Here is a 60948-nt window from a genome sequence, read left to right as displayed (position 1 = left end):
TGGGAGCATTTTCATGCAAAAGCTTTTCTACAATGTTTGAAACTTACAGATTTCATGTCTGCTTTTGTGTTCAGGACGATGGTGAAAAATCTTCTTGGAAGGAGAAGACAGCGTCCCTTCAAGGTAAGAGGAAAAAAAAGAAGAATCTGCCTAAAATCAGTGTGAAGTGCCAGATGTCTTTCTGAGTGTGTGAGCTGGAGGTGACAGTGGGGCAGTGTTACCCTGCTGGCTGTGCTGTTTGACTCCTCACGGCCGCAAACCTGCCATTAAAGAAAACGTCCACTTTTACAGCCTGCAGTGTCGATAAATCTGATCCTCTGAGAAGCGTGACTGGTGGGGTGGCAGTGTAATGTTAGCTGACCGTTTCTTTTAGCCAGCTCACACTGCTCTGCTGCTCTAACAGTGACACCTGACCGCACTGTGAAAATAACTTTTACCTAACTGAAACTGGGACACAGTCAAGTCGGCCCCAAGCAAACTTCCTCCTGTGAAGTCCATCTGAGCTGATATGAAGTTTGTGCAAAGATAGAATGAACCTTGTTGGTGCTGAATTGAACTGAATGGTGAGTTGTATTAGTGTCAAAATGATTTGAATTAAAGTGCATAATGTGAAATAATGTTAATATTTACATTTGCTTAATGAATAAATTAAATATGAGGCACTTCATTGCGTTTTGCAAAAAAAGAGCTTTAAAACTGACACATTGTTATCAACTCCTCACTTAGGAACCTTCTAGATGAAGTCATCTTCTAATTTGTATAGAGGCTCATTTGCATATCTGGGTCAAATTAGATGATGACGTCATTTAAAATGATACATTGTTGCAAATTCCTCAGTCAGGAAAGTTCTAAATGACACCTTCATACAGAAAGAAGGAAAGTGAGTCACGTGAAGTGACAGAGCTACAGCCATAGAGTCCTGATCATTCAAAGGCAGCTTTAAAATGCAAGTAGATATCTATCGTCATACATCTATTGTGTTTCATTAATCTTTTGCAAATTTAGAAATGCTATCTACAGTTACAAATCAAATGTCATTGATGCCTCATCTCATGTTATCACACAGTGACGTGAAAATTTACAAAGCCCAACCATACACAGAAAAATTAAATATAATTCAAATATAAATTTAGGATAAATATAATTAAATAACAGATGTAAGCTAACCGACATAATTTAATATAATTTAAATATTTATTTTTAGGACAGATATAATTATTTTTCACTGAGCTGAATGGATGATAGATGATCCCCCCCAGAGGTCATCCTATCACTCTAGCAGACTCCTGTGCTGTAACAAGGTTTTCTTTTTTTCGGTTGTTGCACTATTTTAGTCTGCCCCTTTCCTTTTTTGATTGACAGGTAAGTGGCAGGCTCGCAGACTGTTGATTTCTCCCGGCTCCATAGCAGCAGCTCACCAGACAAATTTACCAGTATTTTCTTTCAGTACAATGCCACATGTAACGTGTAATGTAAGCCACTAAACCATACATTTTTAACTGAATAACTGCAGGTGTGATGTACACAAACAGACTTTTAGTCCAACACTGTAGATAATATACTATTTTTAGACACCAACAGCAGTTCGTCACTACATGGTCGCAATAGAAATCCCACAGCAAAGCAGATCATTGTGGATGTCTGGGAGGCAGTGTCTTGTTAGCTGGTTGATTCTTTGAGTGCCAGCTTACCTGCTTCTGCCCCCCGGCTGTCCATTCAACCCACACCAGCAGCTGATCACAGCAAGTTGTGTTGCACATCTAAAACAACTGAATATTTCTTTCTTTTTTTTTTTTTTTAACATAAATTTACAAGATCAAGAAGCATTCAGATTGAGGAAACCTCCCACAAACACAGAAAATGTTGTCAATATCCTGAGAGGATTAGTTAAGGATGCCATAAGAAACTGGAACAAAATATTGGAAACTCGTTTCATCCTTCAGATCATGCTGGAATAAATTTATTGTTGGATAAATGTGGCACAGTTCGTAGTGCTTAAATCAGTCACAGTGAGCTTGAGTGGCGCTCCAGACATTGTTTTTGATGGAAATCCTAAAAAGAATAGATTTCATTTTCTTTAATTCATCCCACAGTTGGGGAAAACTCAGATGGTACAGCTGGGAAAAAAATCAAGCAAAGTGAGAGTTTAAACCAGAAGAATAGGCTGGTCAGTCCTTCAGCGATGGTCACCATGAGGAATGTCTGTAACCACAAGATGGGTCCCGCACTCACACAACTCTAATTTTTTTTTTTACACACACACACACACACACATCATGACCCGCCTTCAATCCCGATCATTCCTTGACTTTGTGACTGGCACTCAGTGGTCTTCCTGTGTTTTTTTTTTTTCTGGAGCAAGATGTGTCCCACCTGCACTCACTGTTAGACGCTGTTCTACAGCGAAGTGGCGCCCGGCTCCCAAAGTTCAGGATGCACAGAGTGCAGCAGCGCTCTCCGCCGTCATAGCTCCACGCGCTTCTTTATGATGATTTCTCGCACCAGCGCCGTGGCGTCCTGTCGGATCTTCTCCATAGGCTCGTCCGCTCGCCAGAATCGCTCCACCTTCCCCTCTGGATTCACCAGAAACTTCCAGAAGTTCCACTTTGGAACTTTCTGTACAGAATCTGAGAAACAAAGAACACAGTGCAGATGATAAAGACACATTTTGCTTTCATTGATCCAAATTTTACATCACAACCCTTGGTGACACTGAAAATACAGTGTAAGAGCGGCTTGGAGGAGATGAACAGCACTGAAACCACAATAGAGACAGTTTATTGAGATATATTAAACAGGGTAGTGGCATCTTAAAGTCTGCAGGCCACTGTCTTGTCTGATGTGTGATATCACTGAGAAATGTTCAATGCAAAAACACACACATTTTTATCATATATATGCTACACTACAACAAAGAAACGCTTCAATTTAAAGGTTTTTCTGGCACTATTCAACAGGTCCGGCTGGTAAAGATGCAGTCGGGGGTATGTGGCCCCAGTGAACTAAAATGAGTTTGGCAGCCCTGATCTGAACTATTAGTTTTAGTTTAAAGCCAGTTTTCTTGTAATTTCACATTAAAGACATTGCTATTGACATACGTAAACTGAAAATGGATGTACAAAAACAAGGACCTGACAGAAGATTTTCCATCTCTGTCTGTCTTGCTCTCTTGAAAGTTTAAAAAAATCTTCAGTTCCCAGCAAAGCACTAATTTAAACAAAAACAATTAAATCTATATCTTTTAACTCTCAGTTTGTTAAGGTAATGTAACTTTGTATCCTTTTTCCTGATGATTTCATCAACAAGTTAATTTGTTGCGTTAAATAACACATTTTGTTGCAATATCACGCTCCCTCGCTTGACTCTTTTTACTTTAGGTGCAGACTTGTGGCTGCAGGTCAGATGGGGAGGTCAAAGGTGACCCTCCGCTCACCTGTGAGGAACTTGAAGGCGGGCTCTGCCTCGGAGCCCATGATTTTGATCTTGCTGAAAAAGGGGAAGGTGGTTCCGTACGTGGCCTTGGCGAAGGCCTCGATGTCCCGGCTGCTGCCGGTCTCGGTGTCCCCGAACTGTCCGCAGGGGAAGGCCAGCACGTTGAAGTGCGAGGTGCCCAGCTCCCGGTGGAGCTCCTGCAGAGCCCGGTAGTTGGCCTCCGTCTGCTCGCTGCGACTCGCCACGTTTACAACCAGAGACGCCTGGAGGAGGGAGAGAGGGGCGGCCGGGAGGGGGGAATGCTCCCGGAAAACGTGACATAAAATCACAGTTTAGTAAAGAAACTCGACTTAGCAGGGAGTTAGACAAGAGTTTGGACGCGTTTGAGGCGGAAGAGAGCGGAGACGTGGTGATGTGGACCGACCTTCCCCCGGTACTTCTCTAGAGACACCGTGCGCCCCTTCGCGTCCTTCACCTCGAAAGAGTAGAAGTCCTTCGGCTTCACCAGCTGCGTCTGCAGGAGGAACAGACACCCCACGCCGACCGTCATGCTCAGGAGGACCCCCAGCTTCCTGGCTTTCGGGCTGGAGGACCGGGTGGGGTAGCCCCCTAAAGCCTCCATCTTGGAGGGGGACGAGCGAGCTGCAGCGGCCGGGGCGGGGAGTCCTGCGGTCCCGGGGCGGAGGGAGGAGGTCCGCCCGGAGGAGGAGGAGGAGGGAGCTCCACGGCCTCAAAACATAAGAGAACCTCAAGTTACACGAGTTTAAAAACAAAGATCAGAGCAGGGATGTCAAACATAAGGCCCGTGGGCCAAAACCGACCCGCAAGAGGCTCCAATCTTTGTCCGTGGAATGTAAACATTTTAAAGAAAACACTGATATTTTAGGAAATTTCTTCTTCTTTAACATAAAGTGAACTCGACACCCCTGGATTAAGGAGTTTGATGTCAAGGCAAATAATGTATTTATTAAATGTGAAAGCAGCACTCCTTCAGCAGTAAAAAAAAAAAAAAAAAAAATCAATGAGCTCCCATTTTTAAAAGCTGTCTATTGCATGGAACTTGTATAATTTCTTTATTTAATTAATAAAGTGTCAACACAGTATTGTAGTTGACAGCATTGTCAGCTCTTTACGAAGTGTGTGGGTTAGTTGAGTCTTGGTTGGACATTTTTATGAGAAGTTGCATGTTCTTCCCATGCGTCTCTCAGTAGTCCGGTAAAAATAAACTTGCATTTCACACTACTTTGCGATTCCAGATAGTCTAACTACTCTGGTGTACAAAAAAAAAAAAACAAAAAAAAAAACAGAGTAACTGTTCCCTGACTTGTCTGTGATCTTCAAGTGCGGGACGGGACTTTTCTTTAAGAGTTTGCATAATCTCCCTATGCATGCAGGTTTTTTTTTTAAATGGAGTTTGCACATTCTCTCTGAGTGCACATCTCCGATTTTTTCAGTCTGACTTCTTCTTACCATCCAAAACATGCATTTCTGGTTAATTCATGGTTCTAAGTCACACTGAGTTTGTTCTTTTCCTGTTAGAATGTGTTTGGCCATAGTCAGCTGGGGTTGGCTCCAGTTGATTAATTGGTATCAAAGAAGAAAAGATGATCCAGTTAGGTGTGTATGGATATAAAGCCTAATTGTGAAACCGCCTGTCGTATTGGAGATTTTGGTTGTGACATGTTTCTGTTTTGATTGTGGGATGAGTTTGGATTGAGTTGCACACACTGTGGCTTCATCCAGGGTTCACAGAGATCTGGAACAACACAACAATGCAGTAGGTAAGGAGTATCGATATTCAATATCACAGCAACCACTCTGAAACCAGTTAGCAGCATTTTAACCACCATCCAGTTACCCAGTAGCAACATTAAGGCCTTGAATCAACAAAATGACCTTGTGCCCTTTAAAACATCTCAAATGTTTACCTAATATAGACACAATATTATTTATTTGCATTTGAGAAATGAATAAAATAATATTCTTCCTAAAAAAAAAAATTCAAAACAGTTCAAGTCGAAGACAGAACATTTTAGAATGTTTTTACTTCACATTGTGATTATTATGATGTTATAAGGATTTAAAAGTTTTTTGGTGAATATAAAAAATGTGAAAAAAATGTGTACTTTCATACTAACATTTATTCATTTATGTTTTTTCTATTTCAAAGGAGGAAAACGTTTCTCCTCAAGTTTCATACAAACGCTTCAGGAGGCGGATCATCAGGCGGAGCGCTTCTGCAAGTACACCGGTGGCCACTGGGGGGCAGTGTGAGCCCAGCTTTGAGTTTGACACAGTCTGCCAGAGGCTGGAACTGGACTCATCGCTGGGAAACCCTCCAGGTAACTAAAACACAGCACCCTGCAGAAGCAAAACAGGACTGATCACAGACACCAGAATATCTGATCCAAACTTAAAGGGACTGTCTGTAGAATTTAGGTAATATCACCTGTTTGCATTCAGGGGCAACAGAGAGTCACTATAGTGTCTTTAGTTCAGTATTTTTTTGCAGTTTTTGTTTTCTGCAGTTTCCTTTTGATTTTGTATAAACCTCACTGATGAAATTAAATACATTTACTTCAGTGGTAACAACACCTGTTGTTGCTGTTTTGTTCTTATTATTAAGGTTTCAACAAATCTGAACTAGTAGACAGTGGATTACCAGCAGTTTTATGGTGGAGGCTTTCTGTTGCAGTGTCACAGTCAGTTCTGGATTCAGGTGTGTCCCCTGGTGAAACAACCAAAACAACAAACACACTGTGTGCTTTCACTTCTGCAGAGAATGCAACTGAACAGGTTAGTAAGAGGAACGAGTTCAGGTCGTCCTAGGCTTTCTTTATTTCATACTCATCTTTTTGTCTCACAGTAGTGAGGTGGTCAATATTCCTCCATCACTGCTATTCCCAGTTCCTGTGTGGAGTTTGCATGTTTTGCATTCAGATAGTGTTGTTATTTTTGATGAATTTGTGACTTTAAATGGCCTTTTATGGACTGATTACCTTACTATTACCAAAAGTGACTGACAGGCAGAAATGAAGTGTCTTTAAAGTGTCCAGCTTGCTTCAAAGACATTTAAAAGAATGAAGAAATTCTGTACGTCACTTAACAAACACAAGAGATGTTTCATCTCATTTTTTCCAGGGATGGGTGTGGACGAGTGCAGTCCAAGAAGGTGGAAATCTACAGCAGGCAGGTACTGCAAAAAACTAGAAGTTCATTTATATGTAAATCTTACCTGACGTCTCAGTAGGAATAAATCAGATGACCGATCATAAGACTTTATTTTATTCACTAACACCTCAAACACTGCCGAGAGTTTTTAATTGACGTTTTATATGTTTTATACATTTCACTTTGTACCTTGTGTGATCACATTTCTGTTTAACAACTCACTTGTTAAGAAAGTGAAAAAAAATAAAACAAAATGAGGATCTGAACATTAGTCACAAAAGGATATAAACAGTATGATAAAAAATAGATGAGAAGTCATAGAATGTATCTCCCTTTGTTCCTACCAATGCAGAAAACACTGCATGATTTACCCCAACGATAGGCAGTAAGAAACCGGAGAAACTGGTAAAAAAGTTGGCTGTATGAACATTGTAACATTTATCATTTAAAAAAGAAAAGTGTTTTAATTTCAAGCTTGCATTTTGGTTGTGCTGTCTTTACAGGGCCGGATGAGCGAAGACATCATGTTCAGCCTTTTGCTGTTCTGAACCAAAGTGAGATCGTTCAGGGAAAGACTCTCATGAAGTTTGGAGCACCATCACTGCTGAATGACTACTGTAAGACATTTAAGTGCTTCAGTAGATTTTCCTCAGCCCACACTGTCCTGTGAAGCATCAACAGTTCAGGATGCAGAGGGAGATCAGGGCTTTTTCTTACCCGCTTTTTACATATTTGAAATTGTGTTGATTAAAGTAGCCTTGGTAATAGTTTTGGAACAAGAGTGAGTGGACAGGGCAGCAAATGATTTGGATTTATTCAGAAAAAAATAATATTCTGAAATTTCTCATTATTTTCTACTAGAAAAAAAAAGTCCCATGATGATGGACTGTATGTTAGTGAAACTCCAGCTGGGACCAACTGCAAAATACTGAGGAGTTTGTCTAATATTTTAGTCACTCTACCATACACTAGAGAAAGTGAAATTTGGACAAACCTTATGATAAAACTTTGCAAAACTGACCAGTAAACAGGACCAAAATTGAACTGACCAACTATCTTTGTAAAAGGAGAAGTCATGGCAGAGCTGTTGTAAAGAACTGCATTACAGATATACCCGTATCTGACCAAGTGTGAAATCTGCATTGATGATATTTTAAAAAATGACAGTAAAATCAATATCATTTTAGTAATATTTTGGCAACTTTCCTGTTCTGCTTTCTTTTTTTTTAGACACTAATCTTCTGGACTGCAGTTGTGATGGTATGGTTGCGTTAGCACTGAGCTCCTCTGTTTACCTTTGGAATTCAAAAACTCGTGCTCTGGAGGGATTTTTGGCTCCAAGTCCACGCAGAGGACCGTCCCACTGTCACTCCATCTCGTCTCTGTGCTGGTCCAGGGACGGCACTGCGCTGTGCGTTGGGACCAGACGGGGGGAAGTGCAGGTAGCGAATTGGGATTTAGAAAACCGTCACACGTTCTGAAACTAATATAAAGACGGTTTGTGATTCATACAAGTGTGTAAGCGTGTTTGTGTGTGGGTGGTCTCAGTCAGGGGACGTGGACACTTTGAATCAACAGAATGACGGTTTGTGGTGTGTTTCTTTGACCCAGCTGTGGGATGTTGAACAGCAGCAGGCCACGAGGTGTTTGGTGTCACATCTAACTGCGGTTGGAGCACTTTCCTGGAAACAGCATTTACTCAGCAGGTACTGCTGATTGATTGATTAATTTTTTTTTTTTTTTAAAGCAAACTAAAAAAAAAAACCCCAAAAGATCCCAGCTAATGAGTGCAAAACTGGTTGTTTTGCAAAAATCTATACAGTCCATCATGCAGCATTATTTCTGGGGAGTAATGGTGTCCATGATGTAACAGCGGCTCTGTTCTTGGACATATCCATCACCTTGATCCTCGGGCGCCTGCACCGGCGGTAGGTTCATCTGTCCAAAGCGAGGGGATCTGCAGCCTGCAGTGGTCACCGGGTGACGACTGGCTGGCCAGCGGCTCCACAGGGGGTCTCCTTCATGTCTGGGACAGTAACATCACGGGAGTCAAAAGGTCACGTCGGCCCCTCACAACAATGAGACAGCCAAGTGCCGTTAAGGTCAGTGCACCTGCCATTATAGCGCAGCTTAAGTGTTTTTGCTTTTAATTGTAATTCTTATGTTTTATTATTACAAGCTGCATTACAATCAGTGGTAAAATAAAGAGAATTGTTACAGCGGCACTTGGGGTAAACTTGGCAGGTGGGTGGTGGCCCCGCAACTACCACAAGTGGAAAAAATGATTTTTTTTTTTTTTTTAATTGCTCCATTCTGGAAATAATTTAGTAATCTCATAAAGAAGTTACTTTCTCATTGTAAGGAGGATGTGTGAGAATTATCTCATTTTCCCACTAATTTTGCACACATGCATCACAAAACCTTCGCCATCCCATCCTTTTTTTTTTTGCAACAAATTGTTTTCCATTTATGTTAAAATGATAATAAAAATGATCCTCATCTGAAGAAAGTCACATTTTTCTCGTCCTCATTAGATTTTCCTTCAGTCCACTCTGTTCTTTTTAGTTGCAACTATGACGTGTCACTCCGCCGAAACTGCCTGTCTCTTTGCCTCTGTGTCCGATGAGGTTGGGTGTAACGGCTATCGTAGAATTTAATAATAGACCTGAGGGAGTCTTTTGCAATTACATAATTATCATCTCCGCTGGCCTACAGGCAATGGGATGGTGTCCGTGGCAGAGAAATGCGATCGCCACGGGAGGCGGGTGGAAAGACGGAGAGCTGAGAATCTGGGACACACAGTCGGGTTCTTGTGTGACTTCTGTAAACACAAATTCACAGGTGCCTCTCACTGATTTCAGAAAAACTCTACAGTGTTATGTGAAAAACCCCTGGTGGACGCCATCTGATGCCTTCATTCACAGATCTGTTCCCTACGATGGGCTGAGACGATGAGATATCTGGTTACTGGTCATGGAGTTCCTCATCATCAGGTCACCGGCTGGACCTGGGATTTTCCCTCCGTCCGCCCCATGTATGAGCTCACGGGTGAGGCCTGCATAGTACAATGTATCATCCCATGGCGTGATAGTAATCTGCATTTCTGCACTGTCATTATTTCAAAGCGATACTTTGTGGCTCATTCATGTTCTGGGTTTGTAGTAGTGAACATGGAAACAGGAAGTTCAGTCCTCCATTGTGGTTTCATTTGATGTGGGACTTAAAACCGTTTGCAGTATTGTAGAGTAAAGGAAGACCTACAAAATTGTAAAAAAAAAAAAAAATCTGTATAGCGTTGTGCAATGTGTTGGAAAGAGAAAATCTGATATTATTCCCCCCGAAAAACTTTATAACCTTTTAATACTCTTGAAATGTGTTATAATCTACTGATGAGTGTATGTCTGAACATGGACCTGTAGTCAGTTGAACAAGTGATCCAAAAATATACAATTAAACAAATATGTCATTGATCATCTTCATATGAGATGCATCGTTCAGGTGGGACAACACACATTTTTGCAATAAATGTAATGAAGAAATGTAAATTCATTTATAAAATTTCCACAAATTAGAGAAAGCCTGAAGAAGTGATCTGAAGAAGGTGAAGAAATATAGAAGTCACCATAGATTCATAGAGGAGATGAAGGATCTCATGCAGGCAGTATTGATTCACTCAAATTAAAATTTGTCTTTTTGGTCTTGAAGTGAGGAGTTAGTGTCCTTCAGGGCCGCCAACTGCTGACTTCAGCTTCGCCATTCAGAAAAAAAACATGGCTAGTTTATCAATCAACAAGAGAATACCGCGACAGAGTGATGAGGAAACATTAACTTAAAGTTACCTCTGAAAGGGATTGAATGGTCAACAGAAAGAAGTTGAAACTGAGCGTGGAAATGTGAGTATTTCCCAGCAGGCATTGTTCCTTGTAGTTTTTGAGAAAAAAAAAATGCAGGGTAGATTTCTGATCAAAGTTTTTAGTAAAATTGTGCTGTATGCAAAACAAAAATTAACAAGAAATTACCTGAAAGCTATAAGACTGAGTCTGACAGGTGAAAGCTTTGCACAGATTATTGAGCTAAAAACTGTAGTTCAGTGTTTGAACAGTCAGGTCAGACCATGAGAGTGAGATTAAATCAAACACGTGCTCAGTGTGCCTGCAGAGCGGCTGCCTTGTTTCACAATGTTGAGTCTGGGTCGTTTTCTGTTTCCGTGGTGGAGAAGCTTGTTTCAGCTGGAGTGAGAAGTGAAGAGCAGCACGTCTGACCCTCAACGGAGGTTTTCCATGAGTGCAAGAGCCGTGGTCGCGGTTTCTGTGTGTGTGAGAAACTCATTTGGATTTTCTCACTTTGTTGAGTAGGTTGTAGGTCAGTGGAAGAGTTTTTTTTTTTTTTTTAAACTTTTTTTTTCCATTTCAACACCCTCCTTTCACTTTGTTCAACAGAAAGGAAGAAAACCGCTGTCTTTTCTTTTCTTGGAAACAGAGCTGTGATTGAATCAGAGAACAGACGACACTGAGAGCAACACCGTTTGAATCATGGGCGTGCAAGTGTGGTTTCTGGCTGCAGTGGGCAAACTTTGTCAGAAACACATTTAGAAAAGTGGCCTATGGCCTCTGTGTGAAAGTAGCTTGATTACAATAAAAGCCTTTTCTTTTAAATAAATAAACACATTCAACCTCTCATACTCCTGGACCGATGACCTGATCCTGTGCCCTTTGCTCCTCTATTGATTCCAGTCCGCCATGGGAGTAACTTTGACTTGTTTGACAAATGTGTGAATTGCCTCTTTCAGAAACGTACATGTACAAATAATCTCACAACTTCAACCCTAACCAGAATAATCCCTCTTCATTCCAGGTCATTCTCAGCGAGTCCTGCACTTGGCCATAAACCCTGACAACGATCAAATCTTCTCGGCCGGAGCCGATCAGCGCTTCCTCATCTGGGGCCCGTAGTCGTCGACGTGATTCAGGATGGACGTCGTGTGTCGGTGGAATATCGACCTGAATATTTTGTCCCCAGACACTGAACTATGTTAGTTTTCTTGAAAAAAAAAACTGCACATTTCCTGTCTTCAGCCTGTCTGTTCTGACTAAACCAAAATTTCCAGCCAGTCAACCACCGGTTCACACCTGCGTGCTTCAGATTACAACATTCAACTGATCTTTTTTGTTTGCGTCATTATTATTGTGACAGGTGGTTAGATTAAGAGAAAATGGTTCAATTTCGTCAATACTGACACAGGAAATCCCTAAAATGTTGGACACAATGTCCTATTAGCTCATTCATACTTTTGACTTCATCTGTTGAAGTTCACTTAAACATTCAGGTGAAAATTATGATGTTCCACTTACTGCGTGTCAAATGTGTTTTGGTACTTCTTTACATATAAAGTAATGAGTAAAACCCAGTGATGTGAATGTCTCATGAATAAATTAAGAAGTGTTGTAACTATTGTTCCTGGTTCTCATGGATTAATGGGCATTTTCAACAAATACATACCAAAACTGATATTATCAACACCACCGGATGTGCAAAACACCTCCTCGCCTTGTTGATGTTCTCTGGCAGATATGCTCAAGTTCAAAACTCTACTTTGGAAGATATTTATCAGCCACAGCACACTGGCTCTGGTTACACATCAGCAGGAAGCAGAGCAAAGTTCTGACCAAGATTATTGCCTGCAGGTGCATGATCAGAGCGAGCTCCAGAGGGCATTTAATGCTAAACCATACTGTGGTGAAAATTTTCAAATAAAAGGCTGTAAATCAAACCATCAAGCAACACTGGTGTGTGGTTTGTGTCCTCAGACATCTGCAAAGACAGACAAGAGGAATCCTAAGAGAGGTCTTTGTGAACTCCGGCCTGACCGCCATCTTGCCCTTAAAAAAAAAGAAAGAAATTGCATCATCATAGAAAGATAAAAAGCCTCCAACAACTTGTCTTTTTGTGAATTTCCTGCTGCAAATCTAACTTTCAATCCTCTTTAAATTAATAGTTTGCCAGTGAGACAGAAAAACCATTGCATCATCAGCGAACCAACAGCTCAGCCGGATAAACTGGCTCCACGACGCCTCAACATGTTCTCAGGCGTGTTGAAGATGCTGCAAATATGTGCAGTACTGGAAGAGTTTCTCCAAACACCTGAACTGTTTGGAATTAAACCCTTGTCTTTCACATTCAGTCCGGATAATGCACAGGAAGAGATCAAGTGGGCCCAATCATTCAGCGGCTTTTCCTCTTTTTCTTGCATATTTTGCACAGATGTCTAAGCGCTGTTTGTTCTAATAACTTACCAGGGTCCGAGTTCAAACGTGTAAAGTGCACTCAAACACTAATCATTAAACAGATCTCTTTTTCTTAAAATAGACTGCAGGGTGGAGTTATTTCCCAGTATTTTTAGTACCTTGTATAAAAGCTCAACTCCTTCATCCACATCCAATTCCCTTCCACCTGCAAAGTCACTCCAACACAAGAAAATAGGAAATTATCAAACACAGGCTGAAATTATACTTAATCAAACAATAGCTGTAAATACTGGCAGTTTGATCAGACAAACAACTGGTCACATTTTTTGAACGTGATGCTATGATTATTTTAAAAATGAGTTCAGCAAAACTTCCTGGTGCAGATGAACATCCGACTGTGGACACTCCCATTTTCTCAGCCCATATTTAAATTTTCCAAGGAAGTGAAGCTTTGGCCAGATGAGAAGCAGAGGGAGGATTGGCAGTTTCTCTAAAACACAGGGAAACACACGGAATATGCTGCATGCTTCCTCATGAGGGAAAGACTCTGCTGTGGCTTGCTGTACTGGGTAAATATCACCAAAACTCTATTTTAAAATATGAAACTAGTTGCAGATGTAATGACATGGTGAAATACTATTGCAATGCAAAGTACCAAAAAAAGGTGATGTCATCTAATGGGAGCTTTTTATCTGGGAAAGTTAATACATCTGGAAAAAGAAGTGGTTAGATACAAAGTTAAAGTGCTTAAAAAGATGGCGCTCTGGCTCTGATCTCATTCGTCATTCCTTTAGAATGATCGATTCTAATCAGGCCTGAAAGTCAGCATGCCAAGCTTCAGGATGTCTGTTTATATTAAGAGACAGCAAAACTTCTTTAATGTGGAAAAGCTCCTGAGCAGCCTGTAAATGAACAAGATCCTCAGTTGATTAGAGTGATTTCACCTGTAGTATACCATGAGGTGGAAATGGAAACGATCGTACAATGACGTTGTTATTATGTTACAAGTTCAACTGCAGTTCACATCCAAAGTATCTTAATACTTTAGTCTGTTTCATCTCTTTTTAGTTGCGCTAAATTTAGTTATTTTGAATTTATTTGTGGTAGTTTTGAATCTTCTCGTGGTTGGTTTGATTGCAGCTGTTTTAGTTTTGAATTTCATGAGTTCTCTGGTCTTTATTTTTACTTTCATGTAAGACCATATATTAAAATTGACAATATAGCATCATTGTTCTAAACTTATATATTAAAAAATCCAATGTTGTTTACATGGATAAAGTTTTAAGCGTTAAAATATTAGGTATAGAGTTGCTGCGTTTCCTCATTTCTCCTCCTGCAGCCGCTCCCACTCTGGCCACGCTGCTCTGTAGCTCTGCCTCTTCCTGAATTCACTGCCTGTTAATGTCTCAAGTTTGCAGACTTAATGTACCCAAAACATTAGACAGGGTACAACCACGGACAAACATTCCATAAAAACTGAAGTGGAGGAACGATTGATTTCATCTATTAGACAATCAGCAGAAAAATGCAATCTGCAGAGAACACACACACAAAAATGTTAAGGACAAGTTTTGAGCATAAAAATTTGATTCCACCCCCTTTTGGAGCCACGTGCCTCTGACAGGAGGGAGAGTGTGCCCGTCATGTTTGGTGCTCAGTTCTGCCCCAGAAAAACACCACTTTGAATGATCAGTGAGACATGTGACATATTAAACACAGGGTGTGTGCTTTAATTATATATATAAATTAAAAATCTGAGTAAATTTCCACATATTAACGTTTAATCACATACTTGCTTTCCATTCATTTTTATGAAGGTGTGCCATGAAGTTTAATCTGACCCAGTCAGGTCCTCCACCTTTATATACTGTCAATGTTTCAGGTCATGTCAGATGAAGCCTAAAGCTCTGTCAAATGTATGGTTCGTGGGCCAAAACTGGGACACCACATGATCCAGTCGGCCTGTGAGACGACTGGTCAGATGCCGAAGCTGAGTCATTGTTGCATTTTTAGTTGGAGCACTATTGAAAGATACACTTTCTTGTATTTTGCACCGGAATACAAAGTTCAAAATTGGTGTTGAACTTGTCCTTATGTTTTAGTATTTTTTATGACCTAGACTTTAAAGACTTGGTAAAACAAGCTACCACAGGTCGATTAATTTATTAATTCTTCTCATTTTCTCTCATCACCATGCAGTAAGCCTGGGCTTAACAGAGGGCCAGATCACAACAGATTACATCCGTGTCCAAACACCAATGCCATGGACCGAAGCTCGGGAGTTCTGTCAGAAGCACTACGTGGATCTGGCTGTCCTGAGCACAGAGGAGCAGTACTTCACTGTCCGCACCGCCACAGCTTCAAGCAAAGCCAGCTTTTGGCTGGGTTTGCAGCGCCAGAGCCTCGGCAGCAGCTGGAAGTGGGTGAGCGGCGAGGAACTGGGCTACAAACAGTGGTACAACAATAACTACGAAGGCCGCTGCGCCAGCTTGGAGGCGATGCTGAAGAAAGACCAGAAGCTGCTTCCTCGTCTGTGCAATGAGCCACACATGGCTCTCTGTCAAGGTCAGTCAAGCTGCATTATCAATACCTCAAAGGTAGAAACTGGACAGACAACTGAATGATGCAAAGCAACAACAAAACAGACGCTCCCACTTCTGTTATGCTTTCGATACACGGGGCTGCCAAATGTTGACTTCAGCTTCGAGATATTTCTTTGAGGAGCAGCTGCTGGTGGAGTTTTTCCACAATTCAAAAAGTAAATGTCAGAAGAATTTATCAGGAAGGAAACAAGATTGGACGTGAGAGGAAAAAAACCCCACAAGAAGCAGAATTTGTTAGGAGAACCGGGATGGTAGTTCCCAGCAAGCTGTAATTTTTGAGAAACATTCATAGTGAAGGTTTAAACTTTGGAAATACATATTTATTTTTCTTAAAACATTATTTTGTTTCTGAGAGTTTCATGTCAAATTCATACATTAAAATGCAAAAATAGTGAAAATGCAAGGTTTTCATGTAAAACCATTAAAAATAAAGACGAGCACACATGAAATGATCAAGAACAACAATTCAAACTTCCCATAAGTCATCGTCCTATTTTCTTCCTGTTTCTACTCAGTGATCATCAGTAAAATTCTTATGTGGTGTGAGAAGTCATGAGATTACTCTGTGTGAGTGTGATTAGTTTGGAGTTTTAATGATGCCACATAAACAACTGTTGTTCAACCATCAGTTCAACACTCCCCAAACAGCAGGTCGGACTCCACTTCGAATGACTCGTTGTCTCAGTGTGAGCTGGAGAGGAAGCAAAGTGGGTTGATTTTATCATCAGTTGACATTCAGTTAATCCATGTCAGAAATTTAAGAGCAAACACAAAATGAACTGCTTTGAAACCACATAAGAAGCATCTTGATGTCTGTGTGAAGTAATTTTCTTTATTAGTTTTTAGTTAACCGACTAAACTAATGCATGGTTGAAAACAGGTTGCATTGTTCATGGTTTGTTTTATATGATACTTAGTTCTATCTGGAGTTCTGATGTGTCAAATTTAAACGGTGACTCATAGTCTGACCATGATTGGAAATGCAAAAGACAGATGACTTCCTATGGTTTTCAGAAGAACCGAGGATTACCAGTCACACCTGCCTCTGCAGAGAAGACTTTCCAGCAGGTCATTTACCTTGAAACACAGTGGACAGAAGTTCAAGTGTTATTTGCTGTCACTATTAGTAATATAATCAGTGCGCACCCATTAATTGCTCGAAGTTACAGTCTTAATTTATGTTCTCACCAGTAATCCATTTTCATTGTTGATGTTTGACACTTTTTTTAATTGCTGTGGCTTTAGTAGACAAACCGCTCACATTCCGACAGCATAAAAGGGTTTCAGTTTTATTTTCAGTTGAATTTCTGCTTTACCAAAACCTTTGAAGCAACTTTTATTCATGTGGCCAAATGAAGGTCTCTGTCAGTCTGTCTGGGATCTACCTAAACCTCCCTCACTCAATGACTTCCTGAAAAGGAAAATCTGGTTTTCTGGTTTGTGAGTCTTATCTCTGTGAGCTCTTGGCATTGAACTCCAAAAGGCTGATATAATATCTCTGACTTGCTCATCTGGCAGGTCCTGTTTCTCCACAGTCAGTGACAGTGAGCTCAGTGGGAGCTCATCGTCTGAATCTCAGCTGGAACGTCTCCAGCTTTATGCAGATGACACCACACGGCTACAACCTAACAGTCTGCACCAACACCTGTGAAACACTCCTTTACTCCTACCCCGGCGGCTCTGCCCTCATGAACATCGATGTCTCCAACCTGACGTCTTGTACAGAGTACTCTGTGGCCATTGCTGCCTTTGTTGTTCGACCTGACAGCCGTACCGGTGAAGAAATAATCCTTCAAGATGAGCCCACAACCTTGCAAGTCAAAACAGGTAGAATACTTCTGGAGATGATCTGTCATGTATGTAACTCATCGCAATTACAGAAGCAATGAGAAAGAACAGAAATGTTTCTCGTAGAAATTCACATCATAAACAGTTCCATTAAAGAATCAACATGAAAACTGAACAATTAGCAAAGATTTCGACCTACATGTCAACAATTTATTGGCTAAGAAATAATGAGAAAGGTTAATGTGATGATTATGATTTTAAAGTCCGTGTTAATCTCTTTCTATGTGTGTGTGCATGTGTGTGTTTTCCTCATTAGGTGGCTGTCATGATTGGAAAAAACTCCTCTGCTTCTTGTTGAAGCTGCTCAAACTGGCCTCTCTGGCTCCTCCTCTCTGGGTTCTCTATCACATATTCAAAAAAGGCAAGTGGGCTTCTTGGGGTGTAAAAACCAAAACGATGCATATTCTGAAATCACCCTAAAATAACATTCTTTTTCCAGTTGCAGACGACTGCCTGGAACCAGATCATGAGATCTCTGCAGTGCTCACAACTGAGGAATAGCTGTGGATCTTATCCCCCATCAGATAAAAGGAGGAAACATGCTTACATCTTCAGCAGTAATATCCCTGATAAGCCTTTGCCACAGGAATAAGCTATTTAATCTTTTTTCTTTCCCTTAAAAACTTGACTCATGATGCCATGACTTGTTTACGAAGGTGAGCAATACGTATCTTGCACATGGTGATTATATTCCAGATGAAAGAGGGCTGAAAATACTGAACTGAACATACTGGTCAGCTTAAGGAAAACAGGTGTTTGAAGATCTGACCAAACAGCTCATCTGACATTAATCTGACGAGCGTCCACGTGTCCAGCTTCACTGCTTCATTCGTCATCCAGTCATCCTGTGAGCTAAAAAACAAGACGTGTTTTGAAGCTTGGAGGAGGTTGGAGTTACGTTAGAAAACTGCTGTCGTTCCTTGTTTTGTTTTTTTAAGTTATTGTCTTACTTTCAGTAGTCCGTTTTCTGGATAGTGCTGCTGCTGCTGCACAGTCAAAGCCTTCAGTGTCATGTTTGTTCTTCACAGGACAGACCCATGTTCCCAACCCATCCCGTTTTTGCTGAAGCATCTGAGAAAAGTCTCAACATCACTTTCTTGGCGGAGGCTTAAACCACATTGTGGTGATGCTAATACAATTATGATCTGCATTGAAACTGTGAATTGAGACCATAAACACCGGATACTGGAGTGTACAGTGTTAATGTAAATCCTGAGCCTCAACAGCAGCAGCGTGTTCAGATTTATAGTCTCATTTCCAAATGTTAAGATTTCTTTACACTACATTCTTAGCTCAGGTATTCAGACCGATCTTGCTATGGAATGCATATTTAATAGATCTTACCCACAGTATCTGAAGTACAAATGACGGCAGGATAGTGCTTGGACCATATGTGTCATATCTGCATGTCTTACTAGAACTGCCCGAAAGTGCTTGAGTTTCTTATGTAGTTATTTGTATAATATTAATATAGAAGCGAATGTCATGAAGCAGTGAAGCGACACATTGATGATCAGATTGTCAATTTACAGTTGAAGCTTTATTCAACATTATGTGATTATTCCTATGATGCCCTTTTCAAAAGCACAATGTATTATTGTTGATTTTTACTAATCTCTTTGTTCTTCACCTGAAGAAGGAGGATTTGCAACTGAAAATGACTGCAGCTAAGAATGAATGAAGCCTCTATGTTTTTCATACGCTGAATGAATTAGCTGTAAGAAATAGTTGCAAAAATCCAGTTATTGTTTAACTTTTAATGACTTGAGATGAGAAAGTAAATGTGAATGTAGTGCCGTACCCTGCTGGATTCATCAGCACAGACCAGCACCTGTCATGTTCTGGTTGATGCTGCTGTTTGGTGTCTGATGTCTGGTTTAGCTGCTGATCCAGCCTGATGACGTTGGTCCAGCAGCATGTTCTCATTGCCAGTCATCACACATTGTAACCAAAAACTCAGCATATGCTCTAAAACCAGCCTGCATTGAGCCGGTTTCATGGGCTCTGCTGACATCTGACTTTGGTTACTCTGAAAGTGTTGTCATAATGAAGAAGCTGAATGAAGTGTTCATACTTTGCACTTTTTTTCTATTTTTTCAATATTTTTTATACGTTTTGGTACTTTTCTTGAAAGTGTATTTTATTCCTCTCAGGCGAGTCAAAGCACACTAACCACTTTGGAAGAAATGCTCTACATTCATTATATTTGCTGCTGAGACATTAGCAGTCGTATAAACAGGAGAGTATTGACTCTGACTCTGACTTTGATGTTCTCAATCGTTCAATTTTTGGGGGGTCTGTCGTATATTTAAAAGACTAAAACACATGCTGCTTCCTCTGTTAACACTAAACTCAGCAGCAGGAATGTACTGCAAGAAACATTTTGCATTCAATAAAGGTTTTTAATCAATGACTTAATGAGTTTTATTTTTTTCTAATTGTTTAAACACACTATCGTAACCTTCGATGAGGAAAGTCACCACATGAGTACTTGTAGTTTTTTCATAGTTTTTTGCAAACAAACCACCAACAGTTTCTGCTCATAGGTTTACTTGGTGTGAGATCCTTGGGTTGAGGGTCCGTGTTGTTGTTATTTCACCTGAACTGTATGTTCAGGACCCTCAGGTGACGAGAGGTGCAGCGCTGTCAACTGATCATCATTGTAAGATGGATCAGGTGGTGGGGAAGACTGCAGTCCAGACCCAGCAGACACGTGCATGGTGAGTGTGCACCACAGGTACACTGGAAAGGGCTAACGTGACTCTGCCCAAAATGATTTTAGTGATCATGACGACAACTCAAGGACACGCTGGAATTGATTGGTCCCTCCAGAACCGCTGGAGGATTTTGCTGGATATGGCTGGGGACAGGGAGGTCTGGACTGTGTTCTCTCTTCTGCTGCTGTGATCGAAGATACTGTAGATAGAAGCACAACAAATTTTCATTAATTCAATGGGATACTGACACATCATTAGACAAGTAGTCATAATGAATTTTGTTTCTTTGTTGTGGGGCTAACCAGAGACCTCTTCGTGAGAAATGCTCAGAGGGTCTGAGCTGTTTCACCGTTCCCACCCTGAACATCTTCACATGGTGCTGACGTCATGTATAGACATCCTCCCCACCACATCTACTCAAGAACATGGTCGCATTTGCTGGTAAATGTTTCCACAGACCCCTGAAAATGCAACAGCACGTCTCAGTTCTCATGTCAGGCTTGCATTCGTGTTGCTGACTCATGCATGACAGTGATCAGCCCACATCCTTCAAACCTAACACACAAAACCCAGGGGTGAGCATTCAGGCTCATTTCAGTTTATTCTTCATCACTTCAAAGAAGAAGAGATGCTCCACCCGAGGGACTTCATTCTTTTTATCTCATGTTTCAGTCTCCATATTATCCATTCAAGTGAGTCTTTTTTCTTCTTCTTCTTCTTCTTCTCAATTATACAGCTTTTTTTGCTTGACCATATGTTGAGCAAGTTACCTGCATTTCACATGATTCCATTTGTCTCAGGTCATGGATCTGAGATCATTGGAGGGAAAGAAGTCAAGCCGCCACACTCACTGCCCTTCATGGCTCTGCTGGAAAGCACCAAACCATCCTGTGGGGGGGTGCTGATTGATCCAAGATGGGTCCTGACTGCTGCCCACTGTAAAAGGTATGAGCCTGAAACATCCACTTAATCAAACATTTTCTCTCAAAGTGTGTCTTGACTGTGAGTGAAAAATACTGCTCTTTTCATGTGATTGATTTCAAACACATTCAAACATAGGTAATTCTGTATACATTTTTTTTTTTTAATTTAATTAAAATGTTTCTGTTGTGCTGATAGGGTAAGCAGTAGCAACCACATGGGGCACAGATCAGCAAATGAAATCATTGTTTCAAAGAAACCTCCGTCAGAAAAGAATCTCAAGCAACAATTTCAGATTTCAAGTAAAGTGGAGAATGGACACATCTATGCACACAAGGAAGAACATACATGCATACAAGTGCACTTGCTTTTGTTTCTGCACAAATGTCTCATGCCTCAAGAAGCCACAAAAACCACAGGGCAAGTGACACTTGAAATGTTTAAAACCATTTCCTTCTTGGCCTATGTCTCTAGAGCTTCACTCATGTCGGAGCACGAATGTCCCAACATCTGAAATGAGAATATGGCTCTCTAACTCAGATCTGCAAATGCAGGATTCATCCTGAATGAATAAGTCTGGTGGAGTTGAAACAAATATTATAGGTTCATTTCTATCCAGACTGAGAGAAATATAAACATTCAGCAGTTTAAATCAGCTGATCCATCTTCTCATCGGTTTCTGAAAACAGAAGTCATTTCACAAGAGTGAAAATAGTTTGTAAGCCTCCCTGACTGTTAGTTACACAGTTACTTCCTGACCTTCCAGCAACAGTCATAGTGTGTGTGTGTGCACGTCATTCAAGCACAGGCTATACTCTGCTCACCCTCACACAGACAATCAGACACATATTCACAACTCCAGGCAAAATGAACTTAAAACCATGAATTTAGATTGTGGACCTAAGCATTTGTAGAAAACCTCTCGACAGAAAACATCTATAGAGAACATGCAGACTGACCACCAACCCTTCATTGGATCAGACCTTTCTTTCTCCCTAAGGCAACTGAGACACATGCATGACTTATTCAGGCTTTTAGACACATCTTCTATGTAAATCAATGTTTTCTTTTCAGCATTAAGAAAGTCCTGCTGGGGGTGCACTCCATCAAATCAACGAAAGATCAATCCATACAAGTCAGAAAGGTGAAGAGTCAAATTCCTCATCCCTGTTACGATGAAAAGGACAAGCTCAACGACCTCAAGCTGCTGAAGGTACATTAACGTTGCAATATTGTTAATATTATCAACATTTATTTATGCAGGTTTTCCTATTGTGACACACAATCTCTTCTGCAAGAGAGACCTGTTTTGGATAGAAAATAATGTTTAGTTACTAAAATTCCAGTCTACATCACAATATATTTTCTCCAAACTCATCAGACAGACATTGATTTCCACTGACAGGATCAAGGCGGGCAGCTTCAGAAACTTCCGGCCCACATCATTAATATCAGTACTGAAGAGAGTTGGTCCTAAAACTGAGCTTTGAGACACAACTTTTTAAATGTCAACAAACTAGTCCACAGCCTGACTGGAGAAGCCTGTATTAGGAAGTTTCTGACATGAAACTTGGCTGTTGATCCACTTTAGAGAGATCTAGATTAGATGAGAAAACCCACAAAGATGCAACAAGCTCAAGATGTCACAACACACACTCATAATGAAACCAAAGTGAGAGGCCACATTGTGTGTGTGCTTCTCACAGGTTTCCTGTGCTGAGTAAATTCTGATTTTTTTTTTAAGCCAGGCATCTACCTGATTTATTGTGTCATCGTTTGCACATGTCAATTGATTATTGAAAAAGATCTGCGCAGTCAGCATCTGTGAGTTTGTTTAATTTGAATTTCAGCTTGATAAACCAGTGAAGAAAACCAAGGCTGTAACACATCTGGAGGTCAGACAGATCCAGGAGCCAGCGGCAGGCAGCAGGTGTCTGGTAGCTGGATGGGGAGCAACAAAGAACAACGTCAAGCAAATGTCAGACGTCCTGAGATCCGTCAACGTGACTGTAATCGACAGAGCCAAGTGCAACTCTCCTAAGTATTACAACTTCAATCCTGTCATCACCAACAGCATGATCTGTGCCGGGTCAGACGGCACAAATAATGCTGATACCTGCGTGGTAGGTGTACCAAAGAACTGTATGTGAATAATTTAGCTGTTGAATGTTGGAAAATGACCACTGAGTGTTTGATCTCTCCGTAGGGGGATTCAGGAGGACCTCTGCTGTGTAACGGCGTGCTGGTTGGAATCACTTCGTTTGGAAAGCAGTGTGGGTTGATCGAAAAGCCTGGGGTGTACTCGCTCCTCACGGAAAAACAGATCAACTGGATCAAAAAGATAATCAAATCCTCTGCAATTTAGTAAACTTCTGTTTTGAATTCTTTCTTCTCCTTCCTCTGTATCTGTTTTTTTTCGGCAAAATGATTTAGTTATGAACAGAATCTGTAATAATATATTAATCATGTTTTAGTAGCTAAGAATATTAGCATTTGCAGGTAACCTTTTCTTGGCACCACAAGTATACAAAAGCAGTCTGGTCTCATTTTTAAATTTTAACAGTTAGGACATTTAAAGTAGAATAAGCAAAGTTCGGCTGAAGCTGCAGTTGCAACGTGTACTGTGCTCAGTTATACAGGCCTTTCAAGCATCTTTACAGTGATATATCTCACCCTACAGCATCTGAAGCATAAATGATGGCAGTATTGTGATTTGAACATATGCATCAATTTTTTTATTTTTGTGTACAATTGAGGGAAAATGTTGGGTTTATCATGTCGTTAATTGTGCAATATCATCATAGAGCATGTCACAAAGCACGAAATGTCACATGGATGATCAGATTGTTGATTTACAGGTGAAGATTCATTAAAGTATTAAACATCAACTTTGATGTGATTCATCTACCCTTTTCATGAGCACAGTATGTGTGTATGTATGGATGGAAGTTTTTTTTCAGATATTTTTGGCCTGTTTGTATTCATTTTTATCCAGCATCGAAGCGACACTTGATAACTTTTCAACCTTAATAAAACATTTTCATATCTTTTGTGATGATACATCGACTTATAACTAGTTGAATGACCATCTGTCACGGCCTGAGGGCGTCAGTATTGCCTTCACTTGGACTAAGCAACTGTGAGGAGGGTGGTAGGAACCCTGCACACTAAAAAACTCCAAATGTGTGGACTGCTTTATGGCATGGTCTCCGAGGGGGGAAAAGCGGTACAAAAACAAAGTTACGTTTACCAAAGTTAAACATTCATTTTCAGCATCGTGATATAACATTGTTTAGCCACCAATAGATTCATTACCTCGTCGCTATCCATCCTTCACACAGCCACTGGAAACAAATGTAGCCGAGTTCAGTCCGACAGCATGCCACTGGGAGCAGCATTTTACTACGCCACGCGCTAGTCCTCATGGGAACTGTGGTATTCGTTCAGGAAAAACACTACCGCTTTTGTCCACATGGCGCTGCCAAATTCAACGAAAACTGAAAGTTCCTTTGTGTCGCTTTAATCTGCATGTTTTGTTTACATGCTTTGCATGCTTTACACCTGACACTTCTTAATTTAAATTCAGCTTTATTTGTATAGCTCTACATACAACACAATCATTTCTGGGCACTTAAACAGAGAAAACCCAACAGTTCCACATAAGCAAGCAAAATCGACTGTGGAAAGGAAGAAACCTTTGCAGCTAACTTTGAAGGACTTTATTTCTAATTTTAGAAATATTACACAAGTGAAAGAAGGATGTCCTACAGACCTGTTTAATGTGGGAGATGAAGGATAGGTTCTGGTCAAAAGTAACTCCCAGGTTCCACACACTGTTACGGAGGCTAATGTCACTTTATGTTTGGATAATAGTTTTTTGGACCAAATGTAATAACTTCTGTTTTGTCTGAATTTAGGAGCATGAAATTATAACTCATCCAGGTTTTTATGTCTTTAAAACAAACGTCTAGCTTGACAAGTTAGTAAGTGCCATCTCATTTCATGGATAAGTAGATTTGTGTATCTGTTGGGAACGTCTGCTGGTACCCTCTGTCAGCATTGTTTTCAGAGTCCAAGTTGACCATGTTCTTCACCACCATTATTGAAGCAGCTGCTTGGAGCTGTGGTCATGAGCTCTCCAGTGCCTGATGTTGCGGCAGCCTCTGAACCCAGTGTTAGGGATGCTGTCAAGCTCAAGAGGGAGTCCTATCGAGTCAGCTGACAGGTACCGGCAGGCCAAGCAAACTACAGTCCAAGTGGTTGTGGAGGCAAAAAACTTGGGTCTGGGAGGAGTTCGGAGAGACCATGGAGGGGAACTATTGATCGGCCTCCAAGAAATTCTGGCAAACTGTCCGACGGTTCAGGAGGGAAAAGCAGGTTTCCACCAACATTGTTTCCAGTGGAGGTGGGGAGCTGCTGACTTTGAGTGGAGATATTATCATATGGTGGAAGGAATACTTCGAGGACTCCCTCAATCCCGTCACCACATCTTCCATGGAGCATGAGAATGACAGGCGGATCGGTGCAGCGGCTACAGTGATGCCATATTGTAGATCTGTCATGGTGAAGAGGGAGCTTCGCCTTTCAGCTCAGCTCTCAATTTACCAGTCAGTCTACCAGCCTACTCTCAGCCATGGTCATGAGTTTTGGATCATGACCAAAAGAACAAGATCCCGGATAAAAGTGGATGAAATGAACGCCCTCCATGGGGTGTCTGGGTGCTCCCTTAGAGATAGGGTGAGAAGCTCAGTCACCAGGAAGGAGTTCGGACTAGATCTGCTGATCAAGTTTCACATTGAGAGGACCCAGCTGAGGTGGCTTGGGCATCTGTTTAGGATGCCTCCTGGATGCCTCCCAGGCCAGGGGAGGCGGGCATATCCTGCCGGGAGGAGGCTTTGGGAAAGATCTCGAACACACTGTTGAAACTATGTTTCTCCGCTGGGTTGGGAACGCCTCGAGATCCTCCCAGAAGCGCTGGGGGAAGTGTCTGGGGGCAGGGAAGTACGGGCATCCCCTGCATAGACTGCTGCCCCTGCAAGCCGGTCCTGGGTAAGCAGTCGAAAATGGATGGATGGATAGAATAAAGTTGGCAAAAAAAATCACAGTGTCTTGACTGGCAGTGGTTTGATCCTAATCATTTATTTTTTGGTTCAGACTTTAATAGATCAGTAAATATTTAGCTTCATATGATTTCCTACAAATCCAACACCACTTTGTGAAGCTCAGAGGGTCTGAGGTGTTTCACTGATCCCACCCTGAACATCTTCACATCGTGCTGACGTTGGCTGTGTCACGTACAGAAATCCTCCCCACCACATCGACTGAAGAACATGGTCGCATTTGCTGGTAAATGTTTCCACAGGCTTCAGAAAAGACGATAGCATGTCTCAGTTCTCATGTCATGCTTGCAATCATGTTGCAGACTCATACAATGCAATGATTAATCAGCCCACATCCTTTAAACCTAACACTTAAAACCAGGGGGAGGGGTATTCAGGCTCATTTCAGTTTATTCTTCATCACTTCAAAGAAAAAGAGATGCTCCACCCGAGGGACTTCATGCTTTTTATCTCATGTTTCAGTCTCTATATTGCCCATTCAAGTGAGTCTTCTTTTTCTTCTTCTTCTCAATAGTACAGTCTCTTTTGTTACAAAATATATTAAGGAATAAACTTGCATTTCATACATGATGCCATTTGTCTCAGGTCATGGATTTGAGATCATTGGAGGGAAACAAGTCGAGCCACACTCACTGCGCTACATGGCTCTGCTGAATAGCACCAAACCATCCTGTGGGGGGGTGCTGATTGATCCAAGATGGGTCCTGACTACTGCCCGCTGTACTGGGTATGAACCTGAAAGATCCACTCAATCAAATGTTTAACTTACAGCTGACAACAATACAATGTTGTTTTTGCTCATGTAGAAAATCTTGTGCTTGTAAAGTGGAGGATAGACACACCAATGCAAAGGAGGAAGAATGCTTTCTGCACAAATGCCTTGCTTCAGGAAACCACTAAAACCACAGGGTTCAAATTAAATCACACTTGAACACTCCTTAAATAAAGCTTCACATTCCTATAAGAGGAATCTGATTATTATTATTGAACATCTTCAATTTTACTGTCTTCACTTTTCTACCATTGTCACAAGCCCTTAAATTCTGTTCTTTCTTGAGTCTTGACACTGAAGCTTGGTAATCTGTATTCAGGTCTGAGCACAAAAGCCCCAGTGTCCCAATTCAGAAACACGTCACAGTGTGTGGCACACATTCGAACAAAATATGTCACAGATTCACAATGACATCATTGAAGTAATAACCGTGAATTTGGATGGTCAGTGTAAATTTGAGCATGTAAGAAGGACTGTGTGGACACAGGGAGAACATGCAAGTCCACCACTTCTTTACCATAAAACTGTTAATTGCATCAGAATCGGCATTCTCCATTAGGAAACTGAGAAAAATTTATAAATTTTGTTTGGTATTTAAGTCACTTCACTCTGTAGCCAGTGTTTTTTGTTTGTTTGTTTGTTTGTTTTTTTCAGCACTGAGGAAGTACTGCTGGGGGTGCACTCTGTCAAATCAAAAAATAATCAATTCAAACAAGTGAGAAAGGTGAAAAGAGAAGTGCCTCATCCTTGTTGTGGACAACAGGACGGATTCAGTGATCTCATGATGCTAAAGGTAAATCAACACTGAATGTTTTTGTGGTAATTAGAAATCCAAGGTTTTATTTTTATGTAATGAACTGGCATATTTTATATATATTTGTTTTTTATTCATGTTTTTTTGCTCATGTTCAGCGCTTTGATCGACCTGGGTTGTTGTAAAGCGCTATATAAATAAAATTTGATTGATTGATTGATTGAAGCCAAGAGGTGACAAGATCTGGAGTCTCAGAACGCTCAGTGAAAGCCGAGGGAGAGGCCACATCGCCTCTGTGCTTCTGACAGGTTTCCTGTGCTGAGTAAATTAGGGTTTTCATTTTTTCCCCCAAGGCTTCCAGTGTTCAGTGTGTTTACTTTGCACCTTTATTCTCACAAAAAATCCTTTTTTTTTCTGCCTCGAAAATTGTTTATTAAATGTCATCATGCTCATTTGACTGAACGTTAGTGAAGACGTTGATTTAGAAAAGAAAGAGAAAAAATAATGATACTGAGTGACTTTTTTCCTCATACATTATGGTGTAATACACGCATGCATGTATATAATTTTATTTATTCATTTATTTATTTGTTTGAATCTCAGCTTGATAAACCAGTAAAGAAAACCAAGGCTGTAAAACCTTACAACAAGCTCCGTCAGATCCAGGAGCCAGCGGCAGGCAGCAGGTGTCTGGTAGCTGGATGGGGGAAAACAAAGAATGACGCCAAGCAAATGTCAGACGTCCTGAGGTCCGTCAGCGTGACTGTGATCGACAGAGCCAAGTGCAACTCTCCTAAGTATTACAACTTCCATCCTGTCATCACCAACGGCATGATCTGTGCCGGGTCAGACGGCACAAGCCCAGCTGGTACCTGCGAGGTCGGTGCACCAAAGAACTCTATGTGAATAATTTAGCAGTTGAATGGTGGAAAATGACCACTGAGTGTTTGATCTCTCTGCAGGGGGATTCAGGAGGACCTCTGCTCTGCAACGGCATGCTGGTTGGAATCTCTTCATTTGTGAAGAACTGTGGGACGATAGAAAAGCCCGGAGTGTACTCTCTCCTCACTGAACAGCAGGTCAAATGGATCAAAAAGACAATGAAGTCATTTGAATTAGATTAAACATTCGTTTTAAATGAATTGTTCTGCTTCCTGTGTGTTTCCTGCTATAGTGACTTTATTGCGAATGGAATTGGCATGCATGAATCATAGTAATGTTTCCAGATAATACTGGATCACACTGTAAGTGTGGATTCATAAAATAATGTAATGTAATTGTTTTCATCGCTGGCTTCACTAATAGGCGTGTTAATGGTTTGTCAGATGTTCATACTAGAGCTGTGTTAGGCCTTCCTCTGTGGAGTTTGTTTAACATGTGCATATTTGAGTTTTCTTCCCACAGATACTTGGATAATATATAAGCATTCGGAGAAATAAAATGATTAAGAATTTATCCTTGTGTCTTTGTGTCTTCATACATCAATTTAAATTTCGGGAACATTTAAATTATGGATCATCTCCCTCCTACAAATGGCTACTTCATTAGCTCATAGGGTAACTTATGAGGACTTATTTTGCGCAGCAAAGAAAACTAAATTTACAGCATTAAAAGAAGTAACAAGTAAATGTAATCCATCATTAATACTCAGCAATCCCCATAACATTGGCTACAGCAAGAAGAGTGACCAAAGATGGTGGATATTTCTGCCAGTTGATAACTCTTTCAGCATCTTTAAGTTAAAACCAACTGTGTGTGCACTTGCGGGTGGCTGAGATTCTAAAGAAATAGATAAATACAGATGCAATGATAGAAACACATAGAAACTCTGATTCAAAGGGGAAAGTACAGGGTTGAACACAGTTGGTTATTTTCTATGATTTACTTTATCTTAAATTAATTATTTTTTTAACACCTATATTGCATATTATTATGGGGGTTGTGATGGTCAGTGCCATGCCATGTCTCCCTCTTGTATGCAATAAAAATGGGAGCGTATGTACACTTGTGTGTGTGTGTGTGTGTGTATGTGTGTGTGTGTATGTGTGTGTGTGTGTGTGTGTATGTGTGTGTGTGTATGTGTGTGTGTGTGTGTGTGTGTGTGTGTGTGTGTGTGTGTGTGTGCGTGTGTGTACCAGTTTCCGTGGTTAGGCCACATCCTCAGCCCAACATATAAAACAAAGAGTGCGCATGAAGGTTGGTGTCAGTGCGAGACGAAAGCGATCATAGACAGGAAAATGTTCGGACTGAAGACTTTCACCGTCTACCTGGCTTGTGTGGTTTGCGTCATGGTCAACTCCAGTAAGTTACTTTTCTAATGTAATTACTTATTTAGTGATGTTGGCACTCAAATTGTAAAAGCTGAATATAATCAGGGTTATTTTGTTTGCTCCTTCTTGAGATGATCATTGTGATTTTCTGTGTGTGTTTTCCCCGAGGCCACGGTTCCGAGATTATAGGAGGGAAAGAAGTGACCCCACACTCGCTGCGCTACATGGCCTTCCTGGAAGCAAGCTGTGGAGGCACACTGATCCATCCACAATGGGTGCTGACTGCCGCCCACTGCACAGGGTAGGCATCTGCTGCATGCATGCACTGACCTTTCTTAACCTTTCTCTGTCCATTAAACTTTAGCATAAATGTACTGAATCCAGCCTTATGTTGTATTTTCACTCTTCCAGCATCGAAAAAGTGTTCCTGGGAGTGCACTCAATCAAAAACATGGACAAAAATTCGGTGCAGGTTCGTAGAGTGGTAAAGGCGTTTCCTCATCCGTGGTATGATGACAATGTCAAGGAAAACGACCTCATGTTGTTCAAGGTAAAGTCTGTTTTCATGTGGATGTACATTGTTTCTGTGGAAATACATAGACGTGTGTGTGCGTGTTTGTGTGTTCATAATCGATATTCATTATTGTTAGGCAATAAACTCTCTTGAGTGTGAGCCTTTGTTTTTTTCTTTTTTCTTTTAACCTCCATAGTTTCTGTCGTTTTTCTGGTATTTTTAATGTAGGTCTGCATTTTGAATCCATCCGATAACCAACCTCGCTATCAGCTGCAGACACTAATTTAACAGACTTTATTTTTTTTGGATTATTCCAGCTCAATAAACCAGTTCAACGAACCAAGACCGTGCAGTGGCTCAGTCTGCAGAAAGCTGTAGCAGATCCAGCCGACGGCACCAGCTGCATGGCGGCTGGTTGGGGAGAAACAAATGAAAACGCGGCGAAACCGAAAATGTCAGACGTGCTGATGTCTGTGAATGTGACTGTGGTAAACAGAAAAGACTGCAACAATCGATACAGCTATCGCCCCATCACGAAGAACATGGTATGTGCCGGTTCGAAGGGCAAAAAGAAGACGGACACCTGTCAGGTGAGTGAGATGGAGGCCTTTTTGAAGCATAATCTTTTCTTTTTCAAAAAAAATAAGCGGACGCTTCAATGATTTTTATACTAAAGCACGTATGTTATTAGTGCATGGACCCATTAACGATGTGTCTCTGCCTGCAGGGAGACTCTGGAGGGCCGCTGATTTGCAACGGAGTGCAGGTGGGAGTCACTTCTTTTGGAGGCAAGTGTGGCGACCCGAAGAAACCTGGAGTGTACGCCTTCCTCTCAAAGATGCAGCTGAAATGGATTGAAAACGTCATGAACAGGAGCGATGCCTAAAGATTTTAATGATCTCATCACACATTTGAAAATGTGTCACTCATACAGTTGAAACTGAATTTGAGTTTTGAGGATAAATCAAGCATTTATAATCAGCTTATTATTGTGTATTTCCTTTTCCGCTCTCTTGCATCTGTATCCACACTGTGGTCGCTGATATAACGAAGATTTAATGGCCATATAGCTGGAAGTTATATATTTTTCTCTCTCTCGCCATGCTCTTTTTATTTCTTGTCTAGATGCAGTAGTGTGTGTGCTTAGAATCAGAAAATCATTTCACATTTCTCGAGATTAGCGATCGGGTTGAGTCCTGACTTGCCACGTGAAAAAAAATGATGCATGAATGATACGCTTTAAGCCTAACAATAAAGTGCTGTCAGTCAAATCGAACCCGTTTCACACTCCTGTTTTTTATGCTTCATCTGAAACTGAGACTTTACTGCAGAGCATCAGAAAAAAATGAAAAAATAAAAAAAACCTCTTCAATGGGCTTCTTTTTTTATTTATTATTATGATAATCTTTCTGCAACATATACATCTCTCATACTGTCTTAATGTCCCAACTCTATGATATTGCAGCTCCTTTATTTCAGTCTTGTCTTGTGGCCTCGACTCATTTTTTCTCCTTCTCTTGTATTTAGTCAGATCAGACCACAGACACCTCCCTCTCACAGACGTGCTCTGTATGTTACATCTGTCAGGAAATGTCAAAATGACGCACAACTAAGAGGAAAATTAACCTTAAACACATCTTAAATGTGTCACAGGATAAGCATAAGTAGGAATACTTTAGTTATTTAGCCTATTTGAAAGAAGTATTCACATCTTTATCGACTGGTGTCCAGCATGAGACAATTTTTTTTTTATATTACATTTATTGGATATGTTTTTGCATGGTCAGCATGTGCAGTGCGTGTGAACAGAGCGGAGCTGAGTGAGACACCTGTCTGAGTCTCTTCCTGTGAGCTTTAACTCCAGGTCAGTCGGCCTCTCTGTGGCATTTATTTTCTCCCCACCTTGCATTCCTTCGTCTTGCTTTCACTCACTCAGTAACCAGGCCATGATTCTGCGCTTGTTACAGTCATACTGAGCCACTAGATAGCGCTCTCTGCTTTAGCTGGCAACGCAGTGAACTCTGAAGTCAGCAATATTTAACATTAACGAAGACCTCACATCAACTCTCACTGTCATCAATGGTCAGAAAACAACTTTATATATAAAAAAAAAAAGTTAATAAATAAATAAAAATAAAACACCTAAAAGTGAAAAAACATATAGTTCTGTAGCAGGCATTTTGATTTAAGTATGTTTTCTCCTATGTTGTTGCCAAATATTTGGTGGATTCCAGAGGGGGAAAATAGTCCATAGATTTATCCTTCTTAGTGAGCCTCTTTCATACTTCTGTGTTGCAGAAAATAAGGAAAATCTTTTCAAAGTTCTACTTGGGGGGAAAGAAACTCTCTGTTGTCACCGAATCCCGTCTGTGACAGCAGCATAAACTGAGCAGGAATGATGGAGGAAGCTGCAGCACACTGATGAAAATTCAGATGAAACATTGTTTTTATCCATTTTCTTAGTCACTTTGTCCTTATCCGGGTCACAGGGCGCTGGAGCCAATCCCGGTTGCTTATGGGCGAGGGCAGGGTCTGTTACAACCATGCACACTCATATTCACACCTAGGGCGGTGATTCAGGGTCGCCAGTTAACCTGCCATGCATGTTTGTGGACTGTGGGAGGAAGCTGAAGTACCCAGAGGGAACCCACTCACACACACAGGGAGAACATGCAAACTCCACACAGAAAGGCCCGACCAGTATTTGAACCCATGACCGTTATGTGGTAAGGTGAGAGCACTAATCACTCAAAAAGAGCTTCAGCTGAGGAGGATTTAATTTGTTTTGTTTAGTGTTACAACAATTTAATTATACTATATTCATGTTTTTTTTTCTTTAAGTATTCACCAAGGTTAATGAAGTTCTCCATGAAGAGAAAATAGATCTTCACATTACTCAGTCAGTCTGGAACAAAGTGGTGAGAGACAGAAAGAGGAACAGAAGTTAAATATAAATACAAAATACTTACCTTGGCAACAGCTCTGCCCCCGAGTCAGGCGGAGGGATAAAAGAGTGACCACACCCACAAAATACCAGCATGTTCTTTATTTGAGCTCATAAGTGAATTATCGCTGACCAGCATCTGCTTGTGTGTTTACTTTGTTGCCACGGCGACCCACAAAAGCTGGTGGACCCACCTCAGTGCCACCGAAACCATCAAAGCCCGCCCCACCCATATTAACTGATTTTGTCAGGTGGATGAATGCCTTCATCTTTATTGATGTAGTTTGGTAGTGTTCAAATAGTAATCTATGTCATGTGACACACACACACACGCACACAACCCCGCTCGTAAATGTTTAGCTGTGCTTGCATCACCTGCGTGTGCAGGATGAGCTGCCCACCCTGCCTCACCTTTCCCTCACTAGTGACGCAAACACACAAACATGGAGTGAAACCTCGTTTGACAAAGGCGGCCGGAAGCTGCAGCATCCCGGCAGGTGATTCTCTAAATGTCCATTCAAGTACAAATGCTGAAGGTATCAGTGTCACACTGGTCTTTTCCATTTTCGGGAAATCAGATCAGCAATAAGCAAACTGATGCGCAGACAGCTTTTCTTTGGTGAGAGGGTTTTGTTTCAAACGCTCCGATCATCCGGCAGATAGATTCTTGAGGTTACATCTGTGGTTTGCATTCTGTTCTATTAATTGGTAACATCTGCATTGTTTCCTGTAACTTCAAAACCAGCAGGCATTATCTCAGAGCCTCATGATACTGAGATAAGTAGAGCTGGTGCAGCGTTTCCTGAAGTAATAACAGTTGTAACAATGGACTTTAGTTTCACATTTCCCATTAATGTGATCACAGTGATTGTCTGTGCTATGCTTATGTAACGGTTGTCAAGAAAAGAAAAGTCATAAAATACATAACAATGGTGAGGCTGAACGTTCAAATATTTCAATGAGTGTCCTATAAAGGGTTGTCAGGATTTCTTTTTTCTTTTGTGGTTTATCACATTTGACAAATCTTCCCCCATCTTCAGTCAAGAGCCTTTTTTTTTTTTACCCAGATATGCTGCCATATATTGGTTTTGACTGCAGAGTGAGATGTGAGGCGCTCCAGGATGATACTGTGTGACAGAATACCTGTAATATACGTACCCTGTATCCATGTGTATCTTTACCAGCTTTCTTCAGATCCTTCTTTGTCATTAAAATAGCATCCAGATGATGTGTGAGAATCAATAAACACAAGGCGTGATGGAAAATTGTCTTTTGTGCCATAGATAGTAATCTACAAGTGACCTTTTCCCCCCAGAGACACATAATAGCAGACCTGCCTGCATTGTTCTGTTTCCTGCGTCTCGTCTTTGTCCTGAACCGTCTAATTATGTTCAAGTCTTTGTGTGAATTTGTGGTTAGACCTTTGAGCCACCTGAGCAATCCCCAAATAGTTTAGTTGTGACACATCAGCCTCTTCTTATCCCACTTCATTTGGGAAAAAGAGCTTTTTTTGACACTCTGACAAACTTCAGACATCCAGTGTGTTGAGCTTTTTCTCTCTCACCTCTATGATAAAGGCATCTCTCTGCCATTGTTCCTCAGTGCCTTCACATTCCTTCCTAAAGGTCTTTTTATGTCTTGCAGTGGCTTTCAGCTTGTTTTGCTCCATTCACCATCGCACTGCCTGATGATGAAGAAGATCTTCTTGAAGTCCTCTTACTTGTTGATCCAGCTCTTGTTTCAAGTCCTCCTTTTGAAAACTCTCTCTTTATCGAGTCCTGTTTTCTCCTTGTGTACCTACATTCCCCCATCTCACTTGAACTATTTAATCATCCTGCTGTCTTCACTCATGGTCTTGCATTAGTCATATTTGCCTGAACTTGATCTCTTCCTGCTCTGACTTTATTTCCCTTCCAGATCTCTCTTTTTTTTTTTTTTTTTTTGTTGCTATCATGTCCTCACAAAATTTTACAGATTCAATATTTTTCTGGCCCTTGTGAATGCACTAATCATTTTGAAGCGCTGCCAGCTTCTCCTCTTATTGAATCTGTTTGGCTTCAGTGGATATATGTCCATTTTCACAACACATACGCAGTTGTTTCATTTGATCTTTTCAGAGTTTTCCAATTTTAAGTTTTTCATTTCATTTTGGATTTGGGTCATTTCTTGAAGTAATATTTGATCCTTTCTTACAATCACCACATCAGCACTTTTCCTGACCTCATCCAAATCAGCCATGGCATCACTGGTGCCAGTGGAAACTCCTCTATTGAAGAGGAAGGAGGAGGAGGAGGAGACAGACAGAGGCGGAGAGGTTCCTGACAAGTCCATTCTCTTCTCTTGTTTTTCATCTGCAGGAATTATTATCATTATTATTATTAGTCGTGTTCGTATATGCAGTAAAATCAACAATAAACTCAAACAAACATTCACATAACACTGACATACTTTATTGATGATCAAAATACATCCGTTTTCCAGTGTGAGACGGCGAGTGTTTCTCTGACCTATGACAGCAGTGCAATAAATAAGATAAATCCAAACCTACAACACAACAAGAGGCTGAATGCTCAGCATTCACACAAAAAGGTTACATCATAATAGTGGTCCGACGTACAAACGTTGAAGTTGTTAGCAATAAATAATCAGTCTAAATAAATTAGAGTCTATCAAATATTGTACACAGCATCTATTGAAGCCATCTATTTTCTCAGCTTGTCTTCTCATCTGCTTCGCTTTAAATGGAGCTGCAGGAGGCTGGAAAACAGAAAACAAAACAAAGGTCAATGACTGTGTGAACATCCAAGTTCATCTCCCAGTTTTATGGGAAACAATAAAGAAACTTTAAAAATTGATTTTTTTTTTTTTGCAATAAAATGCGATAATAATAAATACAGTAGACAATCTGTTGTCTTCAGGCTTACAGTAATTTTCAAGATTGACTGTTTCTAATCCAAAAGTGTCTTTTAATTTGATAAATACAGAGAAGTCGGGCATTTAGCCAAAAAAAAAATCATTCCTCAGTGAGAGACTGCAGTGTGTGTGGCCTCTGTGAGGAAGGGAGCAGGCATCCTAAAGTACACAAGTGTATCTGTCTTTACAAGCAGGTACAGCAAATTAACCCGACACTTGTACACACACGTACATACTCATATACTATTGAAATTCTGCGTCATTTTAAAATGCCCATTTATTTCCAGAATTGCAGAGACGCCATGTTATGAGGTGAATCACACAACGCCACAATGTTTGTCTGAAGGCAAAAAGCGTCTGTCCTCACACGCTAAGTCTGCGTTCACGTGTGTGTGTGATGCTCAGTGGGATCTGACCACATGCATGTAAGTTGAGCAACCAGGCGCTTACGCCTAAGCCGTCACGTGTCCAGCCACCGTGCCAGCACTGCCATTGTTTGGGCACGCTGGGAATCATGTAGAATGGGACCTGCAGTTTTTCTTTACATTGGTATGCGTTGCAGATGCTGGACAGGTCGACACACCCCTGGCTAATGAACACCTCCGGTGGGGATTCCCCTGTGCCTGGTGCAACTCTGTGCGTTTGATAACAACAGGTTAACGGGATCTCTGTCCCAGTCGAGAGCCCACTGTTTGGAGTAAGAGCCATGGGAGCAGGGTTTAGGTGCAGCCCTGTGACTGCTTAAGAAAGAATACCACAACTACTACAAATTTATACACCAACAGAAATGATAGTAGGGCTGATGACATGCTCCACTTACAGCTTCACAATGTTGGTTTAGCAAGTGACATTAGTGAACTATGTGGAGAAATAATGCCATTATTTTTACGTTAGGAATGTCATTTTGACAGTTTGACTGCAGTAGACTCAAAACACCATCTGGTGGAGCAAGGTGGTATTACAAAACTACATGAGTTGCTGCTCAATTGTTAGCTTTACTTCAGTGGGTTTTGTGGATGTTGGTGGTGGATTTTTGTTTTGTTGGCATAAAATGGAATGAACAACACTTTGTAACCTTTGGTTTTAATGTACGACATGAAGTGTTGTAAAATTTGAGTGAATGTTTGTTTTTACACAAGTAGGACAAAGCAACGCCCACCTGTGGTAACTTGACGCGCTCACACCACGGCGTCCTGGACGGGCTTCTGGAGCTTCTCCTGCTCTGACCCAGATCCAAGGTAGGTGGCCAGGAAGTTTTTGTGAGACCTGTAACTACAAAGGACATCCGACATGAGCATAAAAAGCTGAGTACCGTTCTCGTGATGATCAGATGATTGCTGTGGTCGACTGTTTTGTTTTGTAGGAGCTCAGAGCCAAGATCACGGCTTTGAAGGAATATAGGTTAATGAAACTTGACTACTGTCTTTGTGTTGGGCAGTTTTTTTTCCTGCTGATCAAAGTCGTTGTAATGAATAGGCTGAATATTTAAAGTGATCCAAGGTGATATGTGACACAGTTTCACTCACAATAACATCTACTTTCTCCCTGCCTCCTTTATTCAGTGCCAGTGATTAACTGTGGCTGTAAAGTTAGAACTGCTTGTTGTGTTTGCGCCATCTTGGACTCTTGACTTTGTCCAGAGGTTGGAACTATAAAAAAAAAAAAGGCATGACTGATACCTGGACTTCACCTAAGTTGCCAGTAAAAGTGATGATACATTTACGTCAGTGGTGCACGTCACCGAGTGTGTGTGGGTCTTCTGCTCTTCTACAGGGCGGGTGTGTTATGCATGCGTTGTGTATTTGGCTGTTTCACACTCACTGGGCGCAGGTCATGAGCAGAATGGCGATGCAGCTGATGACGGACAGGATGACGGCGATGATCACCAGCACGGTCTGCACCAGCTCGGTCCTGTTTCTGCTCTCGGGCGGGGTCCCCGACCCCAGGGTTTGGATCCCACAGCGGGTTCCCTCGTAACCCGTCATGCATCTGCAGAGTGAAGGGAAACAGACACATCAGCCACTGTGGAGGGCTTTCACTTGCCAACGCTATGTCATGGCCATCAGATCTCTGAAAGGAAGAGCTGCCATACTCACATGCACACTGGCTCGTGCACCCCCTCGATGTACTTGCAGTAGCCATGAATGCAGTAGCTCAGGTGGGTGGAGGTGCAGGGGTTCTGGGTGGTGCTGGAGGCGGACGACGTGTATCTGCTGTCGATGCTCGTGTGCCCCGGGTTCAGGGGAGTCGTGCTCTTGCTCTTGTGCTTGTTCTTCCTCTTGCCTTTGCTTTTCCTCTTCTTCTTGTCATCATTAAGAGGGCGGAACTCTGTCCAGGTGAAAGGGTCAGAGAGAAATGTGAGCGAGGCAAAAAAACAGAAGAGGAAAACATTACTCCCATTACTCACGTAAAAAATATGCTTATAGGGGGAAAATAATTCAAGAACAAAATACAAAATAAACAAGTAAATGACATATTCTATGATTCAGAGGAATCCCGAAATTTTGACGTCGTACCTTGGGCGCTGAAGTTCTGTCCCCCAGAAAGCTCTTCGCTTATTTCCAGCTCGTCATCGTCGCTCGCCGAACTCGGGAGGCCCTCCTCAGAGGCCGGACCCCCGGGCGCTCCGGCAAGTGCACTTGAGTATGTGGCCTCAGGTTTCTCAGCACTTCCACGACTGTAGACGACTACAAAGGAACCAAATATAACACGCACAAATGAGTTTCAATGGCATGTATAAAGACGTAAAGGCAGAGTTTTATCAAGTGAGGTCAAAGCTCATCTTATTCAATCAGTTTGGAATGGATGACCTTTACTTTTTGAGTCAATTGAAAAAAAAAAACATGATGATAAGCAGATTAAATCAGGGTGTGATTTGTTGAGGGGAATAGTGAAGGGCCTCTTTGGTTTTGATGTATTTACTTTCATTTCATCCTCCCGTCATTAAAACTACTTCCACAGAAGATTGGATGTAAAAATTGACCAAATCTGTCAAAAGTCACACTTCAATCATGAATCTCACCCGTTTAAACTCACATGTTTAAGAGTCATTTTTAAATGAAGACTAGATTTCCTGTATTTTTATTACATAAAACGTTCCTAAGTGCCATTTTGATTGGTAGAGAAAAGAAAAATCTGGAAAAATTCATCAAGAAGAACTTTCTGTGTCCTGTTTTAATAATAGACTGAGAAACCTTTTCTCAAGAATCCTAATTTCACCTTCAAAGATTGAACCAATTCAACTCATCCATTCCCAACCATTCTGTTTTATTCTGATGAGTAAAACCCCCTGAAGTGTCAGATACCTGTCGACCTGTACGGTGACCCGCTGGTGTTCTGGTCTCTGAGGCTTCTCGCTCAGATTCTTGTCTCTAACAGACCCGAATGCCTCCGTCCCGCCTGACAAGTCCTGACATGTACGTACGCGCTTCCCTCTGACCCCCTTCCCCTGATCCTCACACCACTTCAGCATAACCTGCGTTTACATTCCATTGATCTGAAAACTCTCCACACACACAGAACAGAAGGAGCAGGTCCAGACTTACCGAAGCAGAGGAGGCAGGTGAGGACGAGAGGGTTCATATCCCAGGAAGAGGAATCTGGTGTATGGCGGTCCTGTACTGATCTGTGTGTATACGCGTGTGTGATGAGTGTGTGTGTGTGTGTGTGTGTGTGTGTCTGTCCCCTGCTGACTGGGATTGTGGTTTGCTCTCTAAGCGTCCACTGGGTGCAGCTTTTATAGAACGCCTGCCTCTCAACTCCAAGGAAAAAGAAGGGTGTGTGTGTGTGTGTGTGTGTGTGTGTGTGTGTGTGTGTAATCATTAATCTGCCCCGGGCAACACTTTTTTTTAACCTCATGTTCTCACATTTTATTAGGTTTGTCTTGTAGAATAATAAGTGTCAAAATGCTGGGATTGAGACTCAGAGCAGTGAGACGTATTCTGATGTGTTACTCGTCGCCACTGAAACACACAAACACCAGATTTGGCTCCTGTCGCTGTCATTAGTTCTACATGTCCACCTGTTAAGACAGAAAAAAAAGTGTTAGAAAAACACCTTCAGCTGAGCAGTGACCAAAATTAGGTCAAAAAGAACCGTTTACTGTAGGATTCAGTTCTTTGAGGACATCTTTAAAGTATTAAAATTTGAAAAAGATAGAGGTGAGTTCAGTAATAGAGATGAAATCCTACCTTTACAGCAGTGACGTAGACACACTCACACACACACACACACACACACACACACACACACACACACACACACACTCACTTGTTCTTGAAAAGAAACCGAGAGGCATGATTGCACTTTGTACGCAGAAGTACAAAGATGGTTAGGAGAGAGAAATTACATGAACATTAGGGCCATAATAAGGATCGTAAAATCCCTTTTTTATGAGGTGCAGTTGGTAAGAGGAATCAGGCACAGACGTGAGTGGAGTGACATCATGCATAAAGTGAAACCCATTTACTTTTTACTTTGCTGACGTAAAATAATAGATGAATCACTTTGAAGTCATAGGTGAAAATTAAAAAAAAAAAGATTAAAAGTGGTTAAAATATCTCATGTATTCTTGCTTTGTGTTCGGCTGTTCAAATTATAGCATACGCTTGAATGATGCTGGTTGTTACTATTTCAGGAACGGAGCGGAGACCTTAAGGCCTGGGTGGGGAGGCTGCGCAGACGGGTGTGTTGGTTATGTTGTTGTGTCTGCAGAAGCAGCCTGTCTTATGATCTGTCTTCCTCCTGGAATCCAGGAGAAACCTGCGAGGAATGCTGGGAACGTCTCCATCCTGTGGCCTCGGCACTTGGAATGAAATAGTTTAGAATATATGTAACAGCTTTGGAGATGTGTGATATGAATTTGTTCTCAGGAAAACCTTGAAAGAAGCTCCTCATTAGTGCCATATAGTGTAAACACGAGGTTGCCAAGGTGATGGTGTAGAGGACTGAGACTATTATACCTGTATGACCACGTTACAATAAACCCTATGAACCTTTACGGTTCAATATGAAAGATGATGGTTTCTGCTGTTGATCGCAGCCTGCTGAGTCAGCAGAGAGGTGAAGGTATGGCCTACTACCCCATATCTGTGACGCTGATTAGTGTCGAGTGACGGCAATCATTTTAATGTGACCTGATGAGACCGTTGTGCAAGCGCCACATACGATCCACCGTTGTGTATCTCGCAATCTCTTGGGGCAAGAGGTAAAGGATGAACTCATGCAATGTTACACAGAGAGTGGAAAAAGCCAGAGTACAGAGGTGACAGCTGTTCGGTTTCATCCATATTTAGACTTTCTTAAAGTAAATTAGGATTTGAGATAAAGGTAAACATCACAGTGGTTACATAATGAACAAATGTGACTCATATTTTCTTGAAACTTAACCAAACTGCGACACTGAATATTGTATATGTTTTCCTTTTATTATGAAATCGCACTGCTGCCACCTGTGGTGATATTTTATAAATGAATATTCCAGTACGATCGCTTTACTTAGCAATTCATCTCGGCTGATTTTAACATGAGATTGAATTTTTTTGAAATGCTGAAAACATTACATGACTTCTCTGTTTGATCTTTGCCCTTCACTTTGAATCCATCCTGTCTCACAGTTTATGTAATACTATGTAAGTTTGTGTCATGTGTTTTAACAGGTCCGTCTTGAAAATGAAAACTTGTGTCTCAGTGAGATTACCTGTATACATTCAGCATCTTTTTTTTTTAAAGGACATGGAAAGATGCAGCTCAACACACGAACACGCTACGATTACTTATGCAATAATTAGGTAAGAGCGACACAGAATGAGCCCTCTCTTCAAGCAGCACTTCCTGAATTAAGGATATGCTTGTCCACGGGTGTTATTTAGAACACAGTGGTCTTCACTTGGAGGGTGTGTTTGCGGGTCTTGGAGTGTGTAAGTGCATTCTGATGCGTTTTTAAGTGTGTCTTAACAGAGCGCGGTCTGCAGGTGAGTTAATGTTTATGTGTCATCATTACCGGTCATCAACATGCAGAACGTACAACAAGGCCTCAGTCGGCCGTTAACAGGCCTCATTGACGCCGCTTCAAGCACTAATCAGTGAGCAGGGAGTCAAACGGTGCTATTGATTAACCACAGCATCCCAGCATGCAATTGTTAGACACACTTTGGTTAGTTCTCTTTTGCTTTTCAATTTATATGAAGAACAATTAAGAAATAAAATGTAATGGAGAAGGGGAAATAAGTAATTCCTTTATTTGTCACATATACAAAATACACAGTAAAATACTATCCTCTGCTGTTAGGTGAAGACAAGTTATTTTTACTTTTTCCACAAAAAGCGTCTCATGATTCAAACCACAGAACCAAGATAACCACCGAAGGCATGGTAAAGACCTTGCAAACAACACAGTTACTTAATTTTCATTAGTTTTTCCATTTGTGCAATTAAACTTTACCAGTAGTGCTCAGAATGTTTTACACAAACTAGAATATTGGGACAAAGTGCAAAATGGCATAAGGCATTTGAGACAGCCAATAAAACAATCCAAAGCATAAGGAATAATAAAAAATGTAGGATAGTAAATGAAAGATAAAAATGGTCTTATATACAGAACTGGAATTTTTAATATAATTGCTTTGTGGGAAATGTAGCATTCAGTGTTTTTTTTTTTTTTTTTTACCTGCACTCAGGTGAAGGATTTAGATTTGAAGGAGCCAGGACTAATCACAGGGAATGAAAATGTGAGAAATGCCTGAAAAACTCCAAAAGAATGTAAAAACTCTCTGTGGTTGTCTTATCATACGAACTGTTATCAATGATATTGAAGACCATGAAACACACAGCTGAGTCAAGGCTTTGAGACAAGACCTGTGATGCAGATTCCATTAAAATAACTCACAGCGCTTTTTTCAATAAACAAAGATTTTAAAACAAAGACATGTTAAATACAGGAATAATTATGTTATTGAACACTTTTACATCATTGTGCCAGCAAATAAAATCAATCTGCAGCTGTAAAAAAAACCCTATATTTTCAAAATATATAAGCAGAATTTAAAACATTGAATGGTTTTTGTAGAATTGTAGTTTTGTTAAGATGTTTTAGCAATTCCAAGCTATTTTTAACCATTAAGAGTCTAGTTTTTTTTTATCCATATCACTGCTGTCAACATCCTTGTTTTATTTGCTGATTTCTTTCCAGATATCAAATATATAGATAATCCATTGTCAATGGCACTGAAGGCAAATGTATGTGTTCAAATTGAATGAAATGCTATTGTACCCTGAAACCAGAGGCAGAGTGGGTCTCAGTACAGAGGGGGCGGAGCATTCTCTACTGGCCCTCATGATAGTAATTTTACCATTCAAACAATCCCTCATGCTAGCATCAAACAACACGCTAATGCTCACTTTTATTGAGCCAAGCAAACCTCTATGCCTCAGAAAGCAGAATAAAGTCACAAACCAGTTCACAAACTTGTTCTGAAGAAGAAATACACACGCACGCACGCGCACACACACACACACACAAATGCAGCGTGACAGCTGTCAATCTCCGGTCGTCCGCTGTCCATGGTGCTGAAAACTTAGACAAAGAGTCACGGGCTAAATCTGAACCAGCTTTGATACAGCTTAAATATAAAATGAACACAGCTGGTCTAAAATTACACAATCTATTCAGATAGATATAGACACAGCTATCTATATCTTTTGGAATGCACGTATATTACAAAAAATAGACTCGGCGGTCTCTTATAGTTGAGAGCAACACAAGGCACATTCAAATAGGCAGGTGTTTAAGACCACAGCATTCTGATAAAGATAATATTTTTGAAGGTTTCACTGACTCACCAGTGGCCCCGATGTTAGGTTTTGGGTAGTACCGCTAGCGGCTAGCATAGTGTTTAGCTGTTTAACTTCCCTCCAAAGAGTTCAGATCAAGTGTAAAGAAAAAACTCGTTAATGCCGCACAGCCAATCAGCGCTGGCTTACAGCTCTGATGCATTCATGGACAGTCGTAATGTAAGAATTGGAAAATTGGAGCCCACAATCATATGCTATACCTTCTCACACACTCTGCACATTTTATTATAATAATTTATTTCCGATTAAATGTGAACACATCACATGAAACGGGGTCCTAATGACTTTGTGGGCCCTGGGGCGACCGCCCCCTTGCCCCCACTCTGGCTCCGCTACGAAACTTATTATCAATAGCTCACATCTGTCAGCTGTGGCGGAAGGCAGCAGGTACACAACATACTGTAGGCTGACAAACTTTTGAAACCATCTTCTGTAAGACATCTTGCTTTGCAGTAACATAAAAAATTAGATTGAAATATTTACTCGATAACTATTTTTGTTACCTATAGAAGATTAAAAAACAGCTAAATATATATAAAAAATACATCAAATATAAGGCTTCAAAACCCCCTATTCTAATTGCATAAGGCAGGAAGGTTTCTACATCCTTAAATCACCTTTTTCTTTCATTTGATCTTCATGGCCAATTTAACAAATGCTACAACCTCACTGAAAACAAAAAATACTGAAATCTCGTATGATCCTGGATGCTACAGTGAAATACTGATCTGAATAAACACTGGTCTGACTGGTTTACTGTTTATTTTACACATCAAGACCGAAATGTCCTGAAATATGAATGAGTGCGTCACTCCAGCCGTGCCAGCACACACATCTGTTCTCTCTGCCAAAACGTGGGTGGATCCAACCCAAGAGGTGTCAAGACCGGAAAACGATCACACCGCACCCAACGGCGGAGTGTTTTCATGTTTTTTTCAAATTTCTTTGGGATGATCTCCCAGCTTTATGAAGTGGGCGGACATTCCGTGCCACCAGTGGAAGCAATCCAGGCAAGTGTAAGCACAAACAGGAGATGTTTCTATAGAAGTTTACAGTGAGAAAACTGGAGAATCCACCAGAGTCGACATCAGACTGCGACACATGAATCCCTAAGTAGTCCGTACTCCTTTGTAGCCTTGTCCCTTCTGTTGAGCCAGGAATCTTCTTTTCTTATGCCTGTGAAAACATCAAAATGTGAATGAGAAATTAAAAATCGTTTTTTAATCTATATATAAAATAAGATTAAAAAAAAACTCTTGAAATCTTTCCAACATTTATCTTTGATAAGATTTTGACCAGTTCAGAGTTGGTGGACTATCGGTGAAGGCAGGGTGACACCCCAACACCCCGGACCCAAAGGCGAAAGACAATAAACACACAGAAGAATTACAGAGTCTCACCATTTGCAGCAGAAGTACAGGAGTCCAGACAGGCCGATGACCAGCAGCCCCACGCCGAAGATAATGACCAGGATCGTCTCCTCTCCCATTGGCTGAACCAGGAATTCTTGGTTGGCACAGCGGGGGCCGTAGTAGCCCATCTCACACCTGCAGTGCAAACCAAACGAGGCATACATAACTTGGCAATAACACACACACACACACACACACACACACACACAGGGGAACATACTTGCAGTGATGCTGATTGACGTCCACCAGATACATGCACTGCCCTTGGTTCAGGCAGTAGTTGGTGTAGGAGCTGCTGCAGCTCTGCATTGATCTCTTCGCCACATGGGGGCGCTCACCTCCCTGCCCTGGAACACCAGGAACAACCCTCTGTCATTTCAAAGCCTTCAATGAATAGTAAGTAAATATTAATATCAATATTTATACCTCATGCGGTTTGGAGCTGATGGTTGGACAGAGTTAAGACAATGACATTTCCATTATTCAACTCTTCCCAGAGTTTTCTAAACACTATAAAATTACAGGAAACATTAAAATAAACACATTCTAACATCTAAAATCTGATTCAATATGTATATGTGTTGTTTCACTTTAACAGACTGGATGCAAAGTGGAAAAAAAAAAAAAACAATTTAACTTCTATTTTAAAGAGAATCTCAGTGTGACCACAAGTGATTTTTTACTTTAATCTGTGCTCCAAAATGAAAAGATGTACAGTTCCAAGTGACAGAAAACTGCTGAAATTCATCTACTATTCATGCCAGGATTTTCTATCCCACATTCTCCACCTAGATTTTCATTTTGAGTAAACTACACCAACGTCAAAAACATCAACTCAGCACCTGCAGACAAACACCGACCTTTACCAAGCAAAAGATTAATCACAATAGTAACTTCTCTTCCACTTCAACAAGTATTAGTTTTCCGGCATCAGAAGTCAATAGCTGCACATTGAATGATGATGGATAAATATGATGGATACCTGCAGATGGAGTCAGCAGTCTGGACGAGACGCTGGCAGCGAGGAGGCATGGTGTGATCAGCAGAACACCTGAGTGGGGAAAAAAATCAATTACATTGATATAATATTGTGAGAATATGATGCTCGGAGTGGCCATCCATTTGTCCATCCATCCATCCATCCATCCATCCATCCAAAATGGTGAAATCATAACTTGATTGGGATTTTCCATATGAACCTCATGATTTCCCATGACGACTGTATTTCTGGTTTTCTAAAACTGACATGTACCGACACAGACGTCAGTAAGTATTTTTCTTGAGAAAGTGATGTTCAGGTATCAAGCTGTTAAGGCACTTTAAAAACTGGCACATCTATCATGAGTTTGCACTCTTTCTATTATCTTTATTGGCCCATTATGATCCAGAGTGACTCATGTTTGCTAGTTTTGTTTAGATAAGACGGGCGTCTCACGAACATTAAGAACAAAGTTTTGAAATCATAAGTGAAAAAAGGAAAAAAACCAGTTGGAGTCCCTGCCAGGGTGCCTGACCCACATGTCTCTACCAGCCTGTACATTTTTATACTGAATCTGATTTGCAGACGCCCATATTTCAGCCGACGCGACAGAAAAACTGATGAAACCGAGATGCAGGAGGCGTCTGGTTATGGATCTGCTCGTATTCTGGTCATCCGGTCTGTCTGCTCCAGTCTGCTGACTGACTGAAGGAAACTACGCAGCTTTCTGGAAGTGATGACTGAGCAAGTTTTCATAAGTAGTCATCGTTCAATCAGGACTTTGACAACATCAGACAAACTCATACATGCACACACACATGCATATACGTACACACACTTGCAGGGCTCAGTAGATCCCCAAGAATCAGTTTATCTCATTGCAGGTATTGATGGGAGCAAAACAAGTACTTTTTCTATCATTTTGGAGGTAAAAATTATAATTCATTGACTGTGAGAAGTGTTCGGCTGGTTTGTAAAGATATGAGGCGGAAAAGAACAATGTTGCCTTCATGAATGTCCAGAGACCAAAAACTTTGAAACAGATCAGAACTTTTTGTGGAACTCCAGGGGAACGAGGGTAAAAAGTGAGTGAGAGAAAGATAGTTTTATTTTATCATTTGGGAAAGTTAGTTATCTACATTTAACCGTTTCTATTTAAAGTCAACTATAAGTTGACTCTCAGATTGGATTTGAACTTAATGCTGAAGAGATAAGATGATTTGATCTGTGAATTTAAACCAAACTGTGATTATTGCAAGAAGTTGAAACCTTATGTCCCTGGGTCTGCTTCAACCACAAGCCTTACTGTTCACGGCTGAATGCATGAACATTTTGTCAAAATGGGGTTTAGACAAATTCTGAACCAAACTGAAATGCATTCCACATATATCAGTCTTTCAAAACTATATATGAAAACTGAATAAATTACATAACTGGCCAAAACACATTCAGACTTGGGCCAAATATAGAATTATATAACTCTTCTACCAATTCAGCCACAGCTTCGTGCGCTGTGCAAGTTTTCATATGTAAGAGTGAACCTCAGCACATAAATGACAGATTTATTCAAATCGCACATCATTAAACACATTTAAGTTTCGTGGTTTAATTGCCGACATCCTGGAGCATCCCCGGGGCACAGGGCTCTGCATGGGCTTCAGCTCATTAACGCAGCTATGTGGAAAAGTTTTTAACCGTCTCCAAAATTTCCACTCAAGACGTAGCTTGACATTCACCATGAACAGAGAAACAGGTGATATATATATATATATATATATATATATATATATATATATATATATATATATACATATCAAGAAGAAATGGCATTCTGAGTGAAATCACAAGCTCTAGTTCTGAAGCCTTGCAGTCAAAAAAGTGTCTGCAGCACATTATGTGGACTATAACAGGACCACTTATGAAATATATGCCAAACATGGCGTATTCATAAAGAGAAAAGGGTGAAATTATACATCACAATGTATTCTGTTACTTTTACAACCATGTTTTTAATAGGAAATGTCATGCAATCAGAAACCCATGTGCTTTTGATCAGAGTAAATTGGGATTTTACAAAAAAAAATGAATGAATAAATGATTTTATAATAGATCAACAACATTCGATTTTGTTGGATTTTGCCATTGCAAACTACTCTGACTTATTCTCCTAATTATGAGGGGTAAATATTTGGTTTTGTATATAATGTTCTCATTAAAACAACAGCTGTCAGGACACTTGTATGCATGGTACAATAAACATTTGAATAATCTCTAAACCTGAAACGCTGAACTGGTGCAACACGAGTAATTACAGGGTCTTTTAAAATTTAAATATCCCTGTGATGAAAGTGCTCAGCCACAATTTGCCCCCCTTGTGGTGAGAATGACAATTCTATTCAGTCCGCCGCTGCCGATCCTCTTCTTCTCCCTCTGACACTGACATGCAGTTCCTAAACAACCTGGAAAAGTCTTTTATAGAGTAAATATCGGTTTGCAGCTGGATTTGTTGAGCTTTCCCTCTTCTGCGTCATCTTCAGACCTGATCGTCTCACCTGAGCGCGCCCACCGCCCGGTCCGCGCGCCACACCCCGAAAACCAAAGCGCAACTTGAAATACCAAAACATCACTCCCAAAAAAAAAAAAAAAAAAACACACAAAGAGCAGTTTTACCGATCAGAGAGAGGAGGGCTGAGGGTCCGAGGGTCCTCATGTCTGAGCCGGGACGGTCCTGTCGGAGGAAGACGGATCAGGCAGGCGGCGGGCTCGATCCCGGGGCCTGGGTGTGGTGACACGCGGCTCCGGCTGAGATCGACACACTGCAACACGTCCAGAGGAGAATGAGAGCCCGGCAGGCAGTGCGGGACAGGGGAGCATCTATTCATTAAACTTCCTGAGATTCAGCCATCACTCGTGTCTCCTGTTATTAAGGATGAGGAAACAATGAAGCAAGGAGAAAATGTCTCTGTTCAAAAAAGTTCTAATAACTTCATCATGCAGGTTATCTTCTTTCATATATCAGACTTCTGAGGCAAAAATCATAAATAATAAATATATAGAAAAGTTAAACTTTAATATGTGCTTATTTGAAATATGAATTCAGGCATGTTCTTTCTGTATAAGTGTGGGTTTTTCTCCATGTGTCAGTTTCCTAAAGCAGTCCAGACAGGTGTGTGAAGGTAATTGGTGTCTGTAAATTGCTCCCAGCTGTTGGTTTTCTTTTCCCTGTGATGGACTGACTGATGATCAGGAGCTGGGATCAGCTCACCTCCACCTTCAGTTGGATCAAGTGGTGTAAAAGATGGACAGATGAAGTAAATACTCCAAAATATACCACGAGAAATGATCTCATTTGTTATAAATCATCAAGGAACTAAATAAAGGTAAAGACATACAATGACATGCACTGCATTATTGTATATTGCAGTTTCCATGCTCATTTGCTTTCAGTATGTTTTTATTTGTGAAGAGCTAATTGGGTTTTCAAAGTTTTGTGAATGGCGTGTGAGGTCTGCAAATGAAATGATAGAATCATTTGTTTCTCATTGGTTGATGAAACAACGTCAAGCCTCTTTGTCTTCTGACTGTTCCTCTCTGGGACTGCACAGTAAATCATGTTAGCTTTCTCCTCTACAGCTATACTTTTCTCTTTCACATCATCCAATCACCACTGATCTGACTAACAAAAATGATTAATCACGTGTGTGTGTGTGTGTGTGTGTGTGTGTGTGTGTGTGTGTGTGTGTGTGTGTGTGTGTGTGTGTGTGTGTGTGTGTTTGTGAATAGAATTTTAAGAACAGAACATGAAGCAACACATCAGACATTTTTTTTCCATCAATTTATTACAAAATTTTAAATAAATCAATTACAGAAATAACTTAAATATCTTAATATTAAAATAAATATTTACACTGTTTACTCCTCCAACCCTGTTTATGAAATGTCAATGGAACGAAGTGAAGGGAGCGGAACCAGCATTCAGACTTCCATAAGGTCCAGTGTTTCTTTGAATGGGGTCAAACCAAAAGGATTCAATGGAGAAACAATTTAAAAACTACCAAGAATGTAGATTTCTAAACATTCAGATTCATGTTGAAGGGATGTCAAGTTAAATTATTAGAGTTTGTTGATGATGACGATGAAGATGAGGACTAGGAACAGGGTCACACTGAAGTCTCAGACGGTGCAGATTTTATCAGCGGTGTTGATTTCACGCACCTGAGGGGACAAAAAAACAAGATTTACAGTTATCTTACTATTTTACTTTTTTTCTTTCAATCAACCTCATGGAAAATGTCAAAAAATGTGTGCTGGAAACTAACTGGACATCTAGATCTGCCATTTTGTGTGGCTGTAATTTCATTGTTCATCACAATGACACACCCACCTCTTGGAGGCACAGCAGTAAATAGTAATGGCCAGGAGAATGACCAGCATGGTGATCCCGACGGTGATGCCGATCACGTCCCCCTCGGGCAGCGAGCTGACCGAGTCGGTGAAGAGCATGCAGCGCTCGCCGCCGTACGGAGGTACGCAGCTGCACAGAGAGAGAGAGAGAGAGAGATGTGAGTGCATTCCAGAACAAAACACGAACCAACAAGTTTTACTGATCGTCACACAATCTGCATGCACATCTGCAAGAAGGCATGTGTGCGCTTACATGCAGGAGGGCTTCTCGCTGTCTTGGGGGTAGATGCACGTGCCGCCGTTCGCACAGAATGCGTCGTGCTCGCTTCCGCAGGATACGTGAGATCGCAGGACGTAAGGTCCTTCTGAACTGCCTGCAAGGACACAGGAAAACATTAGAATGAAAGGTGTCAATGCCACTCGACACGCAGAGCACAGGGGATACCAAAAGGCCTTTTCCAGCTGGGTTTGTCCTTTCTGGGCTCCGGTAGAAACATGGCGGCAAAACAACGATATCTGAAAGGCTCAGTTCCTGTAACCCGTCTTCAGAAAGGTATTTAAAGCCCTTGTCTTTGCTTTTCTCTTCTGTTTATGTTGTTACCAAAGGAGTATCTTTGGGTACTTTGACTGTTTTTATGAGTTTGTTTTTGAATTTTGTCATTTTAACCAAACTTAAGTCCAAAGGTCTTGAAGGAATCGCCCACAATTTTGTAGATTTCACCAAATTTACCAGAAAATGCTTTGCATTGCGATTTCTTTCCAAATGCTGCTATTTTTGTTTAGTTTATTGTTTGCATGATCTATTTAGACTGTCAATACTTCATTTTACATTTTGTCCACTCTATTGTATGCAGTACATTGAACTGAAGGTAGTTTTGAAGATTACTTTGCTTTCATTTGGCGTGAGAACCAGCAACTTTTAATTGTAATTAAGTACAAATTTCCTGTACTCTTTCCACCTTTGCTCATCAGCACTGAGTCAATCTTGAAGCAATCCTGTAGTGATAAATAAATGAAGCTTGATTGATTGATGAAACACTTCAATTTTCCTTTGAACCCTTCACATACGTCTACTTAACTATATCCAAAAATATCTCGAGTCTGTAGATTTCTGTATCATCAGATTAAGAGAAAAGTGAGATGAGGTGGACTCACTGTTGTTGATCTGTGTGGTGGGAGATGAAGTGGCGGGAGGAGGAGACGCTGTGGTCAGAACCGCAGACTGTCCCGCCGTGGACAGGAGAAGCAGCACGGCCACTGCCGAGAGGAAAACTGCAAAACAGAGAAACAGTCATTTTTCAAAATCCTGGAATTTTCGCCTCACAAAAGGACGAAAGGAAACCAGATAAAGTTAAAACTCACGCGTCTCCATCTGTCTCTGTGTGAACATCTTGTCTTCCAGTGATGCTTTCAGCTCCGTCTGCCTCCACAGTGTAACCAGCCACTGGCTTCTGGCCCTTTTATATAATTTGAACCTGCTTTTCACAGCCAATCAATGAAGTGAAGAGTCAAAAAAAAGAGAAGCATTTCCTTCACACAGGGAAAAAAAAAATCCACCTGCATCATTTCTTTTGTTGAGGCCGCCTCTCTGCATGTAGAGACAAGGTCTGAATGGCGATGATGGTGGTGGGGTCACATGATGGCCTCCAGGCTGCAAAAATGAAGGCTTTTTTCTGACTTGGAAGGAGTCGGGCCAGTCGCTATTGGCAGAGAGTTTCAGTCAAATATCACTCTGTGTTCGCTTTGTAGTTTTAAAATGTTGCCACACTGATGATTATAGGTGTTGTGAAACCATCAATTTTTTTGGGAAAGCCGATTACACAAGGAGGCTGTTGTCAAGGTCTCTTCCTGCTTCTTTATTCATAACGGGTGAAAAAAGGACAAGATGGAGATTTAGACCATCACAGATCGCAGAAAGTTAGAGGATGATCAATCTGTAGCCATACCGAACCCCATGAGTAAAGCAGACGGTTATTAATCGGTTCTGAAGGATGTGGTGCAGAGAAAGTTTTCAGATTGCAACATTCCTCCTGTCAACTTTCAGGAGAGGCGAACCTGTGGAGGTTTATTCTAAATCTAACCAACCGTGTGTAGAGCAGTGGTTTCTCACCTGTTGACTTTTGTTTTGGACGCAAAAAAGAGACACAAGAAATAAAGAAAGAATCTCTTGAGGACATTTAATCCATCCCATTCATAACTGCACAAACCAGGAGCGGTGAGGAGTTAATGGAGGTCAAGGGTCATGCTCAGGGAATCAGACCTCCAATCCCAGGTTTGCTTCTCTAGCCTCGAGGCTACCTCATTGTTTTTGTTTTTAAACTTGTGTACTAGAGAGAAAGTATGTTTGACTTCAGTCAGAGATCAGGGAGCGTTATCAGTCTGTCACTGAGGCATTCTGGGGGCTTAGGGGTCAAAAAGTTAATGCTCAGTAGACGTTTTCCCATTTTCACACTCTTATATTCCATATTCTGTTACCGATTGCCTAAAATCTCCCACACAGGAGGTCAATGGCCACGTCCGCGTGTAAAGCCAAGTGCAGACCGACTTCCGTTTGGCGTGCGCAGTGCCTCGGCATCGTTTGCTGCGTTGCTCAATAAAACACATGCAAGCACAGGTCCCCGGTGGATTTCCTCAGAAAGTCCGTATCGTATTTCTGCTGTTTATCTGACAATCATGGCAACCACAGATAAAACCGCTGCCGTCATGTTTACACGCTGTAAAGTAGAACATTTCAAAACATATAAACCTGTCGTTTGAAGTTAAACTCAGAATTAACAGGAATCAGCAAGCTGATGCTCACAGTTTAAATCTGAACAATAACCACTGTTGAATCACTTCCTCTGGTGTCAAGTGTCTGATAAACAAGAGGATTCAGTGGAAATCACAAGAGGTCGTCATAGTGGCACACCATCGTTTTTATTTCGTACTCCTTTTCCAGTGACTCTGGAATGTTACAATGAACCAAACCGACCTCAGTAGAAAAAATAGCAATCTAAAATCTTAAAAAGTGAAATCTGAAATAAATAAATAAATAACTTAAATAAACAATATAAACATATCAAGTAGGTTTCCCAGCAGATATGGAGTCTTGAGTTCATGGATGTTTAAATAAAAGTGCATGTCTGAATGTGTGTGTGTATGTGCGTGTGTGTGTGTGTGTGTGTGTGTGTGTGTGTGTGTGTGTGTTTTAATGCATCAGTGCGTTTCTGGCGGCGGTCACAGTGTTCTTCATCAGCATGGCGACTGTCATTGGACCCACACCTCCAGGGACAGGCGTGATGAAACCGGCTTTCTCCTTCACTCCTACAAGTCAAACGGTTCACAGTTCAGTCACTCCCTTCTTTCTTTTCTTGTTTTCAACAAAACGTACGTCCGTTCCACCTTTTTTGTTTCAAAGGAAAAAAAAAAAAACCTTTCACTGATTAAACCGAGCCAACACGTGGGATTGGGAAAACGTTTCCTTTCTTTACCTTCAAAGTCGACGTCGCCGATGAGCCGGAGTTTGCCCGTGTTTGGATCCTGAATGCGATTTATTCCCACGTCAATGACCGCGGCGCCCTCTTTGATCATATCTGCTGTGATCAGGCCGGGAACGCCTGCACACAAAACACACAGAACTTAATGGCACTAGATAACTTCTGATGCATTTATCTTTTTTAACTTGACTTCCAATGACAACATTAGCAAAACATCACTGAATGAAGAATCAATATAACAAAACATAACAGCTGAGAGAGAAACCAGAGGACCGGGGTGACCGGCCAAGACACACCGTTAATTATACCATTCGACTGCAAATGTTGCTCATCACCAAAACTGAAACCTAACGGCCGGAGGAGAAGAAAGCCTTTCCCACAGACCTGCGCTTAGTCATCAGGAAAAAGCCCTTGAACAATGATGGCGCCCCCTGAGGCATTCTGCCAGTCGGTGCGGTAGGTATCGCTGCCCTCCGCCATCGATTAACCCCTGCCCTCCAAGGAAGCCTCAGTTCGTGATGACAGAGGAGGCGAAAGGTCACCAGACCGCAGTGTTTATTATTTTCAAACCAAGACTGCCTCAAGTGGGGAGAGGTAAACACTTTCACAGCACCGTGGAGTCAACGTGTAACGTCACACATAATGAAGCATAATGAAAAGACGACCTCTGGAACACAAGAAACCACAATAAAGTGCCCGGAGTTTCTTTCTGTGAAACACTGGAACAATAAGAATGTTTTTAGTTCAAAACAGATAAAAGTTTATCAACCAAGATGCAAATCTGGTATAGGAACATTGATACACATGTTTTGGATTTGTCCTTGTCTTAATTCATACTGGATAATTATACTTAAAGTGCTTCGTGATGTTAACAGAGAAATAAAAACACATACAGAAAAAAAACAAAACATGCAGGAGACATTTAGGCACAGAAAACAAATAAATTGCTTTTTGTTTTTATTCGTATTGCTGTCAGCTGGTGAACAGTGTGAATGTGACTGATTTATAAAAGTCATTGAACACTACAGAGTTGTTGTACTAAATATATCAGCGGGATCCCGTGGCTCCCAGTGTAATTAAGAACAACGCACCTTCTTGTTTAATGTTGCTTAAATAACATAATTAGTTGAACAGCTTGAGAAAACACTGAGTCAAGCAGGTTCTCAAGACAAGACAGGCGTTTTCAGGCCAGTGAGTCACGGAGATTTTATTTGGGAAATCAAAAATATATTAGCTGCAGTGTCTGCACGTCGGCTGCTGTATTCAATAATTTAAAGTTTGACTACCTGCAGCTGCAATAATGATATCTGCCAGCCTGGTGAGCTCTTTCAGTCGCTCTCTGGGGGTACATCTGTGGGCGATGGTTACTGTGGCGTCCCCTGAAATGAAGAGACACATGTGGGGGTTAGATTGAGCTCAAATAAGTAAAAACCTTTTTTTTTTGCACCTTTCTGTTTTTTAAAAACGTGACAGATGTGAGCACACAGTGTGTTAACGGAGCTGTGCTGGTGTGTTCAGTGGCTCTTCACATTTATTTGACCACTACAAAAAATTAAATGGCTTCAGTATCTTCAGACGGCAGGATGTGAAACATAAAGACAAAAATAATCCTTATTCTTATAACCAACGCTCTCAGTTGAAATGGATTCTAATTCAAACACAAATGATGAAAATCTTTACAGTAAGAAAGAGACAGGTCTCTCTTTAATTACAGTTGAGCGAATTGGGATTTTGTTGTCCTATAAAAGAGGATATCGAACAGAAAACAAGAAATTGATATGAACATCATCAAGGAAGGCATTGTCATTTTACTACATTGCATTTTTTTTTTCCAACGGACTGCCCGACTATGGGAAATAAAACGTGACCAAATCCAGTGTTGCCTAATTCACTCCTATTATTCACCTGTTTTCGGGCGTCATTGTTTCTTTTGTTTCCTCCTGTTTATTCGTTTGAGTCAGAACGCAAAGTGTGACAGAGACTAATTGGCCGTATTGAACGTTCATGTTGCAGTAAGTCGTCCGCAAACACTGTAAACTGCATTTATCCCAAAGGTATTTCAAGGTTCTAGAAACATTCTCCCAACAATACTCTCTTTTATGAAGTAAATAAACTCTGCCAGGATATCTCCAGGAACATCGGAATTGTAAATCTTTCCATCTTTCACTCAGATTATCTCTGAATATGCTGCTGTCCTGTGACACAAGTTTAAACCACAGAAGCCGGTGTGGCCGGCGGTGATGTTTGATCAATTACACAACGAGGAAATGAACATTTATGATTGCATCTCAAGTCTTTAATCGACATGTCAGAGGGCATCTTGCATAGTCAGACTTTTACTGGGGACCATTGACACACAAAGCATCACGCAAGGAGGGAATCTGGGAAGATAAGAACAAAAGAGAGGGCAGGTCCCGACATGCAGATCGCATACCTGATGAAAGGTGTGTGCTGGTATTACTCACGTTGTGGGGACGTAAAACTTTTCACACTGCGAGAATGCCATTTCTTTTTTCCTTTTGTGCATTAAGTTCCACCAGGAGAGAATTTTTTGCTTCATCAGCTTTTTTAACCTGCCGATTTTCTGCAGTATTTTCAGTTTTAAGTAGAGCGTACAACCCGGCGCTGGACTAAACACCTTCAATCTCACAACCTCAATCATTCCTATTTACACTTTATTTCAACATCTTTGCAATGAAATGCTGAGAAAATGACAGCTGTAATATGGTTGTAATGAATGATTTTAGCATAGAGGACTGGAAGCGGTTTCATTTCTGTCTGACAGGCGTTAAATGTGATGGAGGCTTCATATTTGTTTGGCATTTCCTCATTTACAGCGTGAACGAGGGCGGGAGCGACACGGGAGTGAGTCACCATTCTTTCAAGCTCAAGGTATAATGACTAATTTCTGTTTCAAGGAAACTGCCACCGACTTTTCATCTGCAGACGGAGATTCGCTGATGACCTTTCATCCTGCTTTCACTTCTCACGCTTTCTCCTCGTCCCATTGTCGTTGGAGGAAATAATCGGAATAATCGCATAAAAACACATGTATCAACAGCCATATTTGGAGAAAGACAGATAAAAGTAATGCTTTAAATGCCCTAGAAACTGGATTCTCGATGCACAGATCAGTGTGACTTTATGCAGACGGGGACACACAGTCTGGGTGGATGATTTGCATCGACACACCTACGCAAGTTGGTCATAATCTAACAAGTTTTTCTGTCTGTCGGTGTGACGCGTCGAGTGTATGTGTGTGTGTGTGTGCCATGGGTGTGTGTTGGACCTGATGGACCAGATAGTCATAAAACTGGAGTTTTCCCTCATTGCTAAATTAGAAACAGTTGCTCCAGGTGAACAGGTTCTTACATCCCCATGGATGCAGAGGTAAATAAAACAATCCACTTCCAGCAGTTTAGCAGTTATCTGTTATCAGGTGAGAGCTGGCATGTGACGTTAAACACTTCCTTTATGTTTTTAACATTAGACACACAGAATACTGCAGGTTTTCTGGTGACTGATTAATAAAACACTAACAAACCACTGACCATCATTTCTAATGTTTTAATCATCTTATTCACAGCTTGAGGAGTCTAATACAGCTATATTTAGATGTCAGGTGATCCAGGAGTTTGTTCCAAAATGTCTTTCAATCAAAGAATTTTTGTGGCATTATGAATCCTGTGCTCCACTTTTCTTTAGAGCTGACCCTCTCTACTTTTACATCTCCTTTTTTAGTTTCAGTTTTTATTTGTTTTCTAATTCAGTTATATTCAGGGTTCAAGGAAAGTCCGTTTTTTGGTTATGCTTCCCTCCCAGTTTGTGACGTGTGTGTCTGGGAATGATGATGAGACGACACTGTCTTATTATCATTTGTTTTTCTGCTTTTCTGTTGTTTTCCCATCACAGCTGAAATCTCTCTTACTTGAGAAAACTGCACACATTGCGTCAGTGTTCATGATCTCTCGCACTCTGTATCAACATGTTGCTTGATTCCATGTTAATGTGAAAATACGATGGCGTCCGTGATGACGCTCCTATAAGAATTGCACCACCTGAACCACCGCTTTAAGTCCTGCTGGTGAGTATTCTGCGGAAATTTAAGCAGAAGAGCAGGGTCAGCAGGGGCATCCTTGATTTCATATATGTTAGTGGATTATGGCAGGTATTTGCCAAATAAACAATAATGTAAAAAAAAAAACAAAAAAACAGAATGCCAAAAAGTGGTTCGCTTTGAAGACAGGGACTTGATGAGATGATCACAATACCAAAGAATCCAGATGAGAAGTCAGATGAGCAATAAACAGCCAACCAGACAGAAGTCACAGAAACCAAACAGATGGACCGATAATGACACACAGACAGACTGAGAGCTTCACACACACAGCAGGAAACACAGTTTGATGAGGAGAAGGTGAAAACTATTGATGTGCATCAACAACAACCACAGCAACATCAACAACACAACACATGGAAAACAAACTATTAGACACCAGACAGACCAAAACGCTAAAACATTCCACCATCTCTGCCTACATGACATTACTATTTTGAGAGACTTATCAAACCCTGTGATCAACAGTCATTTAACTTCCTGTAAGACTTGCTTTGAATGCCTCTGAGTGGGTTCTTTCCACCTTTGCGGTGATCTGACCCATCCTCACTTCTGTACTTGAACATTTCAGTCTTATCTTGTTTCTTCATCTGAGTGTGCAATACCGCTCCACATCACTTCCTCTGCTTTCCTTATAAGGAAGGTATCCGTTTGACAGCAGAAGCCGGCGGGACTCGCCCCTGTGCTTCCCTTCACACTCCCTCTTTTTATCTCCTGCAGCAATGCACAAAGCCTCTCTTTGTCTGCTTTTTTTTTTTTTAAAGGAAGGGACTCAATAAAACCTTTGAGTGTTCGTTTTATCCAGCGAGGTGGTGCAATATCATTCACTTTCAAAAAGAAGCATGCCGGTCATATCACAAATCTGACTCACTTGCGGCACTGATACACACACGCACGCGCGTGCACAAGCTCATACAAGCAGGCTCACCTCCAGGGCGCTCGTGGTTGCGATCAGTGTGCAGCAGCATAGCGATGGGCATTCCAACGTTTTTGGAGCGACCAGCAACGAGGACATTCTTCCCCACAGTCTCAATACCTGCACACAGACATTTCCAGGCACGGAAGCTGTTTTTTAATGAATTAAAATGCATTGGCTGTGTACGCTTAAGCTGAGACAAGCATCGACATGTGTGCAATGAGCAAAACTCTTCAGGTCTTTATATACCTGAGGCGATTTATCACCATCAGCATTTCTCTGATCTGTTGCTACTGTTATGAGCGGAAGAGGAAAAGGTGACATTTTACTTTTGAGCCGTGCCAAAAAATGTTTCAGCCTGCACATTAAATAAACAGATCAATCACAGAAAGTTTACAGAGCTCGATTCAGGTCAAAACAATCATCCCCATGCCGGTTTATCTGTGCGTCTGTCACCTCAGATGCACCACTTGTCTCACTATATTCTTCAGTCGCCTCTGAATTTGGTTACTCAGCAGTTTCTGAAGAAAGGAACAACACCCCTATTTAAAATTTAAATTAACCCAGGACGACTGTCATATGAGTGAAATGCTTTTATTTTCTTCTTTCATGTAGTTTGGAGCTCTTCTGACTAAAAATGAGTAGAAATGCTGATCGGATGCCAGGATTGACACCACGATGCCACCCCAGCGATGTGAATACATGTGTTGTTGGCTGACATGAAGGTCAAGTAGGTGATTGATAGTGGGAGGATAGGTATGCACAAACTACGCCAACAGCATCTCAGTTTTTAAGGTTTATGCACAAGGAACAAATGCTGAGAGTTGTTTGGGCATGTTGTTATTGCCAAGCTCAAAAATATAACTCCAACAAAAACAAAGGAGCTTCATCTAAGTTTTTCCACTTATGTCGTCAGTATTATTTATCAAATCCAGACCTGATAGCTCCATTTTAAGAGGAAACAATCATTTTGCAATTGAAAAAACAAAAAACTATGTTGTTTGTGGAATATTAATCAAACAGTTTCAAGGACTCCTGTGATAATGTGACTGTAGGTCCCACCACTTTCTGATTCCCTCTAGTTTCCATCGAATTCTGGATGTAGTACAAAAATAAAAAAAAAAAGTCTGATGTACTGAATGCAATAAAATATTTCTAAAAAAATATATAGAAATACATCAGGAAATGGCCATATTTAAAAAAAAAAAAAAAAAAAAAAAAAAGCTGGGATACCACAGATGCATGAGCGTGCCTGCATAAAGCAGGAAACAGTAAACCTTCCAAGAATCACTTCAATATTCCTCCAAAGAAAATGAATCATCAAAGATTAAAACAGGAGTCCAAAGAAAACATGCAGGAAAGTAATGGGCTTTCAGGTCTTCACTGTCAGAATGAAAGTATCAGTCATGGTGGAGCGATGAACCCACTGTTAACCCAAAGGCACATCAGTATTATCTAACGGTGAAAATATTCTGGGGAGCAATCTGTGTAAAGCTGAAATGTCTGGAGGAGATTTGGCATGACTCACAGACATTTCTGCTTACTGTAAAAAACACAGAGGTGGCAAAG

General features: G+C 41.0%; 9 protein-coding genes across 10 annotated transcripts in view; 4 read left to right on the top strand and 5 right to left on the bottom strand.

Moving 5' to 3' along the window:
* Nucleotides 1–2357: 2357 nt before the first annotated feature.
* On the bottom strand, nucleotides 2358–4111 carry gpx8 (glutathione peroxidase 8 (putative)). 2 transcript variants are annotated; one of them, XM_030104859.1, is made up of 3 exons: nucleotides 3854–4111; nucleotides 3434–3692; nucleotides 2358–2627 (listed from the first exon to the last, which is right to left on the bottom strand). In XM_030104859.1, exons 1-3 carry the CDS (start codon nucleotides 4052–4054, stop codon nucleotides 2464–2466), a joined length of 624 nt encoding a protein of 207 aa, XP_029960719.1. In that variant the 5' UTR covers nucleotides 4055–4111; the 3' UTR covers nucleotides 2358–2463. The 2 variants fall into 2 exon arrangements, with proteins under 2 accessions (XP_029960719.1, XP_029960720.1); XM_030104860.1 differs by having other exon boundaries at nucleotides 3434–3695; nucleotides 3857–4111.
* An 861-nt stretch (nucleotides 4112–4972) lies between these two features.
* LOC115397788 (cell division cycle protein 20 homolog B-like) lies at nucleotides 4973–12032 on the top strand. Its single transcript, XM_030104246.1, has 9 exons — nucleotides 4973–4987; nucleotides 5603–5774; nucleotides 7107–7220; nucleotides 7834–8045; nucleotides 8215–8309; nucleotides 8477–8705; nucleotides 9319–9444; nucleotides 9528–9651; nucleotides 11458–12032. Exons 1-9 carry the CDS (start codon nucleotides 4973–4975, stop codon nucleotides 11553–11555), a joined length of 1185 nt encoding a protein of 394 aa, XP_029960106.1. The 3' UTR covers nucleotides 11556–12032.
* A 1253-nt stretch (nucleotides 12033–13285) lies between these two features.
* On the top strand, nucleotides 13286–19712 carry LOC115398538 (uncharacterized). The gene is made up of 5 exons (XM_030105353.1): nucleotides 13286–13417; nucleotides 15048–15413; nucleotides 16970–17278; nucleotides 17556–17660; nucleotides 17739–19712. The coding sequence occupies exons 1-5, from the start codon at nucleotides 13372–13374 to the stop codon at nucleotides 17798–17800; spliced, it is 888 nt and encodes a 295-aa protein (XP_029961213.1). The 5' UTR covers nucleotides 13286–13371; the 3' UTR covers nucleotides 17801–19712.
* Nucleotides 19713–19816: 104 nt separating this feature from the next.
* LOC115397787 (uncharacterized) lies at nucleotides 19817–28707 on the top strand. Its single transcript, XM_030104245.1, has 11 exons — nucleotides 19817–20708; nucleotides 20817–20961; nucleotides 22012–22150; nucleotides 22788–23060; nucleotides 23144–23301; nucleotides 25111–25150; nucleotides 26419–26539; nucleotides 26643–26784; nucleotides 27484–27622; nucleotides 28187–28462; nucleotides 28546–28707. The coding sequence occupies exons 1-11, from the start codon at nucleotides 20645–20647 to the stop codon at nucleotides 28705–28707; spliced, it is 1659 nt and encodes a 552-aa protein (XP_029960105.1). The 5' UTR covers nucleotides 19817–20644.
* A 1113-nt stretch (nucleotides 28708–29820) lies between these two features.
* Nucleotides 29821–31690, top strand: LOC115398326 (granzyme A-like). Its single transcript, XM_030105032.1, has 5 exons — nucleotides 29821–29884; nucleotides 30022–30154; nucleotides 30265–30403; nucleotides 30685–30957; nucleotides 31095–31690. Exons 1-5 carry the CDS (start codon nucleotides 29821–29823, stop codon nucleotides 31251–31253), a joined length of 768 nt encoding a protein of 255 aa, XP_029960892.1. The 3' UTR covers nucleotides 31254–31690.
* A 5696-nt stretch (nucleotides 31691–37386) lies between these two features.
* On the bottom strand, nucleotides 37387–39920 carry areg (amphiregulin). Its single transcript, XM_030105760.1, has 5 exons — nucleotides 39770–39920; nucleotides 38741–38911; nucleotides 38321–38552; nucleotides 38046–38213; nucleotides 37387–37496 (listed from the first exon to the last, which is right to left on the bottom strand). Exons 1-5 carry the CDS (start codon nucleotides 39804–39806, stop codon nucleotides 37403–37405), a joined length of 702 nt encoding a protein of 233 aa, XP_029961620.1. The 5' UTR covers nucleotides 39807–39920; the 3' UTR covers nucleotides 37387–37402.
* A 4372-nt stretch (nucleotides 39921–44292) lies between these two features.
* Nucleotides 44293–49301, bottom strand: LOC115398804 (proepiregulin-like). Its single transcript, XM_030105762.1, has 5 exons — nucleotides 49137–49301; nucleotides 46470–46538; nucleotides 45708–45834; nucleotides 45476–45622; nucleotides 44293–45251 (listed from the first exon to the last, which is right to left on the bottom strand). Exons 1-5 carry the CDS (start codon nucleotides 49174–49176, stop codon nucleotides 45185–45187), a joined length of 450 nt encoding a protein of 149 aa, XP_029961622.1. The 5' UTR covers nucleotides 49177–49301; the 3' UTR covers nucleotides 44293–45184.
* A 983-nt stretch (nucleotides 49302–50284) lies between these two features.
* On the bottom strand, nucleotides 50285–52294 carry epgn (epithelial mitogen homolog (mouse)). The gene is made up of 5 exons (XM_030105761.1): nucleotides 52233–52294; nucleotides 52026–52142; nucleotides 51124–51244; nucleotides 50851–51000; nucleotides 50285–50681 (listed from the first exon to the last, which is right to left on the bottom strand). Exons 1-5 carry the CDS (start codon nucleotides 52258–52260, stop codon nucleotides 50627–50629), a joined length of 471 nt encoding a protein of 156 aa, XP_029961621.1. The 5' UTR covers nucleotides 52261–52294; the 3' UTR covers nucleotides 50285–50626.
* Nucleotides 52295–53781: 1487 nt separating this feature from the next.
* LOC115398557 (probable bifunctional methylenetetrahydrofolate dehydrogenase/cyclohydrolase 2) overlaps nucleotides 53782–60948 on the bottom strand; it is an 11614-nt gene continuing 4447 nt past the window's right edge. The window contains exons 5-8 of the mRNA XM_030105387.1: nucleotides 59392–59499; nucleotides 55633–55725; nucleotides 54341–54466; nucleotides 53782–54173 (exon numbers count right to left, since the gene is read on the bottom strand). Coding sequence (XP_029961247.1) covers nucleotides 54058–54173; nucleotides 54341–54466; nucleotides 55633–55725; nucleotides 59392–59499 — 443 coding nt within the window. The 3' untranslated portion in view covers nucleotides 53782–54057. The remainder of the gene's footprint in view (nucleotides 54174–54340; nucleotides 54467–55632; nucleotides 55726–59391; nucleotides 59500–60948) is intronic.

The sequence above is a fragment of the Salarias fasciatus genome, chromosome 12 (assembly GCF_902148845.1).
Source record: "Salarias fasciatus chromosome 12, fSalaFa1.1, whole genome shotgun sequence".
NCBI classification, from domain to species: Eukaryota; Metazoa; Chordata; class Actinopteri; order Blenniiformes; family Blenniidae; genus Salarias; species Salarias fasciatus.
This window is presented reverse-complemented; position numbering and strand designations above follow the sequence as displayed.

What these genes read in the sequence shown, in the direction of transcription:
- gpx8 (XM_030104859.1), bottom strand. Translation starts at nt 4,054, where the DNA reads ATGGAGGCTTTAGGGGGCTACCCCACCCGGTCCTCCAGCCCGAAAGCC. An exon ending in AGAAGTACCGGGGGAAGGTC is followed by an intron (nt 3,693 to 3,853) that starts GGTCCACATCAC and finishes CTCCTCCAGGCG; the next exon opens with TCTCTGGTTGTAAACGTGGC. An exon ending in CGCCTTCAAGTTCCTCACAG is followed by an intron (nt 2,628 to 3,433) that starts GTGAGCGGAGGG and finishes TTTGTTTCTCAG; the next exon opens with ATTCTGTACAGAAAGTTCCA.
- LOC115397788 (XM_030104246.1), top strand. An exon ending in GACAGCCAAGTGCCGTTAAG is followed by an intron (nt 8,706 to 9,318) that starts GTCAGTGCACCT and finishes GCTGGCCTACAG; the next exon opens with GCAATGGGATGGTGTCCGTG. An exon ending in CTGTAAACACAAATTCACAG is followed by an intron (nt 9,445 to 9,527) that starts GTGCCTCTCACT and finishes CTTCATTCACAG; the next exon opens with ATCTGTTCCCTACGATGGGC.
- LOC115398538 (XM_030105353.1), top strand. Translation starts at nt 13,372, where the DNA reads ATGCTTCCTCATGAGGGAAAGACTCTGCTGTGGCTTGCTGTACTGG. An exon ending in AACCTTGCAAGTCAAAACAG is followed by an intron (nt 17,279 to 17,555) that starts GTAGAATACTTC and finishes TTTCCTCATTAG; the next exon opens with GTGGCTGTCATGATTGGAAA. An exon ending in CTATCACATATTCAAAAAAG is followed by an intron (nt 17,661 to 17,738) that starts GCAAGTGGGCTT and finishes TTCTTTTTCCAG; the next exon opens with TTGCAGACGACTGCCTGGAA.
- LOC115397787 (XM_030104245.1), top strand. Translation starts at nt 20,645, where the DNA reads ATGCTCCACCCGAGGGACTTCATTCTTTTTATCTCATGTTTCAGTCTC. An exon ending in TCTCTATATTGCCCATTCAA is followed by an intron (nt 26,540 to 26,642) that starts GTGAGTCTTCTT and finishes CATTTGTCTCAG; the next exon opens with GTCATGGATTTGAGATCATT. An exon ending in ACTACTGCCCGCTGTACTGG is followed by an intron (nt 26,785 to 27,483) that starts GTATGAACCTGA and finishes TGTTTTTTTCAG; the next exon opens with CACTGAGGAAGTACTGCTGG.
- LOC115398326 (XM_030105032.1), top strand. Translation starts at nt 29,821, where the DNA reads ATGTTCGGACTGAAGACTTTCACCGTCTACCTGGCTTGTGTGGTTTGC. An exon ending in TTGCGTCATGGTCAACTCCA is followed by an intron (nt 29,885 to 30,021) that starts GTAAGTTACTTT and finishes GTTTTCCCCGAG; the next exon opens with GCCACGGTTCCGAGATTATA. An exon ending in AGAAGACGGACACCTGTCAG is followed by an intron (nt 30,958 to 31,094) that starts GTGAGTGAGATG and finishes CTCTGCCTGCAG; the next exon opens with GGAGACTCTGGAGGGCCGCT.
- areg (XM_030105760.1), bottom strand. Translation starts at nt 39,806, where the DNA reads ATGAACCCTCTCGTCCTCACCTGCCTCCTCTGCTTCG. An exon ending in CACCTGCCTCCTCTGCTTCG is followed by an intron (nt 38,912 to 39,769) that starts GTAAGTCTGGAC and finishes GTTCCTTTGTAG; the next exon opens with TCGTCTACAGTCGTGGAAGT. An exon ending in ACAGAACTTCAGCGCCCAAG is followed by an intron (nt 38,553 to 38,740) that starts GTACGACGTCAA and finishes TCACCTGGACAG; the next exon opens with AGTTCCGCCCTCTTAATGAT.
- LOC115398804 (XM_030105762.1), bottom strand. Translation starts at nt 49,176, where the DNA reads ATGAGGACCCTCGGACCCTCAGCCCTCCTCTCTCTGATCG. An exon ending in ACTGCTGACTCCATCTGCAG is followed by an intron (nt 45,835 to 46,469) that starts GTATCCATCATA and finishes CTGGTGTTCCAG; the next exon opens with GGCAGGGAGGTGAGCGCCCC. An exon ending in CTGTACTTCTGCTGCAAATG is followed by an intron (nt 45,252 to 45,475) that starts GTGAGACTCTGT and finishes ATGTTTTCACAG; the next exon opens with GCATAAGAAAAGAAGATTCC.
- epgn (XM_030105761.1), bottom strand. Translation starts at nt 52,260, where the DNA reads ATGTTCACACAGAGACAGATGGAGACGC. An exon ending in ACAGAGACAGATGGAGACGC is followed by an intron (nt 52,143 to 52,232) that starts GTGAGTTTTAAC and finishes TCTGTTTTGCAG; the next exon opens with TTTTCCTCTCGGCAGTGGCC. An exon ending in CACCACACAGATCAACAACA is followed by an intron (nt 51,245 to 52,025) that starts GTGAGTCCACCT and finishes GTGTCCTTGCAG; the next exon opens with GCAGTTCAGAAGGACCTTAC.